The sequence below is a fragment of the Triticum aestivum genome, chromosome 5B (genome assembly GCF_018294505.1).
Source record: "Triticum aestivum cultivar Chinese Spring chromosome 5B, IWGSC CS RefSeq v2.1, whole genome shotgun sequence".
NCBI lineage: Eukaryota > Viridiplantae > Streptophyta > Magnoliopsida > Poales > Poaceae > Triticum > Triticum aestivum.
This window is the reverse complement of record NC_057807.1, coordinates 25,500,251-25,561,585: the sequence shown is the minus strand read 5'-3', so window position 1 is coordinate 25,561,585 and position 61,335 is coordinate 25,500,251. Positions and strand designations below refer to the sequence as shown.

The window sequence follows — 61,335 nt, the reverse complement described above, 5'->3', positions numbered from 1 at the left end:
AGCAAGGTACTCCCTTGTTCTGTGTGATATGGTTTAACCACCTGGAGTTTAGCTATGTCGACTGCAGGATTGAGGAATGTATCTTGCCCCACCTTTGACGGTCATGAATATCCTCAGTGGAAAGCCATGATGAAGAAGCGACTCATGGCTATGGACAGCGAACTGTGGACCGTCACTGAGATTTGTCTTACCGATCTATGCAAGATGGCGGAGGCTGATGACATTCGCAAGTACACTCTATGGAACCTCACAACGAAGGATGTCATCTGCTCCTGCCTTTCCCGAAATCAGTTCAGGAACGTCATGCACCTCAATCACGCTAAGCTAATCTCGGACCGGCTTTCTGAAGTCTATGAAAGTCATCTTAATCGTCATGATCCTTGGCTTGATGACTACAAGGAGTCTCTTAAAGAGATGACCTTTCCACCTGAATCATCTTCATCTTCACCATGCCTCATGGCAGGGGGTACTAAGGTAACTGAATGCTACCTCTCTGAAACCAGTGATGATGAATTTGGCCCCAGCTATGTCAAACTTGCTTCCCTTGCCACTAAACAACAAAGAGCTTTGGAAAAGATTCAAAACATGCTTAGTAAGAGCGATGATACGTTGGGCGAAGAAATGGATCAGTCAAAAGCTTTGGCTGAGAGTCTTCAGAGACTTCATTCCAAGTTTGACGCCCTTCAAGATCAACATAATGCTCTCTTGTCTGATCATGAGAAACTTTCTTCTGAATGTCTTCAAAGAGAGCAAGATCTTGAAAAGATAAGAGTGGATTATGAAGCTCTTCTGAAGAAGCATGATTCATTACTTGCTCAACAAATCAGCATTACACAGGATGGATTTGAACCACCATGCTTAAAATGCATTGAGCGTGATAATGCTGCCTCTGTTGCTGAATGTTCCATTGCTCCTACTGTTGCTCTGTCTTCAACTACTGATGTGGTAACTAACCCCTCTTCTAAGGATACCACTACTATTGTTGATGAAAATGCTAGGTTGAAGACATTGCTTGAAACAGGGATGTATAAAAGTCTGAAAGGCCATCAGACACTATGCGATGTCCTCAAAAAGCAGATTCTGAAACGAAACCCTAGGAAAGAGGGTGTTGGGTTCGAGAGGAAAATGAATGCTGATGGTTCCTACTGGAAGCCTGAGCAGTATCCCAAAACCACATGGGTTGCTACAAAGGAACCTTTAGTGGATCCATCCACCTTATCTGGCTTTACCTGTACTAATCCTATTATCATTGTTGAATCCTTTGATGCAAACTATAAACTGTTCAAAAATCAGAATGGTGAAGTGTTTGCCAGGTATATTGGTACTAACTGCAGGAATGGACCCCCAATGAAGAAGATCTGGGTTCCCCAAAGCTGTCTTGAGAATCTTCCTGTGAATGTGGTCATGACACCACCAAGGAAGAAGACAAACCCCAGACCAAAGGGGTCACATGGTCCAACGGCTTCATACGGAAACAGGACTCACCTGAGTCACCCTAACGCCAATGTTTTGCAGGGAAATCATACTCAAACTTATGAATATGAGCGCGAGTCTTCAAACCGCTATGTTCATAGGACTAAGAACTTTTCTGCTTATTCATATGAGTATCATTCATCTTCTTCAAGGCTATTTGCTAGGGCTCCAAAGCCGAAATTCTCAGATGCTGCACTTAGACTCATTGCTTCTAAGCCACCCCTAAAGATGTGGGTGGTGAAGAAGAACTAACTCTCTTTTGCAGAACATGGTCTCCAGCCAGCAATAAAAGGCGTCCGATATTATTGCTGGGGACCTAAAACACAAAGGGACGCATGATAAAATGACTTACTATGTATTCCACATATGAATTGCTTACCTGTCATACTGTGTGCTAACTTTCATCTAAGTTGTGATAATCCAAGTGTGCATCAAATGCTTATGCTTCACAACATACCTTGTGAAGCCTATCCTCCTAACTGCACTGTAGGGTATGACACCTCGTGCTTCAGAATGGATTATGGACAGCGGATGCACTAATCATATGACTGGTGATCGAAGTCTTCTCATGGACTCAACCTTACGTCCATCCGACAAGAGTCAAATCACATTTGCTAACACTGGTAAAGGCAAGGTACTAGGCCTAGGTAGAGTTGCAATCTCAAAGGATCAACACATGGATAAAGTGATGCTTGTTGAATCCCTTGGATTCAACTTAATGTCTGTCTCAATGCTTTGTGACTTAAACATGATTGTGATATTTGGAAAATATCGTTGCCTTGTACTAATGGAATCTGACAAGTCTCTAGTCTTTGAAGGGTATAGGAAAGGTGATCTATACATGGTAGATTTCTCAGCAGGTCCACAGCTTGCCGTATGTCTTCTTGCAAAAGCTTTAGAATGCTGGCTCTGGCATCGAAGGCTGGGGCATGCTGGCATGAGGAACTTACACACTCTCGTCAAGAAGAAGCATGTCATAGGCATCAAAGGTGTCAAGTTCAAGAAAGATCATTTGTGTGGTGCCTGCGAAGCTGGAAAGATGACAAGGGCCAAGCACCCCTCGAAGACAATCATGACGACATCTCAACCCTTTGAGTTGTTGCACATGGACTTATTTGGCCCTACTCACTACTCCACCCTCACAACAACGGTGTGTCTCTATGGCTTCGTCATTGTTGATGACTACTCAAGATATACATGGGTGCACATAATTCTCTACAAGACTGAAGTACAAGATGTCTTCAGACGATTCGCCAATCGAGCAATGAACAATTATGGCGCCAAGATCAAGCATATCAGAAGTGATAACGGCACTGAATTCAAGAACACCGGGCTTGATCTTTATCTGGATACAATGGGAATCACTCATGAATTTTCTGCTCCATACACACCTCAGCAAAATGGCATTGTTGAGCGCAAGAACAGAACACTCATTGAGATGGCTCGAACAATGCTCGACGACTACAAGACACCAAGAAAGTTCTGGCCTGAAGCTATTGATACAGCTTGTCACATCATCAACCGTGTCTACATCCATAAGCTTCTGGGAAAAACATCCTATGAGCTCCTCACTGGCAAGCCAAATGTCAGTTACTTCAGAGTCTTTGGTGCTAGGTGTTGGATCAAGGATCCCCATCACAAGTCAAAATTTGAACCCAAAGCTCACGAAGGCTTCATGCTTGGCTATGGAAAGGATTCGCACTGTTACAGAGTCTTCAACCTCTTCCACTACAAAATTGTTGAATCTGTGGACGTGCGATTTGATGAAACCAATGGTTCACAACGAGAACTCCTGCCAAGCACACTAGATTAAGCTCCTTCCAGTGAATCTATCAAGCTAATGGGAACTGGTGAAATCATGCCCTCTGAAGCACAACCTGAAGAGGAACTTATCATTTCTGCACCTAACCAATCAGAAGACAATGCACAGACTGAAGACAATCCTACAAATGATGACAATGATCAGCAAGAGCAAAGTCTTCGTCCTGTTCATCCTCGTGTTGCAAATGAAGTACAGATTGAAAAGATAATTGATAGCATCAATGCACCTGGTCCACTTACTCGCTCAAGAGCAACACAGTTAGCAAATTTCTGTGGGCATTTTTCATTTGTGTCAATATCAGAACCCAAGAAAGTTGCTGAAGCCTTTATGGAACCTGAATGGATTCAAGCCATGCAAGAAGAACTTCAACAGTTCAAGCTGAATAATGTTTGGGAACTTGTCAAGCGCTCTGACCCTCGCAAGCATAACATTATTGGCACTAAATGGATATATCAGAACAAACAAGATGAGCATGGTCAAGTCATCAGAAACAAAGCACGTCTAGTGGCACAAGGATATACTCAGGTTGAAGGAATTGACTTCGATGAAACATTTGCTCCTGTGGCTAGGCTTGAAGCTATTCGCGTACTGCTAGCCTATGCTAATCACCACAAAATCTTGCTATACCAAATGGATGTGAAAAGTGCTTTCCTCAATGGCAAGATTGAAGAAGAAGTGTATGTTTCTCAACCACCTGGCTTTGAAGATCCAAAACATCCTGATATGGTATACAAACTAAACAAAGCACTGTATGGCCTCAAACAAGCTCCTCGCGCTTGGTATGACACAATCAAAGACTTCCTGAAGAGCAAAGGCTTCAAACCAGGATCCCTAGATCCCACACTCTTCACGAAGACATATGATGGTGAACTGTTTGTGTGCCAAATATATGTGGATGACATAATCTTCGGCTGCACCAACCAGAGGTATAGTAATGAGTTTGGATACATGATGCAATAGCAATATCAGATGTCCATGATGGGTGAGCTGAAGTTCTTCCTTGGTCTTCAAATTTGTCAGCAAAGAAATGGCATCTTCATATCTCAAGAAAAATATCTCAAAGACTGCCTGAAGAAGTTCGGCATGCAAGATTGAAAAGGTTACATGATGCCAATGCCAGCCAAACATCATCTTGGTCCCGACGACAATGGTAAAGAGTTCGATCAAAAGGTATACCGCTCCATGATTGGTTCTTTACTTTACCTATGTGCATCTAGGCCAGATATTATGCTTAGTGTTTGCATGTGTGCTCGATTCCAAGCGGCACCAAAGGAATCGCATCACTTAGCTGTGAAGCGAATTCTTAGATATTTGGCTTACACCCCAACACTCGGATTATGGTATCCAAAGGGCTCAAGATTTGATCTGGTTGGATTCTCGGATGCTGATTATGCTGGTGACAAGGTGGATCGCAAGTCAACATCAGGAACATGTCACTTTCTGGGACGATCACTTGTCTGTTGGTCTTCAAAGAAGCAAAATTGTGTATCACTCTCAACTGTTGAATCTGAATACATTGCTGCTGGATCTTGTTGTGCTCAGCTTCTGTGGATGAAGCAAAATCTCGAGGACTATGGCATCAATCTGAAGCAAGTCCCTCTCTTCTTCGACAACGAAAGCGCTATCAAGATTGCCAACAATCCAGTTCAGCACTCGAAGACAAAGCACATTGAAATTCGTCATCATTTTCTCAGAGATCATGTCATGAAGAAAGATATTGACATCATTCACGTCAACACTGAAGAGCAACTGGCAGATATCTTCACAAAGCCCTTGGATGAGAAAAGGTTTTGCAAGTTACGGTGTGAGCTAAATATCTTGGAATCCTCAAATGTCCTGTGATCAGGCACACATCCTAACACTTACGCATGTTGATGACTTTGATGTGCAACACACATAGTAAAGTATATCTTCAATCAATGAAGACTTACATTCTGAGTGTGAATACATTAAAGTGGAATTTGACTTCAGAGCGCCACGATAATTGTGCGCCGTGTCTGGGCCTAATACTTCCTATACGGTGGTTAACGCCACCACCAAATTTCTTAGTTTGAAGTGTTTCACTCATGGCATTATTGTTGAATATCTTCGCATATTGATTTGTCTTCAACTTTCAACTTATCTTCATGATTTACTTCACTATGTTGAGTTGATTGCTTTCTCATATATATATGCTAGTATTCTGTCCTCTACAGCATTCACTTATATAGCTATGTCTTCATTGTTGAATCTTTTGAACTAAGTGAATGTGATCGGACCCTAATCTCTCTATGCTTACTATCTCAAAATCTATTTGTCCAAATCATATGCATTCTGTTGAAACTGTCGAATGTCTTCTCTGTATCCTTGTCAGCAGAAGACACAGAGACAAACATCAAGTCCTCTTTAAATGATTCATTATTATTGTCGATATCCGGAGAAGCCGGAACAACCATCCGACAAACTTGGCGGGCGTGGGAACGTGGGACAACTCTGAGTATGTTGCATGCTTGCCACGTGTCCCACGGATGTGAATAGACAGGGGCACCTGCGTAATTGTGCTGTGTCGCACACCTACTTATAAATACGTGTCCCCTGCGATCAAGAAAACCTTCTTCCACCTCTCCACCTCGTCAAAACCCTAGCACCACCGCTAGCTCTCGACGATGTCGGCGACGAAGCGCTTAGCTGCCGCGACTTCTCCGACGCCGTCCTCACGCTGGCCGCGGGCATCGTCCTCTCCGCCGCCGCCGTAGGTGTCCTCCATCGCCAAGTTAGGGCACGGTGGATTGAACTGCTCGGTCTCCTTTCATCCCATCTAGCAGTTCATCGTGTGGTAAATATAACTCTATTTTTACCATCTTTTTGATTCTCAATGATTCATCCAATTTACCAAAATTGGTTTCTGTCTATACAAAGTTAGATCTATTCTGTCTGCATCTCATACTGCCTAGTATATTCACTTAAGCTTCACATCTAGTTAGATTCCTCACTTGTACTTATTCACGGATTCGTACAAATCTGGAACCGACTCTCAACATATAAGTGAATGTCTTCGCAACATGAGGTCAATGTCTTCAAACTGATTTATCTTCAAAATCTTCTGAGAATGCATATGAACTCTTCCCCTTCCCTCGCATCTCTAATGCTGTCACAGGTACATGTCCGTGGGAGAATCCCTAGGTTCTCATAGTCTGCATTCGTTTGCAGAATTCTTACAGCAACACATTGAATCTCCCGAAGCCAGTTCCTGTCTGACCAGCAAGCGAAAGCCTTTGAAGCCTTTGAACATATTGAAACCGTTCAGTTTGAAGTTCATGGCTACGGAGAAATCTGTCAGGAAGGGTGGCAGACAGCATCGTGGGGGAACTTCAAAGGATCTGCCTGATGATCTTGCTGAAATCTACAAAACAGATCCTGAAGAGGATTACAATCAGCGCAAGACTCGAATCCAATGGATTCGATGCTATTGGGCTGAACAATGGTTCAAGTACAAGTTCGTGACCCATGAGTACGCTGAGAAGAATGCTATCAAGAGTCCTTGGGGTGGTATTCTCTATCGAGGCCTTCCCCCCAAGAACAAAGCTGAAGCCATTGCGCAAGAATTCTATCCTTGCATGGTCCGTGGACCACAGCCTGAAGAAGCCGACCCATCATCATTGCTTTGGTGTCATGACGACAATCTCTTCAAGCGCAACTTCCAGTATGCTAAGGCTTCGGCAAAGGAAAACAAGAAGTCATGGGGATTATACTTCAATCCTGGTCCGTCTGCTCCCCGTGATGATGGCACACGTGAAACTGAAGAAAATAGAATTGGCCCCTTTGCAAACCTTGATGGCCTCATCTCCTACATCTTGGTACAAGGTGCCAAAGTGGATCATTCTGACAATGACGCTGATTTTGATGAAGCCCCAGCTCCTCCTCCAAGGCCGCAGAAGCCAAAGAAGATTAAGGCTTCATCATCAGCTGCTCCTCCAAAAGCTTCTCCTGTGAAGCCACTGGCCACTGCACCTCCTGAAGCCAGTGTGCAGTCTGAAGATCTTTCCCGCATCTCCAAGAAGACGGAGAAGAAAAATAAAATCGTCAAGAGTACTGATCAGGCTTTGACTCCTGCTGCTATTCTGCGTGAAGAGCACATTGATCTGTCCAGCGATGACGATCTTGTAGATGATGCTCTTGAGCAACTGATCAAGAGCAAGGAAGAAGCAGAGATCTTCAACAACTTGCCTCTCTTTGACGTGGCAATCATCCATAACTTCATTGATGAATGGTTTGACACACCAAATCTCAGCTTTGACGATCTGCAACTTCCAATTGGCCTCGGCGTCGCCTTCAATGGCGCCATTGCTTTTGAGCTAGCTATTGCTCAGCGCATCGTCGAACTGAAGCACAAGATTGACTATGAAAAGGCTCAGTTCAAGAAGCATGTGGCCACGCTCAACGTGCAAGATGTCAAGAACTTCAAGATCATGCTTCATGAGCTCAAAGAAGCCTTTCACAAGAAGCGTGAAGAAGCTCAAGGCTCCAGAGAACGCATGAAAAATCTGGCTGACAAGTGTGTGCTTGCCTACAATGAGGTTAAAAAGCGCAAGGCTCTTGGACGTCCTGGCATCGACCCCAGGATGGCTGCAAAGAAGAAGAAATCGACTGTCCAATCTGCACCTTCAAGGCCAGATGAACCTCGCATTGTCTTCCCAAGCAGCATGACTGGCTCGAAGCCAAAAGTCACGTCAACCGCTTCAGAACAGAAGAAGACGAGGGCTGCAGAGGCTGAAGCCAGAAAACGGAAAACCTCAGAAGCCTCTGATGCTGCTCCCTCCAAGAAGAAGCGCAAGACCAAGAAGAGTCGGGCTGCTCCCACAGAGCCCCTTGTTGTTGAACCCATCTCAGTGGTTCGTCCTGCATCTGCATCCCAAGAACTTTGCATGACTGTTCATGAGCCTGCTTCCACAGAGGCTCCTGAAGCTGAAGAGATTCCAGCAGTTGATCCCATCACTGCTGAAGACATTGGTCATCATGACAATGTTGAAGATGATGAAGTTCTTCCTCAAATTGAATACAATGTGGTATCATCGCCTGTTCGTACGAATAGCGAAATCATCAGCATTGGTCGTCCTCTGACGCCAATTTCTCAGGATGCTTCATGGGCTGATCGCCCGCAAGAACAAGACTCCCCCAGCACTCCCCAACAACAACAAGCCACACCATCCGTGCAAGTTGAAGAGGATGAGGACCTTCCCACTCCATCCCCAAAGGCGTCGCCTATACTACAAAGGCTTTGCAAAGGACCAAGGCCTCAAGCCCCTCTTCCGAGCGTTCCAGAAGGAGAAGTGCACCATCAACTTGTTGCACGTCAAGTGTTTTCAAAAGCCACTCCTACTGTGAATGTCTCCGAGTCTGAAGCACCAGCTGCTGAAGACAATCCGGCTGCACCACTCCTACTGTGAACGTCAAGAAGAACGAGTCCCTACTCCCCCCATTCCTGAAGAAACTTTTCATGATGTGAACGTGTCTGTGCCTGACCCTCCAGCTCAGCAAGTGGAGGTTGAAAACCTTGAGGCTGCCACCACCAACACCAATGAAGCCGATACATAGTCATGGCTGAAGCTAATGTGGAGCCTGTGCCAAGCCCCATACCAGAAGCCAATACTGAAAATGCTCCTGAAGCTTCTGATGTGTAGCCCGAAGCCACTGTTGCTGCCACTGCTCCTGTTCCGCCACCAAGGCCCTACACAATCGAGCAGGCATACAACCATGGCGAGCTAATCACAGTAAGATGGCCAGCTCTGGTCCCTCCGCCTATTGTCTCTGGTCCTCAATTTGACTATCACATTGAGCATAGGCCTCAGGTCCAGAAGCCAAAGCCAAGACTGCCAAGGTTTCCAGGTACTGCCACATTTGTCAGGTCCTTTAATGCAAATGGCTTCAAGAGCCACAACAAATTCTTTGACAGCTCAAAGAACCCCTACACGAAGCCAAGAATATCATCAGGTCGGTTCTGGAGTCATCAGCAGCGAAGCTATTACTCCTGTGTTCTGTATGATCAAGGGCGCATTTTCCCTCATATGCTCCTCGACACTGAAGCTATTGCTGGACTGCCATGCTTAGAAGAAGCACTTGACTGATTTCGTGATGTTGGTCTGCTCAGCTTTGTCACAGACAAAGAACATTGGAATGAAGAGCTATTGCTTCAATTCTATGCTACACTCCACATTCGCGGTTATAACAGAGATACGAAGACATGGGTTCTCGAGTGGATGACAGGAAATGTTCATCATGAAGCCAAAGCTCGTGACATCATTGAGCTTCCAGGCCTATCCACTCCTGGAGAGCTATATGAACCTGGTTGTCAAAACCACCGCAATGCACTGGAGAGCATCTTCCATAAGCCTGAACCCAATATGAGCCAGATGTTGAGCATGATGAAGCCTTTGCCACGTGATGCTGAATATCCCAAGGAGTTCTTTGTTGATGACCTTGAGTATCTGCCGCGCATTATATATCATATCATCAGGCGGACTCTATGGCCAATCAAAGGACATTCATCAGCTGCAAAACTTGAAGGAGCCATGAAGACATTGGTCTTTTACATCCTCAATGGCATCAACTTCAATGCACATGATTTCTTCATCAGGCAACTGGCTGCATCTGGATCTAACCTTTTCGGACTGAAGTTCTATGCTCCATGGGTCATGTGCCTCATCAAGCAACACTCTGCTGTCAACTATCAACCATCTGCTCGCAATCATGTGATCTTCCTACCAGAGGTTGATATGTCAGTTGAAGCCATATACCCTGAACCTGCCAAGAAGCCTCTTTGTCTTCAAAATGCTGAACATCAAAGCTTCACTCAGCCTATGGAAGGAGTTCAAGCTGTCACGCGTGTCTATCCGATGGCTGGAAATACTCGTCTGCCTCATCGTGCGCCAACTGAAGCTACTGAGAGAACAGTTGCTCAAAGGCCTCGGAAGCGCTCTCGGGTCCTCAATGACCGAGAACTTCTTATGGCCCTGCATAAGAAGCAAGATAAGCATCATTTTTGGCTCAAGCGTCAGATGCAAAGCCTCTTGGTGGATGTAAATCGCATTCGAAACCTTGCCACCAAGAATGCATTTGTCACTCACGAAACTTGTCGGCGATCATGGAAGAGTTTGATCCTGCTTAGTGCTGAAGCTGATCTTCAAGACGATGGCTTCACTGAAAGATTCAAGTTTGACTCCACTCCTCCATGGAATGCTGTCCTACGAAGAACTCCATCTCTTGAAGACTCTGACTATTCTTCCTCCGCGACAATGGTCAATGCCAATGTGATCGATGCCGAAGACGATGCTACTTCACCACCCCCTACATCTGCACGCATCGACACTGCACCAAGTTCGTCTGCACCGCCAAACGACAACGACAACCCTACTGCTTCAACTACTCCTCCTGAGGACGAGTAGATGCTCTATGTCTTCAAACCTTTTTGGTCAGTACTGACAAAAGGGGGAGAAGCGTATGAGTTTGATAGTCTTCAAGCGGGTTCATAAGGGCGGTTGCTTTATATTTTTGCCTAGTGCCTACAACTCTTGCTTTTGATACACTTCGTCCTTTGAGTTGTAGCACTTAAACTTGATGGTCGTCTGCTACTTATTTGCATTTCCACGTGCGATGATAACTTCTGCACTTAGATCATTCTACAGACGTCCATTTTTCATTATGCATGTCATTCTCTTAGCTATATCATTTCATGCATGATGAATTATCTTCATAAGTTGAAGAGGATCTCCACAAGTACAACCTGCTATGTGCATTTGCATTCCAAAAGCAAATTATTTATATGCACATCTTCAGGGGGAGCCCTTGCCACTTATGAAGACAATACGCTATCCTTTACAATTTCACATACTTCTTTCCCGTTGAAAACTTCAACTAGTTTGTCATCAATCACCAAAAAGGGGGAGATTGTAAGTGCATCTAGTGCCACCCCTAGTTGGTTTTGGAGTATTGACGACAAAGTTGGTTGAGGGACTAATGCGTTTGTGAGAATTGCAGGATAACGCAGGTAGTGTCCCTCATTGATTCGGTTTACCTACCGGAGATGACCCCTAAAAATGTATGAAGACATTGAAGACAATGGTGGTGTGTGAAGATATTCACACTGAAGTCTATGACATAAGAAGACATTGAGTGAAGACTATGGAGCGCGAAGACTGAGTTGTTTTGTTGTTTCCTTTTCTTCTTTGTTGAGTCATAGGAACCACCGTATTGTTAAGTGGGGTCCAAGTGAACTAAGTCAGAGTGACTGAAGTGATGCTCAACACAAATCCTATGTCTTCGAGCGAAGACAATGAGAGCAAATCTTATCCAGAGCTGGATGAGTCAGCTTTGCTTGTAGCCCAAGTAAAGTTGTCGTGTGTGTTTGAAATCTGACCGTTGGAACACGTGTCAGTTCCTTAGTGACCCAGGGTCATTTCGGACATATCAGGTCGGGGTGCCTTGTGGCTATAAATAGCCCACCCCCTACACCATAAATTGGTGGCTGCTCAGAGTTAGTTTACGGCTTTTGTCGTTTTGAGAGCAACCCACCTCGAAGCCTTTGAGAGAGAAATCCTTGCGAGGACAAAGCCCAAACACCCAGAGCCAAAGAGTGTTAGGCATCACTGAAGTCTTTCTGTCTGTGTGACCTGAAGACTTATTACACTTGAGGACTGTGTATCCTCCAGCCGGTTAGGCGTCGCGTTCTGAGCATCCAAGAGTCATTGTGGATTGCCGGTGAACGAAGTCTGTGAAGGTTCGGAAGTCTACCTTGAAGACTTACCAGAGTGGTTGGGCGAGGACTGTGTGTCCTTAGCTCAAGGGGAATAAGGTGAAGACGCGGTCTTCTGAGTTGAATCTCAGTCTCCCTAACCAGACGTACAGTTGTCACAGCAACTGGAACTGGTCCAACAAATCATGTGTCTTCAACAAGTGATTGGTTCTATCCCTTCCCTCCTTTACTTTGAGTTTGTCTTCGTGAAGTCATTGCTTATCTGTCTTATCTGTTTGACTTCATTGCTTGACTACTATTGTTGATTGGCTTCATACTATCTTCCATCCTGATCCTTACTACCTAGCTGCTATTAGTCTTCGTACGTTACCACTATTGCATACTTGACTATGGCTTGCTTTGTGTAGTTTATCTTCCGCTGCATATCAATTAGGTCATTTCTATTGTTTGTCTTTGAAACTTCCATGTTTTGAAGACTTTGATAAAAATTGCCTATTCACCCCCCCCCCTCTAGTCGATAACTACCACTTTCACCCCTAGCCTTCTATCAGCGCGCTGGCGGCTCCCAGTCCTGGCAGTAGGTTGTCCAACTTCTCCCAGTTCTTCGCATTTGGACCTCCATCTCGGTTGGATCTAGGGTTGCTACTTTGTTCTGGTTTGACCGGGGGGCCGGCGACACCCCCTTCGCGGCGCGCTTCCCTGACCTCTTCTCCATTGCCGTCGACCCCCTGATCTCGGTTGAGAGGGCCCTTATTGACTTAGGGCGCCTCGCTTTCCGTAGGCCATTTGGGCCTCCGGATTCCGCCGCTTGTGGCAGCGGATTCGCGGACGGACCCCGTCCGGGGTCGAGGTCCGCAAGCGCAATGGCCCTGGTTCTGGCCTATGCCCTCTTTGCGGTGTCCCCGAAGACTCGAATCACATCTTCTTCTTGTGTGTGTCCGCTCAATTTATTTGGAGCTGCTTTAGGGAGGTGGTGGCTGGGAATTGGTGTCACACTAACTCCCCGACCTATTTGCCGAACTCCAGAACTCCCCCTTGCCCTCTCGCCACATTAGGTGGCTTGAGATTGGGGCGATCGTGTGGACTCTCTGGACGATCCGCAACAAGCTTGTGATACAGCGCACTCCTGTTTGACGGGCTACCCATGCTCTTTTCAAACTGTCTGGCTACTTGCAGCTTTGGCGGCCGCTTAGCCGCCCTCAGGACCGGGACGCCATCTCCGCCTTCATCGCCGACCTTCGTCGATGGCCGTCCGTCTGTCGCCGCCGCCCCTCCGCCAGCCCCGGAGCCAGACTAGACGCCTCACGTGCGCTCCGGCGCCCCTTTTTTTCTGTTTATTTGGGCTTGTTGAGCTGTGCCCTTAGCAGAACCCTCTGTACTCCCTCTTGTGTGACTTGGGTGTGTGTGTGTGTGTGAACTTGTCCATATATATGCGCTCTGTGGCGGTTTGCTTTGTTTATAAAGCAGGGTGAAAGCCTTTTCCGGTTAAACAATTATACTAGCTTGTGTGACAAAAGAGTGGATGATTGGAATGATAATAATAAAGAGCTTATAAGTAAAGAACATAAAGTAAAGCGACTGAAAGTAAATGGTTGGTTGTCTGCAATGGAGTGCAATGGCGAGCTCAGCTGCGGAGAAACTTTGGATCATGATGTACATCAAGTGTGCCAGTGCAACGGTAATACCAGTTACCTTCGGATGATGGCCATTTTGCTCTTTTCCTTTTGCCCCGGATTTCCATTTGCATTCTTGTTTATGATTCTACAGAGGAATCGATCTGTGCCAGGCAGCGAGGAACGCATCCTTAAGGAAAACAAGTGTGGAAATTCTTGATCTATGCCGCCCTACTACTACGCCTCCCAGCACCTCAGTCCGGCCATCAGGCATCGCCGCAGCCGGCCGTGTCGTCCTTCACCTCCAAGAGAAAAAGTTTGCTGAGTATGGTCGCTTCCAAGCACTCCAAAAATGTTGTTGAACACGTCGGACTTGGATCCCGTTGCCGTGAAGATTGTCCAAGCCTACCATGCGGGCATATTGAATCACTTGGCACAGATGGAGGGTGCCAATTGCCAAAGAACGAGGTCTTTGCCATGAACAATCGGATTGGGAGCCGAAAGATAAGGGTCTTTGGCACGGACATTTCACGATGGGAGCGCTGGGCTACGGAAGAAGAAGATTGCGAATTTCAAAATGCGTACCTGCGTGACACGTCTAGGGAAGATGCCCAGAAATGAGCTCAGACTAGATCAGTTTATGCTTTCTTTGGGTAAACTGAACTTCATTGTTAGTTAGGACTTGCTAGCACGACCTGAAGTCTTAATCTTCATTCTTCCCTCTGTCTTTCTTTTCTTTATGTGTTTTTATTTATACCAAAGTCAACTTCGGGACGTGCTCTTCCAGAACGGAGTTCCTCCTTTTAACCCGTCGTTGGCTATTCTTTCTCCCACAAGCATCATTAGCACCACTGCCCCACCCATCGAGCCTAAGCTAACAATGGAGGCGACTGGTCTGAGCGTAGGGAAGTCTGTGCTGAATGGAGCGCTCGGCTACGCCAAATCCGCGCTGGCGGAGGAGGTGGCGTTGCAGCTCGGAGTCCGCCGCGACCAGGCGTTCATTACTGATGAGCTGGAGATGATGCAGGGTTTCCTCATGACTGCACACGAGGAGCGAGACGACAACATGGTGGTCAAGATCTGGGTGAAGCAAGTCCGCGACGTTGCCTATAACGTCGAGGACTGCCTCCAGGATTTCGCCGTTCGTCTAGACAAGCAGTCTTGGTGGCGCCTCCCTCTGACGCTGCTAGACCGCCGGCGCGTCGCCAAGGAGATGAAGGAGCTTCGGGCCAAAGTCGAAGATGTCAGCCAGAGGAACGTGCGCTACAATCTCATCAATACCACGGGCTCCAGGCCCGCTGCCCCTGGTAGGCAGCCCAGCATCGCAGGTGTGTAAATCGCTATGTATCTATGTTTTTTCTTCATCTTCTAAGTAAACGTATCAAATTCGGGTTCACCCCCTTCCTTCGGATCTGCCGCATCCGGCTCTGCTCGCCTTGCAAGTCGCTCACCTGAATCGCTGCTTGGCCCGCGCTCAGCGGCACATCACCTCCTCTGCTCCTGTAGCCGCCTGCAGTCTCAGTCTCAATTTTATCGCGATTTTGGGGTTACTGGCCCAAGCGCGGGGTTGCTGACCAGGCCTTTAGGTTAATTTTAGGTTGCTTTCTTTAAACAAGTTTGGATCTCATTTGGAGAACAGTTATATGTTATCCTCTTAGTGCTCGATGAAAATATGTTGTAAACTGACGTGTTTCCAACTGAAACCAATGAGTGCCAATACAAGATGTATAGTAACCCCTTGTGAACTCGATTCGTATTGGGTAGTGAATCGTCGTGAACCAAGGAATTGCAGGTAACTATGCCTGTTCTTTATCCAGTTATTATATTAATTGGATTTGTGGTCATGTACATCACTTGATGCCCGGGGATGCGTTTTCTTTCATTATCCATAAATTTCTTATAAGTGAACACCGTGAAGAAACATGTGTATGTACTACCTCCGTTCCTAAACATGTGTATGTAAAGATTTCACTATGGACCACATACGGATGTATATAGAATTATAGATGCATTTAGAAACGGAGGGAGTATGTGATATTGGAGCATGCCTGGGGACTGATTCCTTCAATACAAATCATGTTCCTGCAGGTGAAATAAGCAAAGTAATCACCAAGTTCCCTATGATCTATCTGACCAAATTAATTAAGTATCTATAGTTCATATTCTTTTATGAGATTGTTTTAAAATGCACTAATGAACGTTGGAGCAACATTGATTACTCGATTCTTATTTGATCCATCGACACGCACAATTGCAGGTACAACAATGCTTGGCATTCAGGACGCAACGAAGCAGGAAAAATCAAAGGTGGATCTTGTCCAGCTGATAAACAAGAAGGGCACCGACCTAAGGGTGATCACAGTGGGCGGAAAAGGTGCTGATCTTGGGCAGACACCGATCATATGGGCAGCTTACGAGGATCCAGAGATCAAAAACAATTTTCCGTGCCGAGCATGGGTGAGGTTGATGCATCCTTTCAGTCCAGAAGACTTCGTTCAAAGTTTAGTGGAGCAGTTTCACACATCAGTAGGGGTTGACATTCTGCTGGAAACGAAAAAGATGGGGCAAGAGTTAGCTGAGGAATTCAATGGATATGTCAATGCCAAGAAGTTCCTGATTGTGCTTAATGACTTATCAACCATTGAAGAGTGGAATCGGATTAAGAGGTGCTTCCCAAACAATAAGAAAGGGAGCCTGATAATAGTGTCCACAAGGCAAGTTGAAGTTGCAAGCTTATGTGCAGGACAAGAAAGCATAGTATCTGAGCTCAAGCAATCGTCTATTGATCAGAATATTTATGCTTTCTATGAGAAGGTAACTTCAAAGTTCTACCGCTTGTGCTCTTCTAGTTCAGCCTTTGATTTAATTATAACTGCATTTGCATTTAAGTCATACTATTACTTATTAGTTTCTCTCTATTTGGAGATATATACATTAACTGTATCCTCATTGTCCAAGTTCAAAACTTAGACCACCAATAAGTCCAATAATACATACTCCCTCCGTTCCAAAATAGATGACCCAACTTTGTACTAAAATTAGTACAAAGTTGAGTCATCTATTTTGGAACGGAGGGAGTACATTATATGACAAAAAATTGATTCCACTGGATTCGTATTCAAAGCATTTTCTTGTGATGATGTTTTTAAAATTATTAACAAAAAAATTACAGTCAAAGATTGAATGTAGACAGTCAATGACCACATGTGTGAGAAATTAGTTAGGGTTTGCTTATCTGGCTGTTGATGATCTGTTTTCGTTATCAATAGCTAGCTATATACACATTGCCCCCCAGCAATATGCTGGTTAATAAAGGACAAGGGTACTAAGCATGTCGATTATTGTAGCACAATAGAAAACCATCTCAGTAGGGGTGGCGCATGTAGCAAAAGATTGAACATAAACAGTCAAAATATGTCATATATTTCTGAAAGTAAGAGATCAGTTAACAACAACCACATGAATGAGAGCGATTCATTAGAGTTTACCTTACTTGGCTACCGATGATCTTATGTTTTTGTTATCAGTAGCTAGCTATATACACCTTAGTTCCTAGCAATATGCTAAGGAATGGAGGCAAGGGAAGTAAACATGTTGATTATTGTAGCACACTAGCAAAACTATCCTAATTGGGGTGGCGACTGCAGCAAAATACCAAAGTGCAGTAGTTAAATTTTTGAAACTGCTTAACATATCTCGCTTGTGCCCAGGGTTCTCAAGATGGAACAGATTTAACGATGGTTGCCGGGCCTAGCTCAAAAAGTGCAGTCACCAATGGTACAGACCAATCTCAGGGTGCTGATTGGAATCATGCGATGAGAAAGAGCTTCAGTTGCGCTATGTCCATGACAACTGCTCTAGAGGAATCACATCTTGTTGGTCGAGACAAAGAAATGAAAAAGATCAGAGATCTTATTTTTGCTGAAGCTGGTGAACAACTTGAGGTGATCTCTGTGTGGGGAATGGGTGGTCTTGGGAAAACCACACTGGTCGGAGATGTCTATCAGCAGATCAATTGCAAGTTTGATAAGCATGCTTGTGTCACAATCATGCGACCTTTCATTCTTGAGGAGCTCTTTGGGAGCTTATTTATGCAACTAGATGCAGAATCTTCTGAAAAGAAGGATGTGGTGGGTTTGTTGGGCAATGCAAAGAAAGCATCACCACCGATGTCTCTTGCAGAGTTGGTTAATGAGTTGGCCAAGCTTATAGAAAAAAAGAGGTCCTTGATTGTTCTTGATGATGTGTCATCTACTGCAGAATGGGACCTGATAGTGCGAAAATTCCCTAAAATGACAAACGGAAGCCGGATCATAGTCACTACAAGGGAAGAGAATATTGCTAACCTTTGTTCAGTGAAAAAGGAAAACATATATAAGCTTGAAGCTCTGAAAGACAGTGATGCGCGTGTCCTCTTCACGAAAAAGGTGTGTGGATAATATAAGTTGTTCCATTATTTTTGAATTGAAATTGAATTATAGTTAAGCACATTGCTGCCTGCCATATCCATTGAAAATGATACTATTACATTTCAGAGGAGGTGATTGACCAGGCTATAAAGCATGCCGCAAGGTTACATATAAATTATACCGCGCATATTAGATCTCCCCTCCCCCGTCCCTCTCATGTTGCCTCTGCTCCCTGAGCATGTCCTACCTGGCCGTCTCACAAACCCCAACTATCCGCAGCTCCCGCGACCTACGACTGTCATGCTCATAGCTTATCCTCACTAGCTTCCAGGGGGGCATGGCAGAGCATCATAGCCATGGAGACAGTCAACAGATAGCTCATGATAAATGGACACACTCTGTAAAAAGGGGTTTTGTCCCTTTTATAGCTGCAGTGCAGTGCAGTGATGGTCGGCTCAGGCACGGTGGAGCGGCAGCACGGGCGTGGGCGGTCTCTGGCTGAACTGTAGCATGGAGGTTGGCTGTAACGGTCCTAGGCAGCTTCCACCAGGCTGCAGGTGCCTTGACCAGCTGGAAGTTGTTACGAAGCTGGGGGCAGCATCATTGGGGCAATGTGGCACCTGATGCTTCCTGACCAGGGCAGTGGCCCCAGAGTGCAGCCGAGGTGTGGTGGCAGGTGTGCATGTAAGGGATGTAGGGGCGGAATGATTGTCAGTCGACTTCTCTGATGCCAGGGCGGCGGCCCCAAGAAGCGCCTCGGTGGTGGCTCCAGGAGGCGGATCTCCGGTTTGGTGTTGGATGGGCAGCGGTGTTACCTGAAAGTACTGCAGGATCGTTTAGTGGTGCAGCAACATGGGTGGGGCTTTGTCTTTCCGGTGTTGACCTTCCCTTCAGTGTTACGGGCATGGCCGTTGGCACTTTTTCTAGTGGCATCAGATGCTGTTGCAAGGCGCGTTGGGCTGCCCTTAAGAAAGTTGGTTGAAGGTGGCTATTGTGGCACTCTGGGTGAAAGTAACCGTGTTTTCGATGCCAACGACAGTGGTACTCTAGGGCACCCTCATTCCTTGGTGGCATCGTCGTGGAGCCTCAGTACCCTTCTATCCATCCGGTCTAGTCCTCTGGGTGAAACCCAGATCTGGCTTTGCCGCTTTAGATGATTAGGATTTGGAGTTGTGATCCTCGGGCGGCATGCGAGTAGTTGTTGGCATTGCTAGCAGGAGTTCGGCAACTTCAGATGCAGCCAGTGTGCAAGCGGCACTGATTAGGATTGTGGTGACTTGTTATCTTTCACGGAGCTGGAAGGGCGTATGCCTGCTTTCCTTTGATTCTGGCTTCTGTCTTTTTTTCGCGAATACGCAAAGCTTGTGTGTCATTCATTGATAGGGGGAAGGGTTTTTGTACAGAAGAGGTTGGTAGAGGGCACTAGGACTAAGCGTACACAACGATTGGCGCCAGACCTAGTGCGATCATGATGGAAAATGGGTATGCTCAGCCCCAATAAAGCTAATGACGCCTATGGTATGATGATCGCTAATCCCTTGGCCCCTGCCTTGGCCCATGAGCGAGCCTCTTCTTGGATGTCATGGAGAAGCTTAGTCGTAGAGGGTGCGGCGCCGTCGAAGATTCTGGCTTCTGTCTCCGGTGTCAAGGTACAAGCAGGTGTTGAGGTGCTCTTTTTTTTTCTGAGGAGCTCTTTGTTGATGTGTTTGTATCGAATGGCAGTGCTCTATACCTAGTAGTTTAGTAATGGTACGGAGTTGTTGTGGATTTTGGCCCGTTCTGCTTTAATTGACTATGCTCTGTAAGATTTTTTGTTTGGTTCGCTTATAAACTGGATCAATTCTCCTCTGCTAATGGAATTGCAGGAAATCCCTACCCTCTCAGCGAGGTTTGCAAATAAAGATATGGATGTTACTAGACAAATACCTTGTTCAAAGTAAAATTTACTCCATTAATAAATAAACCTATCCAATGTTGTTTTTTTCCACCGATCTTGGGTGTATGTACTACTGTGGTTTTATAAACCAAATAAGCATTTTCCATGCTGTTTCTTGAAAGAAACGCCACAGCATTGTACCACATAGGCTCCAATAAAGAGATCAAAGTGAAGTATTATATTATATATAATATAAATTCTAGAGTACTGAATAAATTACACTCCGCCAATTTCAGGTATTTAAAGAGACTGCATATCTGGATGAAAAGCATCCTGAGCTGATTGAACAAGCAGAACTGATCCTTAAGAAGTGCAGTGGACTTCCTCTTGCAATAGTCACTATAGGTGGGTTCTTGGCAAACCAACCACAAACAGTGGTGGAGTGGAGGAGATTGAATGAGCATATTAGTGCTGAGTTGGAGATAAATCCAAAGCTTGGGACCATATTAGCTGTGCTTACTAAAAGTTATGATGGTTTACCTTATCACCTGAAATCTTGTTTCTTGTATCTCCCCATCTTTCCCGAAGACTACAAGGTTAGTCGGCGGCGTTTGGTGCGGAGGTGGACGGCAGAGGGTTACTCAAGGGAGGTACGTGGTAAGTCTGCAGAGGGAATAGCAGACAATTACTTCATGGAACTTATAAGTAGGAGCATGATCTTGCCATACCAACAATCAATTCGCAGTAGAAAAGGAATTGACGCTTGCCATGTCCATGATCTCATGCGTGAAATTGGCATTTCCAAGTCAATGGAAGAAAATCTAGTGTTTAGGCTGGAGGAAGGTTGTAGCCTGAACACCCAGCACGTTGTGCGTCACCTTGCAATAAGCAGCAATTGGGAGGGAAATCAGAGTGATCTGGAGAGCATAATAGATATGTCTCGTGTACGGTCAATAACAGTTTTTGGAAAGTGGAAGTCATTTTACATTTCTGATAAGATAAGGCTGCTCCGAGTGCTGGACTTGGAAGGTACCTCAGGTGTATTTGATCATCACCTTGAGGACATTGTCAAGCTTTTTCACCTAAAATACCTTTCTTTAAGAGGATGCACTCCTATTTGTCACCTGCCAGATTCTCTAGGCAACCTAAAACAACTTGAGACACTAGACTTGAGAGGTACACAGATAGTCAAGCTACCACATAGCATCAGAAAACTTCGGAAGCTAAACTATCTTCGTGCTGGTAAGGAACCCATGGACGAGGACATCTCGTATGAACAAGTTGTAGAAGACTTGCCAGCGGTGATGAGGAACAGTGCATGCCTTTTGACTGCCTCGTCGATGGTACTTTGTGCACGTTGTTTTGCAGGCTCAGATTTTAACGGTTATAACCACCGTGACTTGTGCAGTGCCTTCTGTTGTGTGGCACTCCCTGTTGTTGCGATGAAGCTGGACGCACATGGTGTGGTAGTGCCAAGAGGGGTGAGAAAACTGAAAGCCCTACACACACTAGGTGTTGTGAACATCTCACGGGGGAGGATCATTCTTCAGAACATAAGAAGACTCAGTGGGCTGCGGAAGCTAGGAGTGACTGGCATCAACAAGAGAAACAGTCTGGAGTTACAATCAACAGTTTCTCAACTCAGTCGCCTGGAATCCTTGTCGATGCGCTCAGAAGGGATGCCTGGATTATCTGGCTGCTTGGATGACATGCCCACTCCTCCAGAAAACCTGCAGAGCCTTAAACTGTATGGCAATTTGGTCATATTGCCTGCATGGATCCAGACACTCGGAAATCTTGTGAAGCTGAAGCTACGCAACTCTAGGATATTGGACCACAGAACAGCCATACAAGTCCTCGGGGAGCTGCCGATGCTAGCCATCCTGTGTCTATGGACGAAGTCGTTCGAAGGAGAGGTCCATTTCAGTTTCGATCAACGGGCATTTCCGAGCCTGGTGGTGCTGCACCTGGATCACCTAGATGGCCTCAAATCGCTGGATTTTTCACTGCGAGGGACACCTAAGCTTGAGGTATTGCAGCTTTCTGAGACCTATATCCAGGAACGTTGTAGCGGGCTTCAACACCTCCCAATGCTCAAGGAAGTTGTGCTCAAGGGAGACTACCCATGCGTCGAGAAATTGCGTGCCGACCTTGCCAAGTTCCCCAATCGACCCGTTGTCAAGTTGAACTGAGCTGGGCTCCAGAATTGATCATCTAGTCAAGCCAGTGTTGCTGTCTTATCATGTGATATGTACGTGGTGTATAATATTGCTTTCTCTTGTTGTACATCAATCTGAATTGTTTTTTTCTCTTTTATTTCGCTGGGGAATCTTATTTATTTCATGTGTTTAACTATGTGCTTGAATGTAAGCTGCATATAACTGTTGTGGACTTGTGGTATCTGGATTAAGGGCAAAGTACTTCTCTGTGAGCATCGATCGTGGTGACAATGGGTCTTTGCTCGTCTTTGTGCTTCTTGGGACCATGCATGGTGCTATTTTCTTTTCCCTCTTCTTTTTTCCAGTCCAAATTATGGTACTCCCTCCGATCCATAGTACACCCTCTGTAAAGAAGTGATCTAAACGTTTTTATATTTCTTTACGGAGGAAGTATTTATCTTAGATTTTTCTAGATACGGGTGTGTCTATGTACATCCGTATCTAAAAAATTGTAAGACAAGTAATATGAATCGGGGGTAGTAATAATTTCTAGCGTATCTTCAGTTCAGGTTAGAGGTTTGTTTTGGCACTCTTTTTGCGGGCACAGGTGGACGATCACCGAGCATGGATAGATACTGCAACTTCCACATTCATTAAACTAGTAGACTGCCCGTGCGTTGCCACGGGCTTTTAAAATTTGTATTGGTTGCATTTAAAATTTATAGATGGAAAATATAGCCAAAATAATTTTAACCTACTTCGCTTGCAATGTATTTTGATAAAAAAATGTAATTCTACCCTATACACAAAAGGGTTATCATATCTGATGCAGAAAATAAAGATGGTACACAAACATTGACCTCTTTATTGTGCGTTGCATTACAAATGATAACAACACTTGAATGTTTTTTTTACTTTATGCTTTAGATCGATTGTCTCGCGAAAGCGTGTGCATTGCTATTATCTCCATTAATTAAAATAAACACATGGATGATTTTGTTCCCTTTAAACAAATGTTCCAAGATGTTACAACCAGAAACTTAATTGCAATGTGCAATTGGCTAGCAAACTATTGCATATGAATTTGGGCACTTGAAACCATACAATTTACCATTTAGAAACTGCTGCAGCAAAACACATCTTCTAGAACATGCTACTCCTACCAATCTTGGGAGAGGTAGATACATCAATCTTTGATAACATTTATTGATTAAAAAATTATTGGCACTTATTTATATATTTATAATAACTTTTCAGTTTTATTAGAATTATTTAACTTCAGATTTGGTGTATCGGCTCAAAATGAATTTCACATAAGACTTGAAAGGAAATGTGTGTATTGTACTATGAACTATGATGTAAAAAGGAAGCGACCAACTCCTATACAAATACCAACCGGAGAAAAACCCCAATTGTACATACACTAAGACATTAACATCAAATATAAGGGTGAAACGGTGATTGACATGCATCATCTATTGTGAATAAGCAGGCTAAAACTTGCCTAGAGAATATTGCTCACAACTCACAAGTTTACAACATTTTTTTTCTGTAGTAGCACAAAAGTCGAATAATACATAGTAGGATTGAGGAGAAGGAGGTCTATAATATTAGTCTTACCGATTGTTCATTATTCTATTAGCAACTAAAAGAGAGGGAGGGAGGGAGGGAGAGAATCGGATCTCGAAATTGTCTCCATGTGTCTAGGCTATCCGAAAACCCAAGCCATATGTGAGGAGGAATGGGGTCAGGATCAGGCCAAGGAGTCAGAGGTGTGAGTATCATCTGAAAGCTTTGTGGATAAATAAGGACATAGAGAGCTGTTAAGTTCAAGGAAACAGTATGGCTCCCCTTACACAAAGTCTAAGTTCACCACCGCTAAATGTATAAAAGGGGAAAATACGCTACGAATAAGAAAAACAACAAATAAAGATAGAAAGGTGTTAAGTTCACCACACTCTTTATTTGCTTACTGGAGAAATAAGACAACATCCCTGAGAAAATTTTTAATTTTATTGACAAACGAATTCCTCCCGGTTCTTAAAAGAATGCCTATGTGGTTGACCTGGAAGGCATTCCATAACATGTATATTTGTCTCAAAATCAGAATGGATGATAGAATTACATCAAGCAGTTTGTCCATTTCGAATATACAACTATTCTAAGGAACTGTGTCAATAAATTCCCAAAGAAAATATAGCATCTGATTCCAGGAAATGTAATAGCACACTAAGTCATAATTGTGAATGCGTAGGAATCTGGAATTATTATTTCTTTAGAAAAATGGACAGAGGAAATGAGCACGGTCCAATGCAGGTTCTACATCTTATATTTTATGCGTGTTTTTACAAATAATTTATCAGAACACATAGGAAGAAGATATGTTTGAGTAGGTAACAATATGTTTTAGAAGATGATGGCTTCCTAATACTTAAGCACAAAACTGAACCTACTGAACCGTGGGGGGCGAATCGGAGGTACAGTAGAAGAATGAACAAATAGATTTTATTTATATTATCCACACCCTACATGTACAACAATGAGAAACTCCTCGTGAACCAAGCTTACAACAGTGAGCATTGAACAATCATACTCTCTTCTTGCTAGCCGGTGCTGAGAACACTCGTGCAGCAATTAGTACCGCAATGTCCTCCTAGATAGGTTGATGAAGATTGCCAACAATGAAAATATCATCTAGTACATAGGTCTGAAAATTTCACCATTGGTACTCATGGGAATTAGTCAGTACTAAAAAGAATGTATAACTCTTGCAACAAATTTCATACAACTTCATTGCTGGTTCTTCAATGTCAAAATTTCAGCATATATGTGAACATTAAATAGACTTCACATACCTAAGTAAATTATGAAAAACACTCATGTTGCAGTACGGCTCCAGTGTCCTCGTCAGTTTTGGTGCACCTACCACGTACTCACAGCTTGGGGCGCGACCCCTACATCCTTGGTGGCGGCCAAGGCGCCCACATCCACCTACATCCATGCTTCGGCAGGAACAATATAACAAAAAAAAGTATTGTGGACCAAATGTTTATGGAATTTTGCAGCATGATATAGGCTACAAACGGGTATGATAGGCAAGAATCCTCAAATTTCCATTGTACCATAATGTCTAGCTTAGGAATATTGTTCTGTATCTTCTTATTTGGCACTACACCAACATTTAGCATGACGTCAACGACCACATAACGCCTTCATCACCGGTTAGTGATCTGATCATGTCTCTTACTACCTGAAAGCACAAATATTAAAGTCTATTGTTAAAGATATATTCTTAACATGTCAATAAGAGGGAAAAGCAATATGGCAATTCAATGTCTCATCAATCCTGCTAGTTGGCAACATCCCAGGTGTTGATCAATTTTAAACGTAATCTTTAACTACAAGAACTACAGTACAATTCATCATTTTTTTTTCTGGGCATGTTTGCCCCTGAATAAGTGATAATACAAGGACAAACTTAAAGTATGCTAACGCGGTATAGTGCCATCAAGCATGGATAATTATCCAAGGACGAACTCATGTTCTGGCCATTTTTTACCCTAAACGATGCATGGAGCGACCAATAATAAATAGATTAGAAAAATTGTGCATCTCGCCACCACTCTGTCCATGTAGGGCGAGCGCTAGCATTGGTACCATTTATCTAAACTCTGATCACCAGTACGTACAATGATTAACACGAATGTTGGTGCAAATAGAACTCACTTGTGGTGAGAAACTGAATAAGTGTTGGCGAAGGGTTGCGGGAGCTCGAAGGGGTTGGTATCACTAAACAAGTTGTTATTCAGTACAACCCCAAGAAAACTTTAGAAATGATGTTTCTGTCCACCCACATAAATAAAGAGATAAATATGTGATCACGCGGCAAGCCTGATAAGCCCCTCTAAACCAATCACAAAAAAGAAAGATCAATATGTGACTTCTTAGTAATTAACAAACCCGGAGTTATTCTCTTCTGTCCACGGTCCGCCCGCTCCCCACCCGCGTTCAACCTCTCACGCCTCGTCCATCCGCTCCCAGCTTACTCCCTAGCTCCATGGTGCCCATGCTCGCCCATGTGTGTACTGTCAGCTAGCTGGTGGGACCAACTCGTTCGGCTCCGTCCGCTTGGTGCCCGAAGATTAGCACATGGATGCATCCACCGGCAGTACCACCTGCACATCAAAGAACAGTGGATTAGTTAGTACGTCAACAGTGATAGAAAATATAAAACTCACACAAATGGAATTTGCAGAAATCAACAAACACTAATCTGAATACCTTCTAAATCTCACATAGTGCACGGGGTGCTCTGAAAGTCTGAATATCATTGTGTTACAGAAACAATGTTCCTCTCTCAGTCTACTGGGTGCTCTTAGACAGGGCCACCTCATTGTCGACCGCTCCTGCATCCCTCACCCTGTAAAACCGGGTCATGGCTTACTCGGAATTCATGAATGCCCGTGCAGCGCCAGCGAAATAGCTAAGGAAATTATCGCCAACTGCATCGCCTTCCAGCAGATGGTCATTACGAAGGATCGATGTTGTTGCCCCTATTCCACTTTCAATATGATGCATCCAGATTCTTTTTACAATAATTTCTCACATGTTTCAATTGAATAATTTGATTATGCGAACCAATTAATGAACCCGAGACGGATTTTTATTGCTACCTTGAAGTCATACTGTATGTTTCAGTGGTGCTGCTTTTTCTTTAGGCAGCTTCCAGAACGAGTGATAAAGTTTTTTGGGCCTGCGTCGCAAATAGGTTTGGCCAGATGCTCGACGGGTTTTACGACCAACTATAGGAGTGTATTCATCATTTCCATTGGCATGACTGTAATTTGTGAATCAGAAAAAATAGAAAAGCAAACTTTAATGTAAAATATAAAACAAAATAAAAAAGAATCCAAGTAATTAGATTAGTAAAAATAAATACATTCGATTTGTTTCATCGATACAATAAGCACATCAGTAGGACATTATAATCATGGTATATACTTGCTTCCTTTTTTTATGACTAGTAAAATTGCACGTGCAGACGCACGTATCCGATTAATGCACCAAGAATAGACCGTTTTACAAATAATAATGCGCACAAATACTTCATGGGGTAAATTATCATTTGTCGTAACATGTTTTCATCTAGAAGGGACGATTGTCAACAGTTCTTCGCGCTATTTCATACTTTGTTAAAACACATTATTTGCTTGTTCATAACTTCCATGTTATACTAAATTCTAGTTAGATTCTCAGTACAGAGCCTTCAAAGTCCATCTCTTTGTGTAGGACGTGATAACATTCTCTAGCTGAAGATATTGTTAGAACATGTTCCACAGAATTTGTCTTGTGAGTATTGTTAGAACAACTATGTGACAATAAAGGCAGATAACATACTTGTTCAAGTAAACATCTGCAGTATATCCAAATCATTGTACAAATATGATAAATTATTCATGAGTCATCACATACGGGTGAAGTTTCTTCCAGCCTACAAAGCATACATAGGACAACACCATCAAGTATTCTCAAACTTCTTATGATACCTGTAGTATGACAACACATGTAGTATTAGAACACAAAGGGGAAACGTCCTCTGGGTGGCGGTACACTTGCATATTATGTAGTGAGAATTCATAAAAATGTAAAGAAGGCATATCTCTGCAGAATTCATGAAAACGTCTTTCATTTGGTATCGTAGAACTTTTTTGCTTTATTAATGTCTACAGGTGCACCTCGGATTAAAAAGATCAGAGTGCACAAAAATGACATATCACTGACTAAACGGGTGGCTAAATCCCAAGCTCTCTGTAGAAGTGGAATGTGGAATTTGACCCAGAGTAGCTTTACATTGCAGAGACTATCAGTTAGTAAAGCACACTAAACATAAGTACTAAATGACTTGGGTCCAACAAACACCAACAGCATTTACTTGCTCCAAGAATGATGATAGATGTGAATTATGTGAAAGAACACAGATAACCATGTAAAGTATATTGTCAATACATGAAACATCTTGCATTTTCTTGGAAAAGGACACACGAACTCTTATCATGTCAGGAAACCTTCAACCGACAACAGAAGTTTGTCATAATACAGATTAATCCCAAGAGAAAATATACTAAAGAATAAATTTATCAGCATAACGCAAGGAAAATATTTCCAGACTTGCGTATATAGCAGCATTGAGCATAATAATAAGAAAATGATCCAGAAGTTCAGATGGAGAGAAAAACACAGCGTTCTGGAGTGTAGACACCAAAAAGCATCTCCGGATGAAGTGGTACTTACTTTAGGCTCATTTCTGCAAGACTCAATAGGAGAAAACGGATCTTGCGAATTTCTTCTATATGTGGCCTCTCTACAGATATAGTAAAGGCTTAGAAGGCATACAATGCCAATGATCTTAGGGAGTCCACAGAGTATTGGTAATAGTTTCCCATCAGTCTCAAAATATTGTATTAGAAACAAATAAAGTTCTGTTTGTACTTCGTAACTTGAATGTGCCCAAATATGTGGGTTCAGCAAATTTGTGAAAGAGCATATTTCAATAGAACTTCGGACATACCTGAAATAGCAGATACATTAGTAATATACACAAGTCCAAGCAAGAGAGATATAGAGATCACCAAGTTTGTAAAAAAATTCAACATGTACTTCAGTGCAGAAAGAATCTTAAAATTTAGTAGCTGCGGTGAAACAGATTTGAGAAAGAAACCTAAAATGTATGATGTATCAGAAGAGGAAGAAATACAGAGATACTGCCGACACAATAATTATGTCCTGCAGCAAGCACCGCGGGCATCACTTTGTACCGCCCGTGATGGTTGCCTCAAGCTTGCTCTTGTCAACACTATCAAGTACATAAGACACACTGAACAAAGTCCTATTATTGCTAGCCTGGAAGAAGACAAGAACGCAATATTCAATTCTCTGGTTCGAGTAATTGGCCAAAAGAAGATAACATGATGTTCAGAGGCTAATTCGTACCTCCGCCTTCAAGCCAAAAATCATCTTTGATGAAATACCATCCCTTGCATCCTAAATTCCCAAAGGATGAAAAACTGCAATTATGAAGGAATGATGACACAATTCTTAGGGTAGCAGCAATAATGAAACCTTTTTATATGTGGTAAAATAAGTAGTAAGAAAGAACATGTAATGTGCCTCGGCATTTTACAAAGTGTGGTACAATCTCTCTGTTTCATATGACAACAAATCTGTTCAGCTGTAAATATGGAGATGCTTTCAAGACACTCCATTGGCTCAATTTTCTCCAAATGCTTGGCAGTAACCACCCAGGTTTATCCATTCCAACCTTAACCCCACATCCTGCAAGTGAACTACTTTATCAAGACAATGAAGAGTATTTTGAATTATAAGCAGCCATCTAGAGCTTGCGCTATTATAATTCTCTTACTTGAAAATGATCTATGCTTATCTATTTGTAGAAAGGAATTAGAATAGCGTGTTTGATTAAAAATTGCATAGCACATTTTTTTTCCAATTCCGGAGTGTTATTTCTTGCAATCTTGAAAATGCTTCTATTGCACATTAACAACATTGAACAATTCGTCATAAAAACTGCAAAATTCAAAAGAGAACCGTTCGTTTCCAAACAATCCTACACTGAAAAAATGCACTCTGTCGACTTGTTTCCAAACCATACAGGGTAACATGAACATTTCAATTAAAAAGTTACCACACCTGTCTCATTTGAAAATTTATCTCTTGATTCAATACCACCATCGAGGCACCCAAAATTTGTACCGAATACTTTTTAGTACCTACGAATAATGTAAACATAATCTTGCTAGAGAGTTTGAGGGCTTAGTGCGAGATCTCAAATTCCACAATACCTAGCCCTGAACCTAGTAAAGAGGGGACAAACTAGGGCATGCCACACTCAGAACCTCCTCCCTTACACCACACGTACATTTTTAAAGAAACCCATGCATGTGAAATATAGAAGGGACGTGTATGTTTTAAGGGCAGAACTGGCACCAGCAAGTTTGATTCAAGCTTGCTGAAAATGCGGCATGTCTTGCAAATAAACCATTGGGAGACTGGGATTAACCCGTCAATATTGGACGTGCAGAAAATGTTGTTTTGAATACATCACCAAAATATTTACAATGATTAAGCTATGCATCCGAGGCAATAGTTTTTGTCAGTGACACATTTTCAGCACTAAAACAATGGTTATTCCTTCCAACTATGCTTAATCTAGTGCCGATAATAGGTTTAACACATGCAATTTGCAGTCTCAGCAAAATCATCTCATAGCCACCAACACAATAAATATATTACCTCAGTTCAGCTAGCTAGTAATTGTCCTTGCTACCATGATATTGCAATGCCTCCTAGTGTTCCCAATAAATATGAGCAGAATAAATCTACAAAGAATATCATAGGAACTTAGAAACCTGAGTGTTGTAGATGGCATCAGTTGTGGGAACATCTTGTGCTGACAGGGTAGTAGATAAGCACGTATATAATGAAAGTACAATCTAGGCATGCATGTGTGTGAAAGCCTCTACAACAGGAAATGCCATCTAATGATTTAGACATGATCTGATTAAAGAAGCAAAGATTCAAAGTTAGCAGTTGATACAAAATGTGCTGAAAAAGAAATTATTTGAGAGAAACTATTCAGCAATGAGCCTGATGCACCTTATTAGATGAAAAGAAACTACATCATATACCCTGGTAAATTTGAGAAGAGAGATATTGCTAAGCTCTGTAGATCTTACCAGAGATTGGAAAGTAATCAATTGCAGTAGCATTGCATAAGAGATAGTGCACTGATCTCTTCAGAAGCTTTCGTTCTTATTTACACCACCAGGATCTAACAATCTGGTCGGTAGCTGGTTTTGCATATGTGATATTTTCTCAATTGTTGAAACACAGCAATCTTGGTTCCTGGTTCAGTAGGTCAGTCTAAATAACCTGGACGTCAAGTCTCAACCAGTTTGTTTATAATCGTGGGACGATGAAACTTGCAACCTGCGGTTCAACAAGGATAAAATTTGCTCTTTACTCAAAAAGATCAATTGTTTTTCATCTTCACTATTATAGGAACAATGTTCCGAACTGAGGAGGTGGGGGTGGAGGGATTTGCATTATCATAATCTAAAGTGTACATCGGTGTGGCAGCGGAATAATTGGAAGTCATGGATCTACGATAATACAAATCCACCTTCAGTACAATGTAGTCCACCAGAATGTGGTCCACCGTAGAAAGCCCAAACTTACTGAGGCAAATCGTCTAAAGGAAAATGAAACTCACCATGGGATGGACGTTCCTCACCATCTGCCGACCTACAGCAAGGGAGGAGTGAGTAGATGGCGGCGTGTTCGTACTTGTGGTGCACCCGACTCGGTGGCGAGCAGTTCCGTCAAGCACGGTGATGAATGATACCGACTGCGGTGGTGACCATCTGGCTAGGACCACGCACGGCAGGCCAAGACATTGAAGCCCTCATCCACCTGACAACATAACAAATAAAGATTTCAGTTCAGTTTTCGATCTCGACAGGTGAGTATGAAACTTGCATTAACACTTGAACAACAACTATTTGTTTAATGTAAGGAAAACACACTTTGCTTCTGTAACCATATCACTGAATACAGTCTACTGAAAGAAAAAAACAAGCAAAAAATACAGTAACTTCACAGCCGTAGCCATAAGAGATGTCACAGCATAACAAAATCTCCTCTTTAAGAAGCTTGTAAACTGTAATACGAATGTGCAACTGAGAGTAAATTAACTAAACGAACTTACCTTTGCCATGAAGGTTATGATAACAGTGGAAGCCAGGAACGGGATGACATTGGCGTGCGTGATGATTAGGTGTAGCCCCTCGACCTCGGCGAGCAGCCTGACAAGCACCCTCTTGCGTCCTAGCAATGGATCCCCACCATCACGTTGCTCTCCGAGATCCTCGCCTCGTCCTCGGCTACGGGAGGCGGCGAAGGGCGCGGCGGGGCGGCTCCCGTGGCGACCTGCAGCGAAGGGCGCGGCTGCGGGAGAGGCGGCGAAGGGCGCGGCGGAGCAGCTCCTGCGGCTAACGGCTGCGCGCCGGCTGCGAGAGAAACGACGGGGCGGCGAAGGGCGCGGGAGGAGGAGGGGGAGGTCGTGCGGTAGAGGAGGGGCTTCCGGGCGAGAGAGGTCGTGCTGTCGTGCGGGTAGCGGTTGTTTTTTTTAACGGCGGGCAGATTAGCCATCGATGGATTGCGGTGGCTTATTGCGTGGTTTGCCGTGTTAAACACAGAAGGATTATGGGCCGTTAGATTTTAACGATGAATGGGTGTGATTGTTTGGATCTGCTCCTCTCTTTTTTTTATAGAGTAGTAGATACAGATACACGCATACTGGAAAATGCAACAACAATAGATAACAAGATTATTTTAGCTCACCTTCTTCCATTGTTGCTTTATCATCAGTTCATCAAAAGTGAAATTAACCTATGAAGATAACCATGTATACTGAACACACGAGAAAAACACAAGTTTAATCCATCGGCTTTAGAGATCCTTGACAGATGCCATCAGGTTGAGAAATTTGATGTTATGAATAAGGCATGAAGAAAATTGTCTGTTGGTCAACATTTGCAGGAGTAAGCTGGATCAAGGATGAGTTTTCGCCATCGGTAAACAGGGACTTCTTCATGTACAAGCTGTAGAAATAAACTTTAGCATTAATTACTGAATAGCATACAAAATTGTCTAATGTACTGCAAACTATAGAGCAAAATCACATTGTTGGAACACCAGTGGCACAAGGCACTTTGTCCAATTTGTGCTCCCAAGGGTAGTTTCCAAACTCTGACACCGCGGCACCATCACCAACTTACACTCGCTTGTCAGCGCAGCTGTGATGGCCCTTGCCGGGGCTCATACCTCCGAGTCATGCCCCTCTTTCCAGAATTTGTCCAAGGTGCCTAGAAAAATAATACTTAACTAGCTATGCCCGCGTGGCGGCACGTCGCGCCTATTGATACATTATGTGAGAAATTTTGTGTATGATGATACTATAATTTATCTATTAATTATTCAACTTTTATCCCTCACTTTATTTTTATGTTATTTTTATGTTATGGTGTATGTAAAAATTATACTGGTACGAATGATGAAATCCTTCGTAAAGAGTAGTTTTATTTAATGCAAAGAGAATACATATTGATATAGCATGATGATATTTTTATTCTTTGGTACTTCATAGCATCCTTGTTCGACTGCCCGCTAGATTTGTGCCATTAATGAAATGATGTAGAGCTCCATCGATACTTTATGTTGAAATTACATACATGGTAAAATGAAGACACGTGAGTTAATTTTTCGAATGTGTTAAAAATCAGAGCAGCACTTCCTGACCTTTTCACTCGGAAGGGTGCAGAACATAAACTACCTGGCTATCTCAGTCCATGTTTATCTCAGGAAGAGCCAATGTAGAGGCATGAAATGATTACAAATGACATGACAATAAATAACCCCATAGATGTTGTAAATATATGCTTATGCGGAAAAATAATAATTCAGTATATTAAGAAAAGTAAAAGGAGGGAAAGGGTGTCATATTATGATATACTATCACTCCACATACATAACCAAACAAAAATGTGATACTAAGATCAAATAGAATCTACCACCATCAACAACATTTTAGATATCATCATTTTTCGGTCAATTTATCTTATTAGTCCATGAAAACCAGGATTTGTGAATTATATTATCCCATCGTTGACCCTGATTGAACGCTCGATAATTGATACCATGAGTTATATATAACAAATCACCTCATTCCCCTTTTTTGAATGCAGCTGCAAAGGATACTTCCCCTTCTCTCACTATGGAGTCTCGAGGCTTTCTCCATTGTTTCTACATGCAAAGATTGGTGACCACCTTAAATTAAAAAATTGAGGATAGAACCAACAGATCAGTACACAAGTAAATAAGGCAGGCTCCATATCACTAGTAGAAGAAGGGTCAAATGTGAGACACATTAATCCCGGTTTGTAACAGAACCGGCACTAATGTGTCCATTAGTGCCGGTTCCAACGGCTAGCCGGGAGGAGCTCGTTAGTACCGGTTTCTGGCAAACCTTTAGCACCGGTTCGTGCCACGAACCGGTACTAACGAGAGTGGTGGCAGGATGTTGTCAGAGTGGGGCCCTTCCAGCACCTTTAGTACCGGTTCGTGGCACGAACCGGTACTAAAGGTCGTCCTATATAAATCCTTCGTCCACCCGCACTCTGTTCTTCCCCCTTTCCCCTCTCCCTCTCCTCTGTTCTTCCCTTCTTCCTCTTGAGTTCATCACAAAATTTGCCCCAAATTTGTCAAGATTTGCAGGCCCTCATCCATTCAAATGATCACCAAGGTTAGCAACTTTGTCCTTTCATCTCTCATTGCTAGATTAGCTCTTGTATTGGTTTATATAGTGATTAATTGTGGGTTTTAGTAATTTGGGAGGAATTATATGTGGTAGTATTTGATTTATATGCAATTTGAGGTCAAAATAACACTTAGTTTGCATATGTAGGTGTGGTTTACTTAGTGCCTTCTAAATCTCCATCGTAACCACCGTCGATCGCCCGCACCGTCCCGTCGCCGACACCACCTTGTGGTGAGCCTCTTGTTCATGAAATTTTATATAAAAGATTGATGTTTGTGTGATTTGGATATATAGTTACTCGTATAATAATTATCTTACCCGTACGTTGTTTGTTATACATAGTGCCATGGTTTTGATATCCGTCCCTGTCGGCCCTCGTCCTTGTTATGATTCGGATGTGGTATATTCTCTTTTAAAACTATTTGTTGCATTTCGTGTTTATGACAAATTATGCCCATCAAGTTGACATAGATATTTTTATCTAGGAGGTATGTGAACCGGAAATTCCAACCGACCCTGTTGTCGAGAGGTTAAATTTAGTTAAAAGAGAAAACGAGTACTTGAAAGAAAAATTGAAAAGAATTGAGGGGGAGAAGATGGAATTGGAGTTGCATGTTGCCGATGTCATCGATGATCACAAGATCAAGATGGAGAAAATGCGCTTGAAGATTAGAAAGATTAGAAAATATGCCATCGATAGTGAGGCTTGGTATCATTGTGTTGTTGGATCAATTGTTACCTTAGTTGCGATCTTGATCGCATTTTTTGTTGCATTTAAATGCTTTAGCTAGAGAGTTATTTGTTTGTTGCATTTAAGTGTTGTATGAACTTGTATTAATTTGGTCTATTCGGTGTTGTGTAATGAAGATGAGCCGGCAATGGATGTACGATGACCGATGCTCTCCCCAGTTCGTTGAGGGCGTGCATACTTTTCTGCTTGCGGCTGAGGCAAACAAGCGGGTGGATGGTTTTATGCCTTGTCCATGTGCTGGCTGTAAGAATGGTCGCAATTACTCTACGTCAAGAACCATTCACGTCCACCTGTTTGAGTCCGGTTTCATGCCCCACTATAATGTTTGGACCAAGCACGGAGAAAGAGGGGTTATGATGGAAGACAATGAAGAAGAAGAGGACGACGACAGCTATCCTGGCCATGGGTTCACTGAATACGATGATACAACAATGGGGGAAGAAGCTGAGCCGGTAATGCGGGAAGAAGCTGAGGCGGCAATGCGGGAAGAAGCTGAAGAAGAGGCATCAGATGAGCCCGTTGATGATCTAGGTCGGGCCATTGCCGATGCAAAGAGAAACTGCGCAAGTGATTTGGAGAAGAAGAAGTTGCAGCGCATGTTAGAGGATCACAAAAAATTGTTGTACCCGAATTGCGTAGGTGACAAGAAAAAGCTGGGCACCACACTGGAATTGCTGCAATGGAAGGCAGAGAATGGTGTATCTGACAAGGGATTTGGAAAGTTGCTGATAATGATAAAGGATATGCTTCCAAAGGACAACGAATTGCCCGAGAGTACGTACGAAGCAAAGAAGGTTGTCTGCCCTCTAGGGTTAGAGGTGCAGAAGATACACGCATGCCCTAATGATTGCATCCTCTACCGCGGTGAGTACGAGGATTTGAACGCTTGCCCGGTATGTGGTGCATTGTGCTATAAGATCAGCCGCGATGAGCATGGTGATGTCGAGGGCGAGCGCCCCAGGAAGAAGATTCCTGCCAAGGTGATGTGGTATTCTCCTATAACACCACGGTTGAAATGTTTGTTCCAAAACAAGGAGCATGCCAAGGCGATGCGATGGCACAAAGAAGACCGTAAGAAAGACGGAAAGTTGACAGTACCCGCTGGCGGGTCGCAGTGGAGAAAAATCGAAAGAAAGTACGGGAAGGAGTTTACAGATGACGCAAGGAGCGTATGGTTTGGTCTAAGCGCGGATGGCATTAATCCTTTTGGGGAGCAGAGCAGCAACCATAGCACCTGGCCTGTGACTCTATGTTTGTATAACCTTCCTCCTTGGTTGTGCATGAAGCGGAAGTTCATTATGATGCCAGTGCTCATCCAAGGCCCTAAGCAACCCGGCAACGACATTGATGTGTACCTAAGGCCATTAGTTGAAGAACTCTTACAACTGTGGAATGGAACAGGTGTACGTGCGTGGGATGAGCACATGGGGGAAGAATTTGACCTAAAGGCGTTGCTGTTTGTGACCATCAATGATTGGCCTGCTCTCAGTAACCTTTCAGGACAGACAAATAAGGGATACCGCGGATGCACGCACTGTTTGGATGATATCGACAGTATATATTTGAATAGTTGTAAGAAGAATGTGTACCTGGGACATCGTCGATTTCTTCCGAGCAGGCATCCCGTAAGAAAGAAAGGCAAGCATTTCAAAGGTGAGGCGGATCACCGGACGAAGCCTCGCCACCATACTGGTGCTGATGTACATGATATGGTCAAGGATTTGAAGGTGATATTTGGAAAGGGTCCTGGCGGACAACCTGTTTCAAAGGATGCTGACGGACGCGCACCCATGTGGAAGAAGAAATCTATATTTTGGGACCTGCCATATTGGAAAGACCTAGAGGTCCGCTCCGCAATCGACATGATGCACGTGACGAAGAATCTTTGCGTGACCCTGCTTGGCTTCTTGGGCGTGTATGGGAAGACAAAAGATACACCTGGGGCACGGGAGGACCAGCAACGTATGCACGGAGAAGACGGCATACATCAGGGTCATGCAAGCTACGCTCTTACCAAAGAAGAGAAGGAAATCTTCTTTGAATGCCTGCTCAGTATTAAGGTACCGTCTAGCTTCTCGTCGAATATAAAGGGAATAATAAACATGGCAGAGAAAAAGTTCCAGAACCTAAAGTCTCATGACTGCCACGTGATTATGACGCAACTGCTTCCGGTTGCATTAAGGGGGCTTCTACCGGAAAACGTTCGATTAGCCATTGTGAAGCTATGTGCATTTCTCAATGCAATCTCTCAGAAGGTAATCGATCCAGAAATCATACCAAGGTTACAGAATGATTTGGTGCAATGTCTTGTCAGTTTCGAGTTGGTGTTCCCACCATCCTTCTTCAACATCATGACGCACGTCCTAGTTCACCTATGCGAAGAGATTAACGTTTTGGGTCCTGTATTTCTACACAATATGTTCCCCTTTGAGAGGTTCATGGGAGTCTTAAAGAAATATGTTCATAATCGTGCTAGGCTAGAAGGAAGCATCTCCAAGGGCCATCAAAATGAGGAGGTCATTGAGTTTTATATTGACTTTATTCCTGACCTTAAGCCGATTGGTGTTCCTGAATCGCGGCATAAGGGCAGACTGGATGGAAAAGGCACGCTAGGAGGAGAACAAATAATATGTATGGACGGACATTCTCTCACTGAAGCACACTACACAGTTCTACGGAATTCCGCCTTGGTGGCTCCGTATATGGATGAACACAAGAATTTGCTACGCTCCAAACACCCGGAGAGGTCTGATGACTGGATTACATGTGAACAAACCAGGAGTTTCGCCAGCTGGTTGCAGACACGTACCATGCATGACACCTCTATTAAAGATGACTTGTACTTGCTGTCCCAGTTACCATCTTTGAATATAATGACTTTCAAAGGGTACGAGATAAATGGTAATACATTTTACACGATCGCCCAAGATAAGAAGAGCACCAACCAAAACAGTGGTGTCCGCTTTGATGCAGAAACCAAGATGGGAAAGGAAACATATTATGGTTATATACAGGACATATGGGAACTTGACTATCGACGTGGTTTAAAGGTCCCTTTGTTTCGGTGCAAATGGGTCAATATGACACGAGGCGGGGTAACGGAAGACCCGCAGTATGAAATGACAATAGTGGATCTCAACAATCTTGCGTATGCAGACGAACCATTCGTCCTAGCCAATGATGTGGCACAGGTTTTCTATGTGAAGGACATGTCTACCAAGCCAAGAAAAAGAAAAGATAAGAAAGCGAATGCATCGTACGATGAGCCAAAGCGGCACATAGTTCTTTCTGGGAAGAGAAACATCGTGGGAGTGGATGACAAGACAGACAAGTCAGAAAATTATGAAAAGTTTGATGAAATTGCTCCATTCACAGTGAATATTGACCCGAGCATCCTGTTAAATGATGAAGATTTTCCATGGTTACAGCGCAAAGGGACACACGCGAAGAAAAAGTTTCACACTCAAAGATCTGGGATGTGATCGGCTTCACTAGCTATCATCACTTTCTTCTGTGTTTCGCACCCAGAGGGGAATCTCTGTAATAGTTAGGGTAGTTATGTGTTTTGGCATTTGAAACGCGAAGAAATTTTATGTGCAAACAAGTTTACACTAATTTCAAATAATTCAAAATTTAAACTATTCAAATTTGAAAACTACGGGCACTAACAAAAAGTTTGTAATTTTTTGTACCTAAAGAGGCTGTGTCAGCCTCCGGTCAGGCTATGGCCCCACCATCACCATTTAGTGACGGTTCGTACCACGAACCGGTACTAATGAGGTTGTGCCAGGTAAGGCTGGGGCCCCACGAGCACCTTTAGTACCGGTTCATGGATGAACCAGACGTAAGTTGTTTTTTAGTCCCACCTCGCGAAGTGAGAGGGACTAGGAGCGGTTTATAAGCCCTGAGTGCAGAGATGATGAAGAAGAGGATCAATGCTCACGTTGCTTAGCTTCAAGCCTTCAGAAATACGGTAGACTGCACGGAGCTATGCGTAGTGCAGTTTACACTATTCCGAAAGGCTTGAAGCAAATTAACGAGCATTGCACCTCTTTTTTATTTTTTAATAACTTATTACAACTCCGGACTTCTTCTGTTATGGCAAAAACTAATTGCACGTCGACATTTCTTTTTTTAAGTTATAATTCCAGACTTTGACCATCAAGTTTTGCAGAAAAGAAAAAATAGCAGAAAAGAAAGAAAAACTATAGCTGAAAAGAAAAAAACTATATAAAAAAACTACTCAAAAATAAATAGAAGAAAATAAATATAGCAGAAAAGAAAAAACTACTCAGAAATAAATAGAAGAAAAAATAAAGCAGAAAAGGAAAAAAAAAATATTTGCTATTTTTCAATCGTTTACAAAATGACCGTGAAATTGAAAATCACTACAAAATAAACTCTGAAAATGTTGAATTTTGGCAAACTAGATGAAAAACTACTCACAAATAAATAGAAGAAAATAAATATAACAGAAAAGAAAAAACTATACAAAAAACTACGCAAAAATAAATAGAAGAAAATAAAGCAGAAAAGAAAAAATGTTGAATTTTGGCAAACTAGATGAAAAACTACTCACAAAAAAATAGAAGAAAATAAATATAACAGAAAGAAAAAACTATACAAAAAACTACGCAAAAATAAATAGAAGAAAATAAAGCAGAAAAGAAAAAAACTATAAAAAAAATTGGGGCGCTGCCCTGTGGGCCTGATAGGCCACAGGTGTGTAATTACAGGCCTTAAAGGCCCAGCAGACTCACAGGGCAGCGCGCAGAGTTTAGGCCCACAAGCCTGCTATACAGAGGAGTTCGAAATGGTAGCCGCGGCTGGGTTTATAAACCAGTGCGGCTGCCCTTCGCCCGGCGAGGTGGGACTAAACTTTGGGGTGGCAGCGCGAGGCCTTTAGTACCGGTTAGAGCCATCAACCGGTACTAAAGGGGGGGGGCCTTTAGTACCGGTTGGTGCCACCACCCGGTACTAAAGGGGGTCGCTTCCTGCCGCTTGGGCTGGCCAAAACTGGCCTTTAGTACCGGTTGGTGGCACAAACCGGTACTAAAGGCCCCTCCTATATAAACAACACCTGCGAAAATTTCATTCTCCCTCTGTTTCTTCCTCTGTTTCCGTCGTCTCCGTCGCCGTCGCCGCCCCGTCCCCGTCGCCGCCCTCGTCTCCGTCGCCGCCCTCGTCCCTGTCGCCGCCCTCGTCTCCGTCACCGCCCCAGGCCCGTCCCCGTCGCGCCGTCCCCGCGTCGCCGCCCCGGCCCGTCACCGCCCCCGGCCGTCGCCTCGCCGTCGCCGTTGCCCCGCTGTGAGCTCTCCCCCTCTAACCCCTCTCCCTCGCCCCCGGCGGCCACCATGGGTGCCGCCCGTCCCCAAGCCCATACACACACACAAGCATGATGAACACACACACACACATATGTACGAATTAATGCATGTATATATTAGTATATACGTATTTTGTATGTTTAATTAGTTTAGATTATTATTTTTTCACTATTATATATGTATGAATGCATGTTAGATGGATATAATTAGTGTTTAATTAGTATGGAAATATTTTATATAATGTTGTTTTTCAGTTTTTTAATGGATATGTATAGAAGTTGTGTTTTTTGTTTTTAGTGTTAGATGCTTAATTAGTATGAAATAGTATATAGATTTTTGAAATAGTAGAAATGTTAGAAATTTTAGTTATCAAAATCCAATCATTAAAAAAATGTTACTTTGTGCGGGCATATAGCTAGTATTTGTTCTCGACGATGCCCGGCCCGCATCCTCGCCGTCGACCCGTCCGCGACGACGTCCAGCCGACCCATGTCCGGGACTGGGCTCCGCCGGGCTGGCACTGGGAGGTGCTGCCTGGAGGGGCGCGCCGCTTGATGAGGAACCCGGCCCCGGGTCCCGTCGTCGACCCTGATCTCGTTTGGTGGCGTTCGCGTGGGCCAGTTTCGGTGCGGAGGGACCCGGCCCCGCCGGAGGTGGTACGTCGCCGTGTTAGGGAGGAGGACGAGCACGTCCATCGCTACATGGTTGCGTTAGAGGGCGGCAGGTTCTCCAATACCTGGCAGTATCTTCGGGGATCTCACTTCAGCTATGATCCTGTGAGGGTTCCTTCTCTTTGGGTATCCACCGCCCGCGCCGCAGGAACCGTGAGTGTCCTAGATTCTTCTGTAGTATTCGATCTTTAATTAGCTAGCCAGTGATGTACTATTCAATATTATATATTATTCGAGACGATGTATTCGAGATTATATCTATTATTCTAGACGAAGTATTCGAGATTATATCTATTATTCGAGACGATGTAATTTGAATACTAAATTGTTTTATATTTCTTTTGGATTAGTTAAATAAAAGCTATGGCAGACAATACCGATAGAGAGGGAGAATAGACCATGTTCGATATGATACGCAGGCTAGATGATGATCAGAATGAAGAAGATTATGACGGCTCCGAATTTCTAAACAACACCGGAGAGGGTGATATGATATTCGATCGCGACGACCGAATTGATGAAGTCATGAACTACGATTATGACGATGACGAAGAACATGTTGATCCTGAAACAACAAAGACCGGCGAGGTATATATTTATATAAGCAGGTATCTGGTGATCATCACATGTTTTAAATGACTTGAAGATATATTAACTAATCGATCTTTGTTCTTTCAGACATCCGGATCGAGCAAATCTTCAGGCAAAAGGACGAAACGAGGCCTGAACAAAAAGTTGAAGGAGGGCGTAAAGTACAATATCGAGGCAGTCAGACCTAATGGCGAACCATTAGCGCCTAAAAAGATTGCGGACAAGTTCGTTCGTCAGTGCGGAGTTCTTGTGAAGGACCAACTCCCGATCTCCCTTCAAGAATGGAGAGAGCCAGCAAAAGACAAAAGACAAAAAGGCAAAGAGGACGCTTCTCCACATCCAGATGTTACTTTTGTCGACAAGAATCAAAAAGATCTGCTTTGGGATACTCTCATGGAACATTTCACCCTACCAGATCATTTCATAGAAGCAGATGTGCAGAAAGTCAAGGACGCTGCTCTTAGGAAGATGGCGGTTGCATTCAAGAACCACAAGAATCGTGAATGGGACAAGTACGTCAAGGGAGGAAGGAAGACTCCAGTATTCGAGGGAACACTAGAGAACCAACGTGCTATATGGACGATTTCGTGAAATTCAAGGATTCGGAATTAGCTAAGGAACGGTCGAGAATAAACAAGAAGAATGCCGAAAAAAAGGATAAGTTCCATAAGCTGGGGCCAGGTGGCTATGCGGTGGCAATGCCTAAGTGGGATAAGTCTGAGAAAGAGATGGAGGATGCAGGTGTCACTTCGGTTACTAAGAGCTGGTCCCCCAGGTGCAGGACTTGGTTCTATGCGCATGGGGGGGAGTTGGACCCGAAGACAGGCAATGTTTTGACGAAGGCAAGTCTGAAGGGAGCCGATGATGCGATACTTGTTGCAATAGAAGAGGCACGATCGGGGGTGTTCCAGCCCAACAGAGAGAACGACGAGCTTACGCGTGCCCTGGGAAATCCTGAACACCCGGGAAGAACACGAGGCATGGGCGCTATTCCGTGGTATGAGGGGTTTTCAGACTGGAACACCGACTACAGAACCCGTGCGAGAAAGAAGATTGCGAAGGAGAAGAAGAGGAAGATGGAGGAGGAGCAGAGGAAGCGGGACTATGAACGCCTTCAAGGCCTAGAAGCAAGTCAAGCGGAATTGACAGTCAAATTCCAGCGGCAGCAGGAGCAGATCGACTCACTTACCCAACAAAGGGGGTCTCAGCAGCTGCAGCTTCTAGCGGATGATCCAGCATTGGATAGCACCACCCCATCCATGCCGAGAAGCAGCGCGGGTTCCGCCCCGGACGATGCAATGTTGGGTAGATACCCCGTGGATGACATCACGGAGAACACTAACTGCGAGCTATACGTCAAAATAGCGAACATATCCATGAAGGTGGCGGACGCCGTTGATTTTACAAATCCCCCCGAGGCAACCTTCCATTGCAACCCGATTCCAGCGGGCTATGCTCGTGTCTTGGTTGATGAGGTGGTGGACCCACCATATTCGGAGCTACAGCTTGACATTCCTGGAGGTGACGACGAGCGCTTTCTCGGAGAGGCCAAACATCGTATCATCCTATGGAAAAAGGATTGCATCATCTTTCAAAGGCCACCGACACCGCGTCAGCCGACTCCTCGTCGAAGTCCGCCACCGAGTGAGCAGTCTCCCGCTCCTGCAAGTCCACCAAGTCCGGCAAAGTGTCAGGCCACTCCTCCTCCAAGTCCGGCAAAGTGTCAGGCCACTCCTCCTGCTCCAAGTCCACCACAGCGTTAGACGTCCACTCCTCCTCCAAGTCCGGCACAACCTCAGGCCACTCCTCCTCCAAGTCCGGCACAGCTTCAGGCGGCCACTCCTCCTCGTCCAACTCAGCCCCGTCAGCCGTCTCCGCCGCCTCAGCAATCGCAGAAGAGACGCCCCGTAGCTATGGTGCGTAGCGGTACGAGTCGAGGTAGTACAGGAAGTACAGGCGGAGGCAAGCGATATAAATATGGTCCAAGCCTCACGCCTCTTCCGCAGAGGGCTTATGACAGGTCCGAGGAGGAAATCGCAGCCATATCGAAGGCCGAGGTGGAAGCCCATTTTGCATCGAAACCGCCACCGCCGCCAAGGGAGAAAGTGCCTGAGGAAACGATTGACCACTTCATTCGTATGGCTCAACCACCATCTCCCAAGCCTGTTGACACAGACTATGAGCGCCACATCAGGAAGTTAAATCGAGCACGTCTACGTAAGGAGGCGAGCGCGGGATCGAGCAAACAAGAAGCAACTGTCAAAAAATGCGGGAAAACCATTCCCCGGCTGGGAGAACAGGCGGCGCAATCGATCCCCTCGCTTGTTGTGCCAACAACATGTGACAGTATGCGCGCCCAATATTATTGTGGGCAAACAGTTTACGTTCCTGAGGTGAGAAATGTGGTAATAATGGAGGAGCATATAATGCAGGCAGAAGTTCTCAAAATCACTGTTGGACAACTCCTCGAGATCGAGCCCATGCCTGTGCTTAGAGAGGATGAAATAAAACGGAAATATGTCCGGGGCCAACCTTTGGTCGAGCCAGACAAGGTCAAGAACCTCCCAACGAGAATGTATGAATTGCATCAATGATACAAGAACATTACCAAGATTTCAGATTGATTGTCCCTCATGGTGAATGTCAAGGAGGATCATTACTTCCATGAGAAAGCTCTGTCCGTTGAGTATTCTGAACTGTTTCAGTTATACAATCAAGACGCACTCGACAAATCTATCGTCAGTTGCTATTGTCTGTAAGTGATTTCTTTCTGTAATTTAAGTCTCAAGCTAGTTGTAGTGATCCTTTTGATCAATCATTACCTGTAATTATCATCACTATATTCTTTTCTGTGGTATTATGCAGGATGAAGATGTATGAAATGAGAAAAGCTGGACGCTATGGCATTGAGTTCATTGACCCAAACACCGTTAATGAATACACATGGCGGATAAATCGACATCATCAAAAGGACATAGAGGACAACATGCTAGAGTTCTTAAAGCGCCTCAAATACAATGAAGATATACTACTTCCTTACAACTTCCAGTGAGTCACACTGTCTTGTACTACAAATTCTCTGTTTTTGCCTACTAGCTAGCTACATGTTTTTGCTTACATATGCCCGCTTAATTAAGACATGCAAATGTGTGTGCATGCAGATTTCACTGGGTCTTGTGTATCATTAAAGTTGACGACGGAACAGTTTAAATACTAGACTCACTACTCAAAGTTAAAACTGACTATAACATCTTGTTTGGGATAGTCAACAGGTAATTTCAATCATTATTAACTATATATCTCAGCCTATTTAGTTCGTCATTTCATGATATGAACTATTTAATAACCCCTTTATTCATTTTCTTTGTCGGCGGGCAGGGCTTGGGAAAGGTTCATCAGCGTCACGGATGGCGAATGGAAAAAAAAGCTTCAATGGTTTCGACCCAAGGTAAGTAATTAAGTAGTACTAGCTAGCTAGCTAGCTGCCATCTCTTTAATTATCATGCTTGATTAATTATTATCTGATCAAATTCCATTCTCGTAAAGGCCCTGAAGCAGGCGCAGGGGACTGATCTGTGTGCATTCTGCGTTTGCGAGAACATTCGCATGATGGCGTCCGAAAGGAGCAGATCTCAAAGACAGGAATGTGTACGCTTGTCAGAACACTATTCACAATTTTTACATCATTATTGATATCTAGTCACACAACTAATATACATGCATATTGATCTCCTTCTTAACAGTTCAGAGAGGTGCGGGAGAAGCTCCTAGAAACGGAGCGCGTAGAAGCACTTCAAGAGGAAATAGCGGGATTTTTGCTCGACCAGGTCATCGAAGAGAGAATACTATTACCCGCTACCGCCCCCATGAAAACCACTTCCAATTGTCATCGTGCTCCGAAGGCACCAATTAGGCTAATGTCACTGCCTCCGAAGGCAACATGCATATGTAGGAGAAATTGTATATAGCTAGCTATACATTTGTGTATGTGTGAATTAATTAATATGGTGGTTTGTGAGACATTGATGATATATATATGCATGATTGGTTCTACTAGAAATTCTATTTATATATATATATATATAATATATATATATATATAACGTGTATAATGTGTAGTATCGTAAAATACCAACAAATGAAAAAAAATTAAAATGGAAACACAAAATTAAATGAAAAAGAAATCATAAAACTAAAAAATCCCAAACCTTAGATGTTGGAAATATGCCCTAGAGGCAATAATAAAAGCATTATTATTATATTTCCTTGTTCATGATAATTGTCTTTTATTCATGCTATAATTGTATTATCCGGAAATCGTAATACACGTATGAATACATAGACCATAGCATGTCCCTAGTGAGCCTCTAGTTGACTAGCTCGTTGGTCAACAGATAGTCATGGTTTCCTGACTATGGACATTAGATGTCATTGACAACTAGATCACATCATTAGGAGAATGATGTGATGGACAAGACCCAATCTTAAGCATAGCACAAGATCGTGTAGTTCGTTTTGCTAGAGCTTTTTCAATGTCAAGTATCTCTTCCTTAGACCATGAGATCGTGTAACTCCCGGATACCGTAAGAGTGCTTTGGGTGTACCAAACGTCAAAACGTAACCGGGTGACTATAAAGATGCACTACAGGTATCTCCGAAAGTGTCTGTTGGGTTGACACGGATCGAGACTGGGATTTGTCACTCTGTATGACGGAGAGGTATCTCTGGGCCCACTCGGTAATGCATCATCATAATGAGCTCAAAGTGACCAAGTGTTTGGTCACGGGATCATGCATTATGGTACGAGTAAAGTGACTTGCCGGTAACAAGACTGAACGAGGTATTGGGATACCGACGATCGAGTCTTGGGCATGGAATGTACCGATTGACAAAGGGAATTGTATACGGGGTTTGATCGAATCCTCGAGATCGTGGTTCATCTGATGACATCGTCGAGGAGCATGTGGGAGCCAACATGGGTATCCAGATCCCGCTGTTGGTTATTGCCCGAGAGCCGTCTCAGTCATGTCTACGTGTCTCCCGAACCCATAGGGTCTACACACTTAAGGTTCGGTGACGCTAGGGTTGTATGAATATAAGTATGCAGCATACCGAATGTTGTTCGAAGTCCCGAATGAGATCCCGGACATCACGAGGAGCTCCGGAATGGTCCGGAGGTAAAGATTTATATATAGGAAGTCTTATTTTGGTCGCCGGAAAAGTTTCGCACTTTATCGGTATTGTACCGGGAGTGCCGAAAGGGGTCCGGGGGTCCACGGGGGGGGGGGTCCACCTGCCCCGGGGGGCCACATGGGCTGTAGGGGGTGCGCCTTGGCCTATGTGGGCCAAGGGCACCAGCCGCAACAGGCCCATGCGCCAAGAAGACTTGGAGAGGGGAGAGTCCTAAAAGGGGAAGGCACCTCCTAGGTGCCTTGGGGAGGATGGACTCCTCCCCCCCTCTTGGTCGCACCCCTTCCTTGGAGGAAGGGGCAAGGCTGCGCCCCCCCCCCCCCCTCTCCCTTGCCCCTATATAAAGGGAGGGGAGGGAGGGGCAGTCGCACCCATAAGCCCTGGCGCCTCCCTCCTCCCTGCAACACCTCCTCCTCCTCCCGTAGTTGCTTAGCAAAGCCCTGCCGGAGTTCTGCTGCATCCACCACCACGCCGTCGTGCTGCTGGATCTTCATCAACCTCTCCTTCCCCCTTGCTGGATCAAGAAGGAGGAGACGTCATCCGCTCCGTACGTGTGTTGAACGCGGAGGTGCTGTCCGTTCGGCACTAGGTCATCGGTGATCTGAATCACGGCGAGTACGACTCCATCAACCCCGTTCCATTGAACGCTTCCGCACGCGATCTACAAGTGGTATGTAGATGCAATCACTCTCCCATGACTCGTTGCTAGATGAACTCATAGATGGATCTTGGTGAAACCGTAGGAAAAATTTTAATTTTCTGCAACGTTCCCCAACAGTGGCATCATGAGCTAGGTCTATGCGTAGTTCTCTATTGCACGAGTAGAACACAATTTTGTTGTGGGCGTAGATCTTGTCAACTTGCTTGCCGCTACTAGTCTTATCTTGCTTCAGCGGTATTGTGGGATGAAGCGGCCCGGACCAACCTTACACGTACGCTTACGTGAGACCGGTTCCACCGACTAACATGCACTAGTTGCATAAGGTGGCTGGCGGGTGTCTGTCTCTCCCACTTTAGTTGGAGCGGATTCGATGAAAAGGGTCCTTATGAAGGGTAAATAGAAGTTGACAAAATCACGTTGTGGTTATTCGTAGGTAAGAAAACGTTCTTGCTAGAACCCAATTGCAGCCACGTAAAAGATGCAACAACAATTAGAGGACGTCTAACTTGTTTTTGCAGCAATTGTCATGTGATGTGATATGGCCAGAAGTTGTGATGAATGATGAATGATATATTGTGATGTATGAGATCATGTTCTTGTAATAGGAATCACGACTTGCATGTCGATGAGTATGACAACCGGCAGGAGCCATAGGAGTTGTCTTTATTTTTTGTATGACCTGCGTGTCATTGAAGAACGCCATGTAAACTACTTTACTTTATTACTAAACGCGTTAGTCATAGAAGTAGAAGTAGTCGTTGGCGTGACAACTTCATGAAGACACGATGATGGAGATCATGATGATGGAGATCATGGTGTCATGCCGGTGACAAGATGATCATGGAGCCCCGAAGATGAAGATCAAAGGAGCTATATGATATTGGCCATATCATGTCACTACTTTATATAATTGCATGTGATGTTTATTATGTTTTATGCATCTTGTTTACTTAGAACGACGGTAGTAAATAAGATGATCCCTTACAACAATTTCAAGAAGTGTTCTCCCCTAACTGTGCACCGTTGCTAAAGTTCGTCGTTTCGAAGCACCACGTGATGATCGGGTGTGATAGATCCTTACGTTCACATATAACGGGTGTAAGACAGTTTTACACATGCAAAACACTTAGGGTTAACTTGACGAGCCTAGCATGTACAGACATGGCCTCGGAACACGGAGACCGAAAGGTCGAACACGAGTCGTATGGAAGATACGATCAACATGAGAATGTTCACCGACGATGACTAGTCCGTCTCACGTGATGATCGGACACGGCCTAGTCGACTCGGATCGTGTAACACTTAGATGACTAAGGGATGTCAAATCTGAGTGGGTGTTCATTAAATAATTTGATTAGATGAACTTAATTATCATGAACTTTGTCTAAAATCTTTGCAAAATATGTCTTGTAGATCAAATGGCCAACGCTCATGTCAACACGAACTTCAACACGTTCCTATAGAAAACCAAGCTGAAAGATGATGGCAGCAACTATACGGACTGGGTCCGGAACCTGAGGATCATCCTCATAGCTGCCAAGAAACAATATGTCCTAGAAGCACCGTTAGGTGACCCACCTTCTCTCCCAGCACTGCAAGACGATTTGAACGTTTGGTAGACACGTGTTGATGATTACTCCCTCGTTCAGTGCGGCATGATTTACAGCTTAGAACCGGGGCTCCAAAAGCGTTTTGAGCATCACGGAGCATATGAGATGTTCGAGGAGCTGAAACTAGTTTTTCAAGCTCACGCCCGGGTCGAGAGATATGACATCTCCGACAAGTTCTATAGTTGTAAGATGGAGGAAAATAGTTCTGTCAGTGAGCACATACTCAAGATGTCTGGGTTGCACAACCGTATGACCCAGCTGAATATTAACCTCCCTGATGAGGCGGTCATTGACAGAATCCTTCAGTCGCTCCCACCAAGCTACAAGAGCTTTGTGATGAACTACAATATACAGGGGATGGTAAAGACCATTCCTGAAGTATTTTCTATGCTGAAGTCAGCAGAGGTTGAAATCAAGAAAGAACATCAAGTGTTGATGGTCAATAAGACCACTAAGTTCAAGAAGGGCAAGGGTAAGAAGAACTTCAAGAAGGACGGCAAGGAGGTTGCCGCGCCCGGTAAGCCAGTTGCCGGGAAGAAGTCAAAGAATGGACCCAAGCCTGAGACTGAGTGCTTTTATTGCAAGGGGAAGGGTCACTGGAAGCGGAACTGCCCCAAATACTTAGCGGATAAGAAGGCCGGCAACACTAAAGGTATATTTGATATACATGTAATTGATGTGTACCTTACCAGTACTCGTAGTAACTCCTGGGTATTTGATACCGGTGCCGTTGCTCATATTTGTAACTCACAACAGGAGCTGCGGAATAAGCGGAGACTGGCGAAGGACGAGGTGACGATGCGCGTCGGGAATGGTTCCAGGGTCGATGTGATCGCTGTCGGCACGCTACCTCTACATTTACCTACGGGATTAGTTTTGAACCTCAATAATTGTTATTTAGTGCCAAGTTTGAGCATGAACATTGTATCTGGATCTCGTTTAATACGAGATGGCTACTCATTTAAATCCGAGAATAATGGTTGTTCTATTTATATGAGAGATATGTTTTATGGTCATGCCCCGATGGTCAATGGTTTATTCTTAATGAATCTCGAACGTAGTGTTACACATATTCATAGCGTGAATACCAAAAGATGTAAAGTTGATAACGATAGTCCCACATACTTGTGGCACTGTCGCCTTGGTCACATTGGTGTCAAGCGCATGAAGAAGCTCCATGCTGATGGACTTTTAGAGTCTCTCGATTATGAATCATTTGACACATGCGAACCATGCCTCATGGGCAAAATGACCAAGACTCCGTTCTCCGGAACAATGGAGCGAGCAACCAACTTGTTGGAAATCATACATACCGATGTGTGCGGTCCAATGAGTGTTGAGGCTCGCGGAGGATATCGTTATGTTCTCACTCTCACAGATGACTTGAGTAGATATGGGTATGTCTACTTGATGAAACACAAGTCTGAGACCTTTGAAAAGTTCAAGGAATTTCAGAATGAAGTAGAGAATCAACGTGACCGAAGGATAAAATTCTTACAATCGGATCGTGGAGGAGAATATTTAAGTCACGAATTTGGTACACACTTAAGGAAATGTGGAATCGTTTCACAACTCACGCCGCCTGGAACACCTCAGCGAAACGGTGTGTCCGAACGTCGTAATCGCACTCTATTAGATATGGTGCGATCTATGATGTCTCTTACCGATTTACCGCTATCATTTTGGGGATACGCTCTAGAGACAGCTACATTCACTTTAAATAGGGCACCGTCAAAATCCGTTGAGACGACACCGTATGAATTATGGTTTGGGAAGAAACCTAAGCTGTCGTTTCTAAAAGTTTGGGGATGCGATGCTTATGTCAAGAAACTTCAACCTGAAAAGCTCGAACCCAAGTCGGAAAAATGCGTCTTCATAGGATACCCCAAGGAAACCATTGGGTATACCTTCTACTTAAGATCCGAGGGCAAGATCTTTGTTGCCAAGAACGGATCCTTTCTGGAAAAGGAGTTTCTCTCGAAAGAAGTAAGTGGGAGGAAAGTAGAACTCGATGAAGTACTACCTCTTGAACAGGATGGTAGTGCAGCTCAGGAAAATGTTCCTGTGATGCCTACACCAACTGAAGAGGAAAATAATGATGATGATCAAGGTACTTCGGATCAAGTTGCTACTGAACTTCGTAGGTCCACAAGGACACGTTCCGCACCAGAGTGGTACGGCAACCCTGTCCTGGAAATCATGTTGTTAGACAACGGTGAACCTTCGAACTATGAAGAAGCGATGGCGGGCCCAGATTCCAACAAATGGCTAGAAGCCATGAATCCGAGATAGAATCCATGTATGAAAACAAAGTATGGACTTTGACTGACTTGCCCGATGATCGGCGAGCGATAGAAAACAAATGGATCTTTAAGAAGAAGACGGACGCGGATGGTAATATTACCATCTATAAAGCTCGACTTGTCGCTAAGGGTTATCGGCAAGTTCAAGGGATTGACTACGATGAGACTTTCTCTCCCGTAGCGAAGCTTAAGTCCGTCCGAATCATGTTAGCAATTGCCGCATACTATGATTATGAGATATGGCAGATGGACGTCAAAATGGCATTCCTTAACGGGTATCTTAAGGAAGAGCTGTATATGATGCAGCCGGAAGATTTTGTCGATCCTAAGAACGCTAACAAAGTATGCAAGCTCCAGCGATCCATTTATGGGCTGGTGCAAGCATCTCGGAGTTGGAACATTCGCTTTGATGAGATGATCAAAGCGTTTGGGTTTACGCAGACTTATGGAGAAGCCTGCGTTTACAAGAAAGTGAGTGGGAGCTCTGTAGCATTTCTCATATTATATGTAGATGACATACTTTTGATGGGAAATGATATAGAATTCTTGGACAGCATTAAGGCCTACTTGAATAAGTGTTTTTCAATGAAGGACCTTGGAGAAGCTGCTTATATATTAGGCATCAAGATCTATAGAGATAGATCGAGACGCCTCATAGGTCTTTCACAAAGCACATACCTTGATAAGATTTTGAAGAAGTTCAAAATGGATCAGTCCAAGAAGGGGTTCTTGCCTGTATTGCAAGGTGTGAGATTGAGCTCGGCTCAATGCCCGACCACGGCAAAAGATAAAGAAGAGATGAGCGTCATCCCCTATGCCTCAGCCATAGGATCTATTATGTATGCCATGCTGTGTACCAGACCTGATGTAAACCTTGCCGTAAGTTTGGTAGGAAGGTACCAAAGTAATCCCGGCAAGGAACACTGGACAGCGGTCAAGAATATCCTGAAGTACCTGAAAAGGACAAAGGACATGTTTCTCGTTTATGGAGGTGACGAAGAGCTCGTCGTAAAGGGTTACGTCGATGCTAGCTTCGACACAGATCTGGATGACTCTAAGTCACAAACCGGATACGTGTATATGTTGAATGGTGGAGCAGTAAGCTGGTGCAGCTGCAAGCAGAGCGTCGTGGCGGGATCTACATGTGAAGCGGAGTACATGGCAGCCTCGGAGGCAGCGCATGAAGCAATTTGGGTGAAGGAGTTCATCACCGACCTAGGAGTCATACCCAATGCGTCGGGGCCGATCAAACTCTTCTGTGACAACACTGGAGCTATTGCCCTTGCCAAGGAGCCCAGGTTTCACAAGAAGACCAGGCACATCAAGCGTCGTTTCAACTCCATCCGTGAAAATGTTCAAGATGGAGACATAGATATTTGCAAAGTACATACGGATCTGAATGTCACAGATCCGTTGACTAAACCTCTCTCGCGAGCAAAACATGATCAGCACCAGAACTCTATGGGTGTTCGATTCATCACAATGTAACTAGATTATTGACTCTAGTGCAAGTGGGAGACTGTTGGAAATATGCCCTAGAGGCAATAATAAAAGCATTATTATTATATTTCCTTGTTCATGATAATTGTCTTTTATTCATGCTATAATTGTATTATCCGGAAATCGTAATACACGTGTGAATACATAGACCATAGCATGTCCCTAGTGAGCCTCTAGTTGACTAGCTCGTTGGTCAACAGATAGTCATGGTTTCCTGACTATGGACATTAGATGTCATTGACAACGGGATCACATCATTAGGAGAATGATGTGATGGACAAGACCCAATCTTAAGCATAGCACAAGATCGTGTAGTTCGTTTTGCTAGAGCTTTTTCAATGTCAAGTATCTCTTCCTTAGACCATGAGATCGTGTAACTCCCGGATACCGTAAGAGTGCTTTGGGTGTACCAAACGTCACAACGTAACTGGGTGACTATAAAGGTGCACTACAGGTATCTCCGAAAGTGTCTGTTGGGTTGACACGGATCGAGACTGGGATTTGTCACTCCGTATGACGGAGAGGTATCTCTGGGCCCACTCGGTAATGCATCATCATAATGAGCTCAAAGTGACCAAGTGTTTGGTCACGGGATCATGCATTACGGTACGAGTAAAGTGACTTGCCGGTAACAAGACTGAACGAGGTATTGGGATACCGACGATCGAGTCTTGGGCATGTAACGTACCGATTGACAAAGGGAATTGTATACGGGGTTTGATCGAATCCTCGACATCGTGGTTCATCCGATGACATCATCGAGGAGCATGTGGGAGCCAACATGGGTATCCAGATCCCGCTGTTGGTTATTGCCCGAGAGCCGTCTCGGTCATGTCTACGTGTCTCCCGAACCCGTAGGGTCTACACACTTAAGGTTCGGTGACGCTAGGGTTGTATGAATATGAGTATGCAGCATACCGAATGTTGTTCGGAGTCCCGGATGAGATCCCGGACATCACGAGGAGTTCCGGAATGGTCCGGAGGTAAAGATTTATATATAGGAAGTCTTATTTTGGTCGCCGGAAAAGTTTCGCACTTTATCGGTATTGTACCGGGAGTGCCGAAAGGGGTCCGGGGGTCCACCGGGGGGTCCACCTGCCCCGGGGGGCCACATGGGCTGTAGGGGGTGCGCCTTGGCCTATGTGGGCCAAGGGCACCAGCCCCAACAGGCCCATACGCCAAGAAGACTTGGAGAGGGGAGAGTCCTAAGGGGGGAAGGCACCTCCGAGGTGCCTTGGGGAGGATGGACTCCTCCCCCCCTCTTGGCCGCACCCCTTCCTTGGAGGAAGGGGCAAGGCTGCGCCCCCCCCCCCTCTCCCTTGCCCCTATATAAAGGGAGGGGAGGGAGGGGCAGCCGCAACCATAAGCCCTGGCGCCTCCCTCCTCCCTGCAACACCTCCTCCTCCTCCCGTAGTTGCTTAGCGAAGCCCTGCCAGAGTTCTGCTGCATCCACCACCACGCCGTCGTGCTGCTGGATCTTCATCAACCTCTCCTTCCCCCTTGCTGGATCAAGAAGGAGGAGACGTCATCCGCTCCGTACGTGTGTTGAACGCGGAGGTGTTGTCCGTTCGGCACTAGGTCATCGGTGATCTGAATCACGGCGAGTACGACTCCATCAACCCCGTTCCATTGAACGCTTCCGCACGCGATCTACAAGTGGTATGTAGATGCAATCACTCTTCCATGACTCGTTGCTAGATGAACTCATAGATGGATCTTGGTGAAACCATAGGAAAATTTTTAATTTTCTGCAACGTTCCCCAACACCACGTGGTTCCCTTTACCAACGGTTCGTGCTGAACCGGTACTAAAGGGGGGGGGGGCCTTTAGTGTCCACACTTTAGTGCCGGTTATAGAACCGGCACTAAAGGGCCTTACGAACCGGTGCTATTGCCCGGTTCTGCACTAGTGTATGTGAAGTAAATTTGCAAAATCAATGTTATGACAAAAGATAACCAGTGGAAAAGGACAATATTATCCATTGTTTGTGAAAATGAGGATAGAACAAACAGATCAGTGGACAGTTAAATAAGGCAGGCTCCAACATATGTGAAGTAAATTAGCCAAATTAATCTTATGACAAAAGACATTCAGTATAAAGGGACAAACACTAACGATTTGATTGTGGTTGCACTTTGATGTAAACAATCTAGTGTTCTGTAGACATGAAAAGAAAATGACCAGTCGCCCTCAATTAAACAAGACGAAGCATAATAATTCGGTACTTCAAAGTCTACTTTCTAACACTGCATATAATAAGGGTATAGTAATTAAAGCAATGTACGAACTACCTTGCCTCATATATAATATAAGTATAGCAACTAATTATTCTTGCTAATGATTTTCTAAAATAGGAAACCCAAATGTGAACTAAGCATCATAACAAAACAAAAGCAAATTGGCAAAAAAAAATAGTATAAATCATTCCTTGCTTCATTGTGTGTCTCAATCCCATAATTCCTGCATGGATCAAGTTACCCTAATATGTGAGCAAGGATCAAGCTCAGCTATTTGGTACCAAGGTAACATAAAAGGCAAGCTTTGAATAAAAATTATTAGAAATGATAATAGTAAAATAATAAATGAAGTATCATTTTTTTGTTTAAGAACCCAATTAATGTACAATCCAAGTATATGTAGTCGCTAAGTATTTCAGTTAATATTTTGTCAAAATGAAAACCCAATGGGAAAGTAGACATACATAAACTTCGTATAGTCGCTTAGTATTTCACCCAATATTTTGCCAAAATGGAAAACCAAATATCTTCCCTTGAAATAGGCAGTTCCATGCACTGCTCTGTAAACATGAGCCAATATCGATGAAAATAAGTAATGACCTGCAGTTTGCCATGGTTGGGCTATATCGAGAAAAAGGATACTTTGATGGCGACTACTGGGTGCCGGTGCGCCGGCCGAAAGTTTCGGCCGGTCAGCCCCCAACCGCCTGATACCTGCGTCCACAGTCGCTCGATTGGATCCCACATCGTCTCTTTCCTTTCCCTCGCCCATCAAAGCTTCGCCGCAGAAAACAAAAACAATAGCGCCGTTTGCTCGCATCGGGCAACACCCCCCACCCCCCTACCCCCCACCTGCTGACAGATCGAAGTTCCCCGCCGGCTTGCCTCGCCGCCGTCGTCTCCAGTCGTCTTTTTTGAGCTGAGAAGAAAAACCATAGGGAGCCATGGCGGCTGCCCCCCTCCCCTTCCGCATTGTGCAGCATGCGTCCGTCCCCCTCACAGTCGGCAGTAGCCTCCCGTGCGCCGCTCGCCGGTGTTGCCCAGCCTGCCCCTCCCCTTCCCGTCCCCTCCCCCTCACCCACCAGCAAAATCGATGGTGATGATGCCATGGCTCATCGTGGTAGCAAAAACAACAATGGTTCCAGCAAACCCAAAAACACCCGTAGTACCAAAAAATGGAGCCGGTTCTAGCAAATCAAAACGCTAGTTGTAGCAAAATGCAATAATTTGGCGTTGATTTCCAGCAAAAACTTAGAAATTGTATGGTAGCAAAAAAGGAACATAGTTCCAGCAAAACACATTGCCGGTTGTAGCAAACCAAAAAAATGGTGCCAGCAAAATTGTCTGGGAAAACATGATGTCCCTGCCGACGGTCTCAATCAAATATGTCACCAATCCAGCAAAAAACTTGCCGGTTGTAGCAAAAAAAAAAGCCGGTGCCAACAAAATCAAATGGACTGGTTCTCCGATTGGAAAAAAGAATGACCTGAGCATATGAGAACTTAGTAGCCGATGAAGCAAAAAATGCATCGGTTCCAACAAAATAATGCATTGGTTCCAGCAAAAGTCAAATGATGATTCCAGCAAAAGAAACCGTTACAGCTCAAAAAGGAAAAAGGTACCAGCAAAAATATTGTTGGGTTCCAGCAAACCAGATCGCCGGTTGTAGCAATTTTGCTCGCCAAGCCCCCATTGCAAGGTGGGGAAAGAACGCCGGTTCCAGCAATTTTTTTTGCTGCTTCCAGCAAAATGAATCACTGGTTCCAGCATCGTGGGATCGTGCTCGCCTGCCTTATGCCCGTGGTAGCACTTCTCGTCGTGGGTCGCAACACGCCACAACAGCGGTTCCAGCTCCTCCGTGGCCGGTTGCAGCACGCCGCACCGGGGCACAGTGTAGGTAAACATCGATTCCAGCTCGTCGGGGCGCCGTTGTAGCATCTCGTGGCGCGCAGTGCAGGGTGCCGTTGCAGCTCGCTGGGCGCCGCTGTAGAATCACGCTCGCCGGATTCTCTCGCCAGGAGACAGATTCGTTGCCTTAGCTCGCCTGAGGAGCGGAGAGGAGGGGGAAAAGCTCAGCGGAGGAGTTACGCCGGCGGGGGAGATGGAAGAGGAGGAGAAAGAGAAGCGTCTTGTGGAAGAAGGAGAAAGGAAAGAGTGGTCAACAGCGGTGGGGAAAGGATAAGACGAGGCTGAGCGGTCACGTGATGTGCAAGTGGGCTTAGTAGCCAGGATGTGTGAGCGATCGAGCGGTGCGACCGGCCCAAGCTTCGGCCGGCGCACCGTTCTCAAACCAGAGTGAAAGACTTTTAAAACACTCTTAAGTTAGTCAGTTAATCAGGTTTTGCTGAAACAATCATTCGCCAAAGTCTTTCACTCTAATCTTTTATGAAACAACTCTAATCTTTTATGAAACAAGAGTTTCTGAGCTGCGGCTCAGCTGCTTTGGAGTTGTGAATGCGTTGCTTACACACTCACAATACTTATCAAATTGCTATTCATCGATTCCTCACAAAAATGTTATTCAGTTCCTAGAATCAATGAAGGACTGCATAAAATAGTTGAAGTAATGCCAACAACCATAATCCAATTCCACGGTCCATTTATATGAGTGTACATGTACGGTCTGCTACATACGACCTTGCTGTGAAGTTTGAAGGCTACACCGACAGTCATAAATAGCAGCCAAGCTGTGTGGACGCTAGCCTGCAGATTCGTAACCGTTGTATCCACGGAAACTCACCGACCACTCTGTGCATGACTATGGCGTACGTCCCTTCGTGGCATAAGCTAAGCAGCCAGGCTGTGTGGACGCTACCATTGTCGACAGTGTATTCTCCTCGAGAGGACTGCTGAGCTGAACGGCCTGCGTGGAGTCGCGCGAGGGCTGTCATGGGGAAGGTGATGGCCGAGGAGCCTTGGGAGGTGGCTCCGTCAATCGAGTGGCCGCTCCGGGGCTCGCTATGTCCCGCTACATCCAGATGTAAGATGTAGAGAGACGGTGCCCGCTTCTGCAAGGGAAAGGAGCCCCGTTACGTCGATACCCAGCGCCAGCGGCCTGATGCCTCGACATCGTTTGTCTCATCGCCCGCCGCAACCACATGTGAGCTCTGCCCGAGGCCCACCGCCCACGGTCAACCTGCAACTGCAAGCCACCGGCACCGCCGCGCGCGACGCGCTGCATGAGCCACTCCAGAGCCTCATGCTTGGCTCCCAGTGTCACGCATGTCCTGCGCTGGCCGTCGCCATGGCGGCGGAGCACGAGTCCCAGCGCAAGCCGCACCGCGCGCCCTCGGCACCTCGCCGTCCCGCCTCAGTGGCCTGGAGGGCTAGGCACCGCCTTCGGGCCCTGCTGGCCCTGCCTCCTACCCAAGACGCACACAAGAGGAAGAACGGAGAGGGCCTCGCCGGCGAAATCCACCTCGCCTGGACTTCCGCTCCGAAGACCTCGTTGGTGACCAACATCAGCATCGAGACTCACCTCGCCTGCAACAGGATGTTGTGCCTCGAGCGGCCGCCCGCTCCTCCACGTTAGCTCCCCATAGGGCGTCTCTTCTGTAGCACCTCGGGGTAAAAGTTAAAACGCGGAGGGGAGCACCTAAGAAGGGGAGACGGGGATGGCGGTTGCAGTTCGGATGGCAACCAGTGGGCACCGAAGCGCCCATCTTGCGCGCCTCCTTGCCGGCCACGGCCAGGGTGCTCTGCCTTGTGCTAGCCCGGCGCCATCGCGTGCAGCTCGAGGTCCATCTCTCCATGCATCTGCATGGGATCCACCAGATGAGACGCTCCAGTCTAGTGTGTTAAAGATGAGCACCATGTATCAGATCACGTACCTCGCAAAGCTTGTCTGCTGGCAGATGGCTGCATGAGGACGGCGCTAGGAGGCGAACCGGAGCTCGGCGGTCAGGCGGAAAGGGCAGGGAGGAGGTGAGGCAAGACCGCCCATGGTGGAGAACCTTTTATAGTCACCTACGGCGGTGAAGCGGTGGAACTGAATTGACAGGATCCTTCTCGAGAGAGCAAGAGAATAAGCGGCCATGCATCCAAAGATTACCAGAAACAGCAAGCACATGCACGTGGCCTTGTCAAAAGCATCCCACGGTATAGCATGCATGCAGCCCAATAGAAACAACCTGCAGGCCGACAAACCGAAAAGTTTGACCAGAAACAAATCGCAGGAAAATCGCTAGACTCACCCCAAGACGTACATGTCCACGTCCCCACTAATTGACGTGTCAGCCTTCGATTGGCCCGAGTTTTACTGATTGGAAAAAGTCAAAAAGCTGATAAAAGAAACCTGGCTAGGTTTAGTATATTTAGAATTAACCTCCAATGAAAATAATAATACAGCATGTCAGGATGGATAGCTATATGACTGTATTAAAAATTACTCTAATGTGACACAATGGTTTGAGTAGCTAGATATTGTGGGTCATCTATTTAATTTCAGGTCTTACTTCCTGCTTACTGCACGAACTTCCTCGGTGGGAAGCATCACAGTCGTCCGCATACAGGTTCACCACCTGAACTTACACGCACAAGAGATGACCTGATGCCCGATGTAGCCACATGCATAGCAGAACCACGGCAAGCGCTCGTACTGAATTTTAAGCCCCACCCTTGTTCTCTTTTCCTTGATCCTTGCTATCATCGCAACTGAAGTTTCCGGCGCCCTGTATATACAGGAAAAGCAACCCGTACACGAACAAAGTTCCGTAACTACTCTCCCATCATGTAGTTCAATTTGGAGGATTGTTCTCATGTCCTTGCATAGAGCACGTACCACCACATCTGTTCTCCAATTCATCGAGACATCAAGAATGTGTACCCATATCCACAGCCAAAGTGCACAAATTAAAGTACTTATTACCTCCCAAAAACGTGAATGTCAGATCCTCTTTGTCCTTAACCTCCAAGCATCTTCTAGCTCATCAAACAGAGTATGTGGTGTTGGTTTCTTCAGAGAGTACATGAGCATATAAGAAATTCAATTCAGAATGGTCCACGGCTTCACATGTTCATGGATCACTCCTTCCTCCAGATCGATTTTCAGCGAGTGCTTCCTCTTCCACTATGATGAGCAGCCGACAGTCTGCCCCTACGGGGCCCGCCGTAGAAGATGTCGATGGCAACGGGGACCTGACCGACATCACCTCCATCATCCCGGACACAACGTAGCCTGATTGTTGAGCACCTTCATGGTGGGTATCCTCACGGCCCCTTGGACCCGCAACATCTTCTCCTTGCATCCTGTCGCTAGATCGTAGCAAACTGCACACACACACACACAAATCAGGTCAGATGCGGAGATAACCAAACCAGAAGAAGTGGAGGAGTCAGATCTCGGGGTTGAGAGAGGGGGTGGCCATGAGTCAACCTGCACAAATGGAGGCAGCCATGAGTCATCCTCAGAGCTGCATCGTCCGTCCACGCGCTGAACATAGGGAGCAGCGTCTCCATGGCCTTCCTTGTTGTGCACAAGCAGAGATGAGTCGGGCCTGCACACAACAGCACGCACGCACACATCAAATCGAGAAGAAGAAGAAGAAGAAGCGAAGGGGATGCACTCACACATCAAATGCTCTTCTTGGAGGGGATCCTGCTGGCTTGACCTGCGTTTGGAAGGAGGGTCTAGGGTTTCGGGCAGCGGTTGAGGTCGGATGCGGCGGCTAGGTCCTCTGCTGCTCGCTGCGGCCCAACCATGGTGGCTGCTCGCTGCAGGCCAACCATGGTGGCGGCGTGAAACGGGGCTCCTCTGCAGCGACCGGAGAGGAGACAAGATGGGGGAAGAAGAACACAGTTTCTCGGCTGCCCGCGCGGGCGGGGCGAGCGCGTGGCGACCGGTGCAGGTGAGGTGAGCGGGCGCCGGCGTGAAGGGGAGGCGGTGGGCGGGTCGAGGCGGGGATGGGTGGCGCAGGGGACGGCAGGTATGGGCGGCGGGGCTGTCCGGCGGTGTGGGTGTGTTGTGCAGGGGTCGGCTGGTGTGGCGGCAGCTGCGACTCGAGACGGGAGAGGTAGGGCTA

At 45.0% G+C, this 61,335-nt stretch overlaps 1 protein-coding gene and 1 long non-coding RNA gene across 8 annotated transcripts; one reads left to right on the top strand and one right to left on the bottom strand.

The window, feature by feature from the left end:
• Nucleotides 1-14,459: 14,459 nt before the first annotated feature.
• LOC123110206 (disease resistance protein PIK6-NP) lies at nucleotides 14,460-22,355 on the top strand. The gene is made up of 4 exons (XM_044530680.1): nucleotides 14,460-14,964; nucleotides 15,894-16,450; nucleotides 17,347-18,063; nucleotides 20,218-22,355. The coding sequence occupies exons 1-4, from the start codon at nucleotides 14,517-14,519 to the stop codon at nucleotides 22,111-22,113; spliced, it is 3,618 nt and encodes a 1,205-aa protein (XP_044386615.1). The 5' UTR covers nucleotides 14,460-14,516; the 3' UTR covers nucleotides 22,114-22,355.
• A 2,166-nt stretch (nucleotides 22,356-24,521) lies between these two features.
• Nucleotides 24,522-32,278, bottom strand: LOC123110205 (uncharacterized). 7 transcript variants are annotated; one of them, XR_006453224.1, is made up of 11 exons: nucleotides 31,865-32,278; nucleotides 31,370-31,569; nucleotides 30,834-31,086; nucleotides 30,391-30,476; nucleotides 29,071-29,412; nucleotides 28,372-28,980; nucleotides 27,478-27,571; nucleotides 26,362-26,500; nucleotides 26,041-26,255; nucleotides 25,807-25,922; nucleotides 24,526-25,330 (listed from the first exon to the last, which is right to left on the bottom strand). It is a non-coding gene; the product is annotated as an uncharacterized lncRNA (long non-coding RNA). The 7 variants fall into 7 exon arrangements; XR_006453221.1 differs by having other exon boundaries at nucleotides 25,807-26,255; nucleotides 28,372-28,648; nucleotides 28,799-28,980; XR_006453223.1 differs by having other exon boundaries at nucleotides 24,525-25,330; nucleotides 25,807-26,255; nucleotides 27,478-27,626.
• Between the last annotated feature and the right edge of the window lie 29,057 nt (nucleotides 32,279-61,335).

Bases quoted from the DNA above. Each gene is read 5' to 3' on its own strand.
- LOC123110206 (XM_044530680.1), top strand. From the start codon at position 14,517: ATGGAGGCGACTGGTCTGAGCGTAGGGAAGTCTGTGCTGAATGGAGCG. The intron at 16,451-17,346 runs GTAACTTCAAAG...GCTTGTGCCCAG, and splicing joins TTTATGCTTTCTATGAGAAG to GGTTCTCAAGATGGAACAGA. The intron at 18,064-20,217 runs GTGTGTGGATAA...CGCCAATTTCAG, and splicing joins GTGTCCTCTTCACGAAAAAG to GTATTTAAAGAGACTGCATA.